This window comes from Staurois parvus, unplaced genomic scaffold (genome assembly GCF_062004578.1).
Source record: "Staurois parvus isolate SC_StPar_1 unplaced genomic scaffold, SC_StPar_1.0 ptg000151l, whole genome shotgun sequence".
NCBI lineage: Eukaryota > Metazoa > Chordata > Amphibia > Anura > Ranidae > Staurois > Staurois parvus.
Window position 1 is genome coordinate 10,257,167 of NW_028317947.1, and position 72,089 is coordinate 10,329,255.

Genomic DNA, 72,089 nt, shown 5'->3' on the forward strand with positions numbered 1-72,089 from the left:
CAAGAGTACTCATGAAAATGCTCCCGATACCTGAATCCAATACTTTTCGGTGCGATTTGCATCAATGGCCGCAAATTGCACTGCAAAGAATAGCATGCGATTTGAACAGGAATGTGGTACAACTCCTGTCCAAATTGCTTGTGGTTTCCCCACTGCTCCTGTGTGAACCCAGGCTTGTCATAGCCCGAGTTCACACAGGAAACCTCCCTGCACCAGACCCATGCTGTCACAGCACAGATCTCTGGGGATTTGAAATCCCCGCACTTTCTCTCCGCTCCTTGCAGGGATGACAGTACAGCCTAGACAGCTTCTGATTGGTCAGCACCATGACTGTGCTGACCAATCAGATGCCGTCTAGCCAGTACTGTCATCCCTGCACTGAGAGGAGAAAGTGCGGGGAATTAAATCCCCAGACCTCTCCTTGCAGGGATGACACTCGGAGAGGACACCAAAGGCTTGTGTTCCAGCCTCCCCACCCTCCCTTCACAAGGAGAATACATAGAAGGATGGACACAGCCTCCTGTGCTGATCACCATGTCTGTGCTGCTGGAAGGAACATGATGTGGCGGCACAGCCAGACCATGCTGGCCAGGATCCTGTACCTGCACTCCAGCAACTTGCTCCTGCTCCTGGGTGGCTGAGACAACCCCATCTCCTCTATATACCACTCCATCATCTCTAGGGACAGGGACCCCATCTTTAGACCATGCTGACTGGTAGGCCCTGTGCCTAGGGTGCCAGGATGGGAGGGGGGGGGATTGAGTAAAATCAGAATCCCCAGCCACAGGGCGGTTTCCTGCACTGCTCATGTGTGAACTCAGGCTATGACAATCCTGGGTTCACCCAGGAGCAGTAGGGAAACCACAAGCAATTTGGACAGGAATTGTACCGTATTCCTGTTCAAATAGCATTCCATTCTTTGAACTGCAATTTGCTTCCATACATTTTGTATTGGCGCGAATCGCACCACAAAGTATTGGTACTCCGTATTGGTCAGTAGTTAACCTAAATTATTGGTACTCATGCTCCCTGATCAAAAAAGGGCATCGGTGCATCCTTACCTTTTACCATGGTCACCAATCAATGTGGAACCATGGCACACTTTCTTTAGTTCTTCCCTACCATTAAAGGGCCAGCTGGTTGTGTTTGTTTTCCAGACTAAATGTTCCCAGTTCTTTCTTTAGTACCCAATTATTCTTTAGTTTGTCCCTACCATTATAGGGTCAGTTAGTGGTGTTTGCCCCCCCCCAGGCTAAATGTTCCCAGTCCTTCTTTTGGTGAAGAAATGATAACTTGATTACCTAATCATTATTTAGTCTGTCCCTACTATTAAAGAGCTACATTGCTGTGTTTGCCCCCCAGCCAAATGATTCCAGTCCCTCCTTGGGTGAAGAAGTGTTAACTTGATTACCCAATCATTATTTAGTTCGTCCCAACCATTCAAGAGCTTGATTTTGCCACCCCCCTGGCCAAAAGTCCCAGTCTTTCCTTGGAGAAAAAGTCTTGCCTGTTTACCCAATCATTCTTTAGTTAGTCCCTACCAGGGGCGGACTGACCATTTGGAAACTCGGGCACCGCCCGAGGGCCCGGGGTCAGTAGGGGGCCCCATGAGATGCCCCTGGTACCTTTTTCATAGGCTTTTTTGATTTTGAGCAAGGACACAGGGGCCCCATGATCCCCTATTTCCCGGGGGCCCCATGAGTTGTCAGTCCACCCCTGGTCCCTACCATTAAAATGCCAGTTGGTTTGTGTTTGCCCCCCAGGCCAAACGTTCCCAGTCCTTCCTGGATGAAGAAGTGTTAACTTGATTACCCAATCATTCTGTAGTCAGTACCTACTATTAAAGGGCCAGTTGGTTTTGTTTGCCCCCCCCCCCCCCCCAGGCAAAATGTTTCCAGTCCTTCCATGGGTGAAGAAATTTTAACTTGATTACCCAATCATTCCATTCCATTCCAATCATTAAAGAGATTGTATTTACTCCTCAGGCCAAATGTTCCCAGTCCTTTCTTGGACAAAGAAGTGTTAATCTGATTACCTAATCTTTCCTTAGTCAGTCCCTGCCATTAAAGTGTTACTAAACCCACAACAGTAAAATCAGTCTGCCTATGCAGTAAAGCATGCTTGTTATACTCCCTGTGGAACCTAAGGGGTTAAACCTTTGCATTGTGCAAAACCGCTGTTTGATCCTGTCTTGTCTGATCCTTTCCCTCTTCCAGTGTCCCTCTCTTATCTCCTGATAAGACATATCGTGTGGAGTCACTCTGCACATGCTCAGTTTGGTGTGTATTGCTAGAGGGTTTCTTTTTTCTTGGGGCAGTGCATGTGATCAACACAAGGCCAATCAGCACTGTCCAGACAGAGGTCAGAGGTTCTGCATCCTTCTAGAACAAAATGAAAACTCCTCCTACAAGCTTTAACCAGTGCTCGGCCAGAAACTGATAGAAGTTACAAGACTGCTCTAACTGCTGATGAGATGAGAAAAGGTATTTAGCAGTTTATATTTACTAAAATAATTGCACTTGCATGTTCTGTGGACTGTAGGAGACCAGATATAGTGAATGCAGGGTCCGGGGTTTAGTAACACTTTAAAAGGCCAGTTGGTTGTGTTTTCCCCCCAGGCCAAACGTTCCAAGTCCTTGCTTGGACAAAGAAGTGTTAATTTAATTACCCATTCGTGTGCAAGAGAAATTAGATAAAACATAGTTTCTTCTTTTTCTCTAACCTAAGTGAATGTTCACTTTGTCTTTTCTTGGTTAAATACAATCTACACCATGATGGCCATACAGAATGATTTGCTTGCAAAAGTTTATTGGATAAGTATGCAAAAGTGAACCAAAAGCATATGTAAAAGAAGCAAAATCAATATTGACTGATGATCAAGCTATTCTGTTTTGTTTTTTCAATATTTGTGTACGCTTTCTGACTTTGTTGATGACACCTTTTGTCCATCCACGAAATCTTCATAGATGGTCATAACTTTTCTGGTTTTGCTTGAATCTAAATAAAGAAAAAATGGCAGTCAGATATAAAACCAACCAACCAAACAAACAAAAAAAAAAAGAGTTGAATGCTAAAAACAGTGGTCAAAAAGCATGCTGTCTATGTACCAGTTGATGACCAGAATACCTGAGCTAGAAGAAGAAAAACTGCTATTATGGAAGATTTCAGTTCATTCACTGTGGCCTTCTAAAAGTATGAAGCCGAGGGTGTCAATCCAAATGGTGAAGAGAGTGAATATCCCAAAAATTGTTTGGTTAGCCTTTAACGTTTACATGGTTGGCCACTAGGAATATTCATCCAAATCAAATGGACCTCATTTAGTGCCATTGCCATTTGTAAGCCTATCTTGTTAGGGAAGTTTCAATTTTCAGACGACTAAAGAGTTGATTCTTAAAGTATTCTTGAAAGCCAAAAAAATTGCACACCAAACTGTGGCAAAACTAGTACAGAAGATTCATGCTGAGACATAAAAATATCCTAGATCATATAAATTAAAAGGACCCTCTAACATTGAACATGTAGGGCAAAGTGACAGTGTTTATGAAAACAGAATCCCTCAACCCCTTACTGAAACATTACTTGCGCTCCTTTGGTGAGAATAACTGCTACTACTTTTGGGTATGGGGGGGGGGGCATGTGACCTGTCCCCAGTGACAGTTCCCAGGCCTAGAAGCCAATCTCAATGCTCAAGCACTGCCACATGACTGGAGGAGTGCTCCCCTGGGTTGCAGACACAGCTGAAGAGCCTGCAAAGGAATGCAGGTGAAATGAGTATAAGGGGGTCAAAAATTCTCATTGCAGAGGCACTGTTACCTTGCTCTGTTTGGGCAAAGTGGCAGTGTTTCTTTAAAGTATTTTTACACATTTGCAACCAACTTTCTAGTTGTTTCTTTGGATAAGATTCCTACATAGGATTCTGTATGAAGCTTAAATTAGGCAATTAAGGGACATATGTATCACCCAAGCCTTGAGATCTTTAATCCTTTGTTTTGACTTGTTTAAATTTATGGTAGATAAATGGGAACATGTAATAAATATAATGTAGGTGTTATCCCAATTTGGCTGCAAAAGAGGAAACACACTTTTAGGTAATATACTTGTACTACTACATAATTATATGTTAATCCTTTTTAAAATATATGGAGTAAAGTAGGCACTGTAGGGGTGGTCCTACCATGGGTTGGACTATATATTTTATCTCACATTTTACAGTTATAGGAGTGAGATATTGGATTCTCAGGTTGGCTTCTACAGAGTCCATCCTGCACCAGTACTGGCACTACAGGAAAGACTCACCACAGGAAGCGATGTGTGTGACAAAAGGGGGTGTCATGTATAGCAAGTGGGTAGTACCAGCATAAATATTTACCTTTGGATCCCACTGAACCTGCAGACTTTTGAGTGGTGGACGAAGATGAAGACACTCCCAAGGACCTTTAACATAGAGAAACTCATTAGTACCATTATCTTGGGGGATTCATCTAATTTTCTTGGAGTATATTCCTTTGTCTTACCCTCCTCCCTCTAGTAGGATGCGATATTGCTCAATCTCCTTCTCCAGTCTGGTTTTGATATCCAGAAGTTGTTTGTACTCATCACTCTGGCGTTCCATGTCAAATCTGAGCTGAGACAATTGTTCTTCTACCCCGGCAATAATCTCCTGTATTTTTGCAATCTGAGCGCAGTATCGACCCTCTGTTTCTGCTAAGGTCTGTTCGAGGCTCTTTTTCTAAAGGTTGATAGTCACATTAAAAAGTTTAAAGTTGATAGTCACATTAAAAAGTTTAAAGAAATATGAAGAAAATTAATGGGTGGGAACTTATCTGAGAGGCAGAAAGAGCTACTTGCTCTGGGAATCCCAAGCAACCTGTAGAGCAGTGGTCTCCAAACTGTGGCCCTTTGTTTGCCTTTATTCGGCACTTGGGGCATTTTCCCCCCTACTGATACATGACACTTATTCTCCAAATTACAGCAACAATGGGGCATAATTCCTGCTACTGACATCAACAATGGGGCATGATTCCCCCCACTGACACCAACAATGGGGCACAATTCCTCCTACTGACACCAAAGATGGGACACTATTTCTCCCACTGACACCAACAATAGGGCACTATTCCTCCCACTGACACCAATGATGGGACACTATTCCTCCCACTGACACCAATGATGGGGCACTATTTCTCCCACTGACATCAAGGGCATGGCGCTATTCCTTTCCCTAATACCAAATATACATTCTTTACTCCAAATGACAGTCCAGCCCCCCTAAAGTTCCGAAGGACAGGAAATTGGACATTTGTTTAGAAAGCTAGGAGACCCCTGCTGTACTGTAGGGAGGAACCCTGGTTGAGAAAGGCTGCCCTGGAGGAAATTATAACATTTAATGTTTTGGATATTATAGACAACTTGACACTGAGTTGTCTATAATAATCAAATGTACCAAAAGTAAACAAGTCTTTACCAATGTGTTAAAAATTAAAGTTTCAATTTTATATAGGTTGACTACAGAAGCCAACCTCCTATCATGCTAAATAGTTCAAGTATCACAACCACACAAGGTAGGTTGAGGTTGGAGCCTGAAACAAATTGTTTGCTAAAACAACAATTCTAGAACTGATGAGAAAAACATGACAAAATGCCTCCGTGCTTTGGTAGCAGTAGAGTTCTAGGTGAATGGAACCAGAATAAGGGGACTGTGATTATACTGTACAACGTTCCACCAATACACCAATAATAAACTGTACGGGAGCAGCAATGATACTAACTTTGAGCACTGGTATGAGCACAAGAATGTGTTACTGGCCAAAATATTGGGGTTTACTTGCTAACGGCAAATGGACTGTTTATTGTACAAAGGAAATTACACCAGAGCTTAGTAAGGTGGAACTCTGCTAACAAACATCATCCAATTGTGTGCTAGAAAAATTACTGTTTTAAATTTCCTTGTTGCTGGTTGGGTATTCTAGAAAATAGGATAGACGGATTATTGATAGGTCTGGCTTTCCTCCTTCCATAGACAATGTTTTATTCAAATAACCTTTAGTATGGCTTCTGTAAATGGAGTTGCTGGGTGGAAAGGGTAGCAAAGTTGGGTTCTCTTGATGATGATGTGATAGTCCCTTAGTTGTGTCAACCCCACTGTACCTGAATATTACTGTGGTGGGAGTGGGGCATGGTCAGAGGAGGATATCAACTAAAAGAAGAGGAATCAGCTCAAGGGACAGATTCTACTGCCTGCAAGTTATGTCCCGTGTGTTGATGTTCCTGTTTTTTTTTTTGTTTGCTCTTAGGCTTTAATGCAGTTTTGTAAAATATGTATTATTTGATGCAGCTGGTTTACCTACCTAAATACCTAAAACTGACTTAATTTTAGTCTTTCGTACAGCATCAATGTGAGAAGGAGGGACAGCACTTCAGGCTAATTATATGTTTGAACAAATGCTCAAAAGGAATATGCTAATAGGATCAAAGAGCAGAAAGATGACCTTATCAACTCAGTTGCTGCTCCTTTACTGTCCATTCACAGACTTGGTGTGTGGGGGGAGGGTGACCTAGTTGAGTAGCAAGACTGCAGTAGAGAAAAGTCAGGTCACTAGACTGACACCTACATGTCTTGACAGTTTTTAAGCACATAGGGAACAAATATTATTGTAAAAAGATTTAAGAAAGCCTAACTTAAGTCAAACTTACACCCAGGTCCTAAAGCTGAGTCTTACCATTGCAAGCTGGGACTGTAGCTCTATCTCCAAGCCTTGAAGTGTTCTCCTTAAGTCGCTAATCTCTGTACTCTTGGTCTGAACCTCTGCTACCCCAGCTGTGATCTCTTTCTTCAGCTCATTGCTCTAAAACAGGAAAACAGCAAACAGCATGTCAACTCTGACTTTAAAAATGTGTAATTTATGAGTACACGGCCTTTAGGCTCACCATTTTATCATTTATACTGTATAAGCTGATATATGAATCATCTAGGAGCATATTTATAAAGCATCTATTATTTCATCAATCATGCTCTGATTTAGTGGTTGAATTATTCATATATACTGTATATTAGAACACATCACTGGGAATATTTACAAGTGGTGAATGTTTGGTGAATGTCACATTCACCAAGTTATAAATGTCTCTTATTGTCAATCTGTACCATTGCATAGTTGTAAACTTTCTTTTTGTCTAGTGACAATAAAAGCCATGAAAGAATAAACCAACTTCCCAAAATTCACCCTTATAGCCAAACCAAAATATTGTTTTAAAAGCTGTGAATGTAGTATGAAATTACAGCTTTGGTTAGACTTTTACAGATGCCTTTGTTACCTTTGGGTAGTTTTCCTTCCACTTCTTACTGATGGGAACTGGTGGTCACTAGGATTGGAAGTCAGATGGCAATACATTTCACAAAAAGTTCCTGCTCTATGCAAAACTAAAAAAAAGGTTTTGACTGGTTTGGCTTTGTAGTGTATATAAAATGCAATACAAATACCTCAAATACCTGAGCACTGAGCACAGGAAACCCATCTCCCAACCCTTGTCCATCTAATTTTTTTAAAACCAGACCAACATATGGCATAAACCAGACCATATGGCATAACTACTAAACAGCCACTTTAGTAATTTGTAAGTGGAACATCATTATCTCCACAGAGTGGATTTGGCAGATGAATTACCCCTTTCTTCTCTTCTTCTCCCTTCCTACATTACTCTCTTACCATTGATCTGCCTATTCTCCACAATTTCCTAAATTTTGATGCTGACGCAGCCCCCATTTCTCTTCAAGAACAACTAGTGTTCGACCTTTTCTGTGATCCAATAAAGCTTCAGCTAGAGCTTAGCTCTGGATGAAGAGGGCCATAATGTGATCTGATTTGAAAGCCTATGTGGTTCTGAGGGGCCCCCAGCCTGAGTACCATCTTAAAGGACTGCAGGGAAAAGAAGATCAAGTGGCTGGTCAGCTTCTGGTAGTGATCAGTTGCATAATGTGCGTATTACCACAATGCATGTTACACATGTCAATGCACTGTAGTGCCATTTTCAATGTCATCCAAACGCACTAAGGATACACACCTGTTGTGCTGTGCAGGAGGTACATGCTGTGAAGCACCCTATTCGGCTATGTTACATACTGCTGACACTTTCTGGTTGTTAAACATTCCCAGGAACTCGAAAGGCATGCACAGTCTTGAGTCTTATGCAGACTGGGAACCAAGTCTTCCTGCCTAACATCAGTAGCTGACCTCACAAATGCTCCTTTGGTTGAATTGGCTCAATTTGCCACAGACAAATTCCAAAATCTTGTGAAAAGGTTTCAGAGAAGAGTAGAGGCTGTTATAGCTACAAAGTGAAGGAGGCAGGTGGGACTGCACGTAATGCCGGTAGTTTTGGAATGGGATGTCCAAGAAGCTTATTTACTGTAAATGTGATGGTCAGGTACAACAAACTTTTGGCCAGAGAGTATACCACCTTATGAGGGCAACCTGATACCAGTATAAAAGGAGCAAAAGCTGCTGACAACTGGTCAATGTCCTTGAGAAAAACTGTATAATGTGCTGGTGAAAACCCATGCTTGTTATACCTGCTGCATAAACTGAGCTTCAGCATCTCTTCTGTTCTTCTGAGCTAGGTTCTCGTACTGCTCCCTCATGTCATTCAGGACTTTGGTCAGGTCAATGCCTGGAGCTGCGTTCATTTCAACGGTGACCTGTCCAGCTTCTGTACCAGACATAGATGCCATTTCCTAGTTGGGTTAAAGAAAACAAGATTAACATGCAATAACTGTATTTTGTTTCATACTATTATTCTTTTTACACTACTATGATATACTAGATAACATTGCCACACAAGCCACAGGACCTTCCGGAGCTCAGACTCCTTGAATGGACAGGTATATCAGATACATGCTTTAGGAGTATGGATGAGTGAATAATTAAAACTCTGCTTTGATTACTATTTGCCCAGTTTCCTTCTGCGATCTGATCTACTTTACTCACTTGGAGTGTTTAATGCTACTGGACCTTTTAATTAATGTTTATTTTTGTTAGGGCTTTTTTAAAAAATTATTTCATCCCTCAATGTGGCAGACAGGAGATATATACAAGTGGGCTTCCAACAATGCATATTCAAGTCTGTATATCCTCTAGTATTAGGTATAGATTTTAAGGGGATGGGTCAAAAATATTTTCTCCTGATTTTCATTGTTTTAAAGTTGTACCTGGACCTCTTCACAGTGGTGTGGCACTTCAATTTCCATTTAAAAAAACAAAAACAAAAAAAACCTCTTCTGCTGAGATTGTATAAGAACTTGGGATTGAAGAGTTATGTGTAACTCAGGGGCGGACTGACAACTCATGGGGCCCCCGGGCAATAGGGGATCATGGGGCCCCTGTGTCCTTGCCCAAACTCAAAAAATCCTAGTTTCCAAATGGTCAGTTCGCCCCTGGTGTAACTGAAGAGTTATGTGGAACTTACTGGCCCACCATGGGAGCCATTGGACAGTTACCTGCTCAGCACAGTGCACAGTGCATAGAATGAAGTTGATTTGTAATGATTCAGTCACTTGGCCCAGCTTGAATTGTGACAATTAATCTACATATAGTGTATCCTTCAGGTTGAACCTCTAGATTTCATTCGGTTTAGCAGGTGTGACCTTATGTATGTGATCATCATGTACAGTATATGCATTTTAGTCTGCCTATTCAATACCTAGTTGCCCTTAGGAGTCATTCTTATCTCATAAATCTAATAAAAGTGGACCTTCCATGCAAATGGAAGGTCTGCTTCCCTGCCAGACTCCTACCACACAAAAAAAATAATCTGTAACTAAAACAATAAAATATATATTTTGCCAGAAATTAAAAAAATATATTAACCTCAAACCCCTTACTGCTGCCTCCTGGCCACTAGAAATCCCTCAACAATACAATCCTGCAGTGATCTGGGATTCATTCTCATGGAATATTGAGTTCCTGGCTTGTCCAGGAGGCAGAAGTGATGAACGGTGACATCACCCGTGCCTTCCGGAATCAGGGGCAGAGGTGTTTTTTTATCTTTTTTTATTAATGCTTTATTGTTATAGGTTTTTGTTGCAGCTACATTTTTTTGGGCAGGGAGCCATGGCAGGAAAGCAGACCTTCCATTCTCATTTTGAAAGTCAGCTTTAATTTAATCTAGTTTGCCCTATTTTTAACTCTATAGCAACTTAGGAAAGTAATACTGTTCAGGGAGCTTTTTTATGGAATAATTCAATGAGAGAGCATGTTGGCTGCAAAAACAAATAGTAAATGTATCTACTTTAGTCTACTAATTACATAGCAATGAAAACAGAATTCTGGTGTGTTGCATTCATGTATAGGCAGGTCTCCTGTAAAGGTTCCATTGATCAAGGAGAAACATGGACTACTTTCCTCTGTCATAGTTGGATTTTAGCCACCTACATGCACCTAACATTGAAATGTTTACATAAAGGATAATAGGTTATAAGAGCTGACTTGTACTACTTAATCCAAATCTGCACATTTCCTGATACTTTCAGGCTTGCTTGGCATTAATGCAAAGGACATTTCTACAACCCAGGACAGCCAGTATTAATGCCACTTTCAGCAAATTAAAAAGACTGGTTCATAAAAAGCTGCATCTCCTAACATATCTATTGAACCATGCACGTTCACAGTAAGTCTTGCCAACAACTTGATATGTTATGCTTGTAGGCAGGGTTTAATTCAGTGTCCCTTTAAGGGAGAACTTTTCTCAAAATTCTTCCAGAAAGTGAGGTGAGTTCACATCCTTCCTGGCAGGATCATATTGTATATAAACTTTGGATGGAGCTTAGCCAGTGTTCAGAAGGCTATGCGCGTAGAGGAGCCTGGCTGTAGAAATGAATTAAGGACTTAAATTATTTCTTGCTATCCTTGGATGGGCACCTCTAAACCACGTTATGGAAGTAACTTTGCCAAACAAAGAGGACTTGATATGTTACTGGGGGGGGGGGGATTTATTTGTTTGGACTGTTACTATTGATTACCTCAAATCAAATAAAATGGAGTTGTGTTCAGCCTCTGACTGCTTTGGAATGGTTGACGTGGTTGTCTGTTACCATTGGAGGTGGAAGTTGGGAGAGCACCCCATTGAGCGATAGAGATAGACTGGTGAATCTCAAGGAGAAACACACGGTAGGATATAGGACAATTCTAGTGCAGACCTAGTTGAGTTGGAGCAGGTGGTGAAATGGAGATGAGGTGGGACGGTGACCCTCTAATGCAGCACGTGGCCAGTGATCTGGGTCTCAATGTCACATGAGTCCCAGGTGTTTGGCAGACTATCAGAATCCTGTAACCACTTGGAAGACATCAGGTCTGATGCAAGGAGTCAAGCCTGATGCAGATGTTGGAGGGTCATTGCTATGATAACCAAGAGTATGGTGAGTGATGGGTTTTGGACCTGCCAAATGTGTACACAAGAGGAAAAAATGGAGTTCTGTGTGGGCTTTGGACTGTGAATGGCCAGTGTGTTTAGGACGTAGTGAGCCTTGTTTTGAAGTGGACCCCGTAGTGGAGTGTATAGGAAACCTTGTCATGGTTGGCCCTGCTTTCACAATCTTGCTGCTGCCTTGATTCCCAAGAGCCTGTGCATATAGAAGGGGTCTTGGGGAATGTAAATTTGGGGGTTTGTCTATATAGCTAGGAACTGAGCTCCCAGAGCCGCCCCTGTAGGAATTTTACAAGCCTAGTGAATACATCACAGGGAGTAAAATAATCTCTATTGAAAAAGTAAACTACACTGCTAATGCTGGGATATGCTCTAGAAAGCATTGTCTGTGGGGATGGGGATACATTCGGGTCATACAATAAATTCTGCAATTTTTAAAAACTTTATTTCTATCTATAGTATGTTATGTATGTATGCAAATTTGCTCATTGCATATGCTGCTGTTGCTTTCTGCTTTTATCTGCAATCTCTATGCCCAAAATGCTTCTGGTAGCCAGAGACCAAATTATATCAGTCTTTGGGCCACATAGGAGTTTATATTTTCAATTCAAGCTGACTGTGATACATCAATGGATGATTGGTAGATGAATAACAGTTACTGTGCCATTTAGGGGTAGCCCTAAACCTTAGCGCTTCTGAATTAGGAAGGACAATCTCCACGAATATTTTCATCTTGCCACGTTCTCTTTTCTCAAGAGAAAAGAGAGATGGAAGTTAATAACTGCATGTGCACTATGATAGTCCATGTGAGAAACTGTGGTTGTTCCTACAGATGTCTGGCTGATGTCCTCCTGTTCATTGTTGTAAGAGAAGCACATCTGGTTGTCCATGGTAAGCTTTAGTCATAGTTGACAATTTTTGTAATAATTTTTACCTCCTGATGATTCTTCTTGAGATATGACAGTTCTTCTGTTAGGGCCTCAATCTGTAATTCCAGATCAGACCTGGACAAGGTCAGTTCATCGAGGACTCTGCGCAGTCCATTGATATCAGCCTCCACGCTTTGGCGCAAAGCCAACTCATTCTCATATCTGTTGAAACATCACAATAGGTATCCTGGACTTTTACCTATGCCCATCTTGTTTGGAGCTAACCATTACATGTAAACATGTTCCGATATCTTAACAACTTACTTTAGTCTGAAGTCATCAGCTGCCAGCCTGGCATTGTCAATCTGTAAAATGATCTTGGAGTTTTCGATAGTTGCAGCAAGTATCTGAAATAGAAGATTGTACATAACTGGTACAATGTACAGTATATTACTGGTAAACATAAGAAATCATATGCATTGCTGGTAGACTACATGAAAAATAGTGAAGTCTCTTATGGATGAGGTACAAGCTCAAGTTATGGCCAAAACCAAGATTATTGACAGTGATATCAAGTCAAGACCTCAACCTACAGGGCATTAAAAGGGAATAAGGCCAAGACCATTAAAATCAACCAGGAAAATTATTAAACTCATACTTGAAAATTACTTAACGCAGAGCTGTCTCTACACAGTATGTAGGAGGGAAAGTGAGAGGGATGATCCACTAGGCACAAACATTTGTGTGTGTAAATTCAAGCATGAGCTACTGAGTACTGTAAGCAAAAGGCTTTTTCTTAGCAACGTTGGCAAAGTTGACCTAGAAAACATAAAAAGGACACAGCAATATTGATTTGAAATTTTTAACATTCTTATATTTTTGGTCCTGACCATAATAAGTAAAAGCCATAGGGAACAGAAGGTTTCAGAAATTTACTACATTTATCACTTTTATCTGGTTAGCATTAGATCTTTGGAGACCTTAGTTCCATTTTGTTCATCGACCAGACATATATAATGTGTTCCTGAGATAACCATAGATGGCTATAGATGGGCTAGATTTTTCTGGCAAAAATTTGTGGAAAAGTTCAGCGTACACTTGTCAAATGTGCAAAAATTATCTCTGTAAACTAATAGAGAGAAAATAGTTAACTGATTTTCCAACTTACAGGCAAATTACTCTCATCATTTTTGATAATAAGCACAAATAAAAACAAATACAAGCACTTGGGAGCCAAAAATATGAATGTAAGTTACTCACTAGGGGGAGAACCATTGAGGGATTCCGGGATGGAAAAAAGATCTGGGGGTCCTAGTAGATCACAGCTCAGCAATGGCATGCAATGCCAAGAATATTGGCATGCATTTAAAAGGGTATTTACTCAAGAGAGATAACTATAATTCTATCACTTTACACGACTCTGGTCCAGCCATATCTTGAACATGCCATGCAGTTCTATAATTATATATTTTATTAATTATAAAAAAATACATTATTTCACATAATACAACAGTGCATTTTCAATATCAAAATTCTCACACAAAAAAACTCTTTCACCCTCTCCCCTTCCCCCCCTCCACCCCTCGCTCCTCCCCCCAGGGTCACCCTAATCTTCTATAACATCCATCCATCACTTCCTACTCCTCTTCAGTCTACCCCCTCATAATCCTCTCAATTCTGCATAATTCTTAGTTGTTTTATAAGTTATCCATCTCTCCCAAGTTTTTCAAAATTTTTAAATTTTATCTTCTCCAATATGGTAAAGTTCCTCCATCCTGTATATTTATTCCACTCTGCTAATCCATGTCCTTGCTCTGCCAACATTTTGTGATCAAACATTTAGCTGCATTTATTAAATGAAATATTACTGTGTTCTTTTATTGCTTCACTGTAAAGTCCATTTTATGAAATACACAAGCCCAAGGGTTATTTGGTATTCTAGTTCCCTTAATCTCCTGAACTTGTTAAATTATTCCTTGCCAAAACTTTTAGGGCATTCCCACTATATATGTGGCATAGTTCCTTCAAACCCACACCCCTTCCAACATAAATATGAATTCTGTGCAGGGGCAAACTGACCATTTGGAAACTCGGGCATTGCCCGAGGGCCCGGGGTCAGTAAGAGGCCCCATGACATGCCCCTGGTACCTTTTTCATAGGCTTTTTTGAGTTTGGGCAAGGACACAGGGGCCCCATGATCCCCTATTGCCCGGGGACCCCATGAATTGTCAGTCCGCCCCTGATTCTGTGGTCATTGTTTGTGTGCTACACTAGATGTACAGTACCATCTTACTAGACATTTATAGTTCATTTCTACTATATTCAAATTTACAGCACTATGTGCCAGTCTGAATATTTTCTTTTTATCTTGCTCTTCTAATTTTGTTCAAACTCTTTTTTCCACTTCTCCAGATACGGTGGAGAGACAGATCCCGCTATATTAGTAAAGATCTTATAAACACAAGACGTTACATGTTTACGTGTTACCTCTTGACTAAAAAAATCGTTCCAGTGGGTAAATACTCTCCACCGCCCTTAACGGTTGCGGGAGAGTTGTTACAAAATGCCTCAGTTGGTGGTACCGACACTCATCTAACCTACAAAACAAATCCTTCCTATTTTTTAATTCTAAAAAAGAAAGCAATTCCCCCTTTTCAGTGATATCCTTCAAACGTGCATTTTTATCCTTTATCCACCTACCTGCAATACCCTCTTTCCCTTGGAGGAAAAAAATCTGTTTGTTCCAACGGAATTAATAATGAATTATATTCCCATCCCATTTGCTTGTGCATTCTGTTCCATTCTCTTATAACATTCCATGTTAAAGTACTTGTATTTTCTGAAAAAGTTCGATATTGTTGTGGAAGCCATACTATTTTATCTAACTGTGACCCACTTCCATATTTTCCCTTGTGTATTGTGAATCCACTCTACTATTCGTGAAATCAGCACAGAACGAGAGTATCTCCTAAAGTCCGGCACACCTAATCCCCCATACACTCTGTCTCTACATAATACTTCATAGCTAACCCTTGATTTTTTATTTACCCATATAAATTTACATATCATTCAGATTATAATCTTAAAAAAGGACTTTGGCAAATATATTGGAAGCATGTGGAACCTATACAGGATCTTCGGAACTATAACCATTTTTATAATATTTATACAGCCCATCCACAAGAGTGACCCTACAGATATTTTCCTCAATTCTTCCTTTACTTCGTTTATTAATGAAATATAACTTATTTGATAAAGATTTTTCAAGGAAGGGGTAAGCTTTACTCCTAAATAAATTAATTCTCTCTCTCTTTCCATGCAAAGGGGAAGGCTTCTTGCAAGCTCAGTTTTTCTAACTTTGGAACTGTAATATTTAATATCTATGATTTTGAGGGATTGATTTTCAAGTTCGATAATTCACCGTAATATTTTACAATTTTCATTAAATTGGGTAATGTTAATCTAGGGTTCATAACATAAAACAACATATCATCTGCATAAGCCGCCACCTTATGTTCTACATTGTAGAACAATGTACAATGTTAAACATAAGGTGGTGGCTTATGCCATGCAGTTCTGGTCACCAGTTCTCAGAACGGATATGCTGGAACTAGAGTCCACAGAAGGGCAACAAAGCTAATAAGGAGCCTAGAGGACGTCAGTTATGAGGAACGACTACAAACATTAAACTTTTTCGAGGAGATGTGATAGCAATATACAAATACCTCAATGGTAGCATAGTGAGGAAACAATTACGTTTCAGGGAGCTTAATAAGGCACACGTCCACTCAATGAAATCGGAGGAAAAGTGGTTCAACCTTAAACTGTGTAGGGGGTTCTTTACTGTAGAGCAGTAAGGATGTGGAACTCCCTTTCACAATCAGTGTTGTCAGCGGGAAATGTCAATAATTAAAAAAAAAACGCTTAGATGGGCATTTTAGCGAATGCAATATACAGGGATATGAGAAATGGTACTGAAATAGACACATTCACACCTACACACACCTACACAGGCTGAACTAGAAGGACTGGTGTCTTTATTCAACTTTACCAAGTATGAAACAAATACAAAACAAAATACCTGTACATCTGTTGATTTTCAGATATAGATAATGACAGATACAAATCACATAGAAGAATACAGTATTTTATTGTTTGGTCACTTAGAATCGGTATGATAAAAAATATTAATTGAACGTTTACAAAATTTTATGAAAAATCATCTCATGTATGGATGAAAGTTGCTGATTTAAAAAGGTTCCCCAAGAACCACACATAGAGGCTGTTCAGAGTTACATAGGAGAGATGGGAGCTGTTTGACGTGTGAACCAGGCTTTAGATAAGGTGATCATAGAACTGAATACTTATTTATAGGGAACTTCCATAGACCCTCAGCATGACCTATTTCAGAGCCTTTTTGAGACTTCGCACAAATCTTGGCTGTTCTGTTGGGGATTGAATTGCACCATCCAAAGTGGAAAGAATTTAAAGCAATACTAAACCTCCCAAAAAATCTATTACAGCTTACCAATTCTTAGATTTGTTGGCTGCATTAGTTTTCTTTTTTTTTAGGCTTTGTTTACTTTATTTTCATTTTGTGATTGGGTCAGTAAGTCTGTTATTTTTCAAGGTCCTTTAACAAACCAAGCTGTCCAGCAAACGTTAGAGTTTATTAGTCCGTGGCTAAATGGTTAGCACTTCTGCCTGGTAGTACTAGGGGCATTGGTTCAAATCCCAGCGATGGCACCACCTGCCTGGAGTTTGCATGTTCTCCCTGTGACTGTGTGAGTTCCCTCCCACACTCCAAAGACATGCTGGTAGGTTAATTGGATCCTGTCTAAATTGGCCCTAGTATGTGTATGTATGAATGTGAGTTAGGGACCTTAGATTGTACACCCCTTGAGGGTTAGGGACTGATATGAATGTACAATATATAGGTAAAGCGCTGTGCAAATTGACAGCGCTATATATGTACCTGAAATAAATAAATAAATAAATTAGTCAAGTCCTTCTAAATCTGCTAGCACATCTAATGTTAACCTCTCCCCAGATTAACAATGCTCCTCTGTCCAGAATGGAGACACCCTAAGACAGGATGTGTGTTACTGGTCAGATCACCAGATGGAAAAAAAAAAGGAAAACAATGTCTAAAAAACAAAAACTAATGCAGCCATGACATTTAAAGATCGGTAAGCTGAAATATATTAAAGCTCTGTTTTTGGGTTTAATATTGCTTTATCTCTCTCCTAGAGAAGCTAACATTTGGCAATTTTATTGAAAGCTGAACTCCAGGCAAATAGATAAATAATACATATTTGGAATCAAGGGCGGACTGACAACTCATGGGGCCCCCGGGCAATAGGGGATCATGGGGCCCCTGTGTCCTTGCCCAAACTCAAAAAAGCCTATGAAAAAGGTACTAGGGGCATCTCATGGGGCCCCCTACTGACCCCGGGCCCTCGGGCAGTGCCCGAGTTTCCAAATGGTCAGTCTGCCCCTGTTTGGAATCTCTTTTACCTGCCATAAGATTTGTGTTTTTACCTGCCATAAGATTTGTGTTTTTACCTGCCATAAGATTTGTGTTTTTCCCAACCAATCCTGAGATTTACATTGCTTCACCAGAAAGCAGAGTCAGAATGGTGACTCCACTAACCTCTACTGGCAGTTAGGCAATAGAGCTTGGTCCCCTACTTGCCCCCAGTGGACAATGAAAAAGTAACGGAATATTATCATGTCATTCCTTTGCAACCTCCTTGTGTCAGCATGTTCATTATTAGCATGCATCTACATAGCAGCCCTAGTGCTGCCCCTCCCTCTCCCAGTCTACCTTACATGAAATAAAGGGGAATATAATTGCATTTTATTTGGGTAGTTACTTAGGCTGCAATTAAAAAAAAGAAGATTATTTAATTATTAATATATGAGATATAGTTAACTGAACCTATTTGCATTCCTAAAAATCATTTTTGCATTTTTTTAATGGTAATTTTTAATCAATTTTGCATAAAAAGAAAATATTCCACCACCCAATACAATTGACTTAGCAATAAGGACAACCAAAAAGGGTAAATTACCCTTCCATAAGGTTACAGTGTAAAGCTGAAGGAGACTTTATATTTGAATATTCATATTTGTTCTGATATGATGTTCTGTCTATGGTTCACCGATTTCAAGGAGGAGAACATGGAGGAAGTCCAAGGTCGCTATGTTTTAAGTCGGCTTCAGATTTACATGTTTCTGCTTGACCAACACTAGGGCAGAGAAAATGCTTCTCTATGTACACTTACCGGCTACTTTATTAGGTACACCTAATCAGCCAATCACATGGCAGCAACAGTGCATTTGGCCATCTGGTGATGATGACTTCCTGAAGTTCAAACTGAGTATTAGAATGGGGAAGGAAGGGAATTTAGGTGACTTTGAACATGGCATGGTTTTTGGTGGCAGATGGACTGGTCTGAGTATTTCAAAAGCTGCTGATCTACTGGGATTTTCATGCACAACCATCTCTAGGGTTTACAGAGATTGGTCCAAAAAAGAGAAAATATCCAGTGAGTGGCAGTTATGTGGACAAAACTGCTTTGCTGATGTCAGAGGTCAGAGGAGAATGGGCAGACTGGTTTGAGATGATAGAAAGGCAACAGTAATTCATGTCAATATGGACCAAAATCTCTCAGGAATGTTTATAACACCTTGTTGAATCTATGCCATGGAGGAATTAAGGCACTTCTGAAGGCAAAAGGGGGTCCAACCTGGTACTAGCAAGGTGGACCTAATAAAGTGGCCGGGGAGTTTATATTGGAAATGAAGGAAGTGTTCGCTGTCAACCCCCAGTTGCATATTATAAACCATGTGAGAGCTCTTGGGTTTGAAAAGGCTACCCTTCATACAGCTGCATGAGTCACAAATTGTATTTGCACCAAGGTAATTTTGTTACTATACTGTATATACCAATGGTCGGAATACTACACCAATACATGTAAGAGTATGCAGTCATTGTGTATCAATTTATATACCACACAATCCATAACGCTTCCATGGGTTTGAATTTACAGCAATTCAGATGTGGCCCAGCTATGAAAAATCATATTAATAAGAAATTGCTACATGTAGAACTGCACGTGATCAAAGTTGTAAACCTTTTCAGTAATATAATTTTGTACAAGCATTAATCACTGGAGCAATGGGGGTTATTTTCTAAAACTCAATAGTGCAAAATCTGGTGCAACTCTGCATAGAAACCAATCAGCTTCCAGGTTTTATTGACAAAACCTAATTGAACAAGCTGAAATTAGAAGCTGATTGGCTACCATGCACATCTGTACCAGATTCTGAATGCACCAGTTTTAGTAAATCTACCTCAATGTGTCAAAATCCCCATTGTGCATAAGCTTCCGTGAACTTTGCATCTGCACCTTTGCATAGGATATATGCCAGGAAGCCAGTCCAGGCCATTTAGACTTTCAACAGTGAATGTTTGAGAATAAATGAATAAATTGCATCTCTATATGAATTTTTGAAATTATTTCTGACCCCCTTTTCACATATTTGGTCTGTGCAGAACAAACAACGATTTTCTTCTGTGTTTTCCAGAACTTTTTTTCCAGAAGAAGATGCATTACAAAATATGTTCTAAGTACACAATAAGGTAGGCTCTGAATGGCAGTAATTATTATCTGCCACTAAATGTTATCGATAAAAAGAGGTAAGCACATACCGTAGCTTTACATGTAATCTTTATATACAATTATACAACATGGGTAGACGTTGACTTGTCCTACCTTATTACGAAGGTCTTCAATAATATCAAAATATTTGATGTAGTCTGATGCTCCAGCACCAGTAGTGGAAGATGGACGTTGCTTTTCATACCATTCTTTGATTTTGCGCTCATACTCGGCATTACTCTCTTCTAAGGACTTGACTTTGTCCAAGTAAGTAGCTAAACGGTCGTTGAGATTCTGCATAGTCTGTTTTTCATTGGTAGCAAGTAAACCACCACCTGAACCAAATCCTCCTCCACCAAATCCCCCACCAGCTGCTCCACCATATCCTCCACCAAATCCCCCACCAGCTCCTCCACCAAATCCCCCACCAGCTCCTCCACCAAATCCTCCACCAGCTCCTCCACCAAATCCTCCCCCAGCTCCTCCACCAAATCCTCCCCCAGATCCTCCACCAAATCCTCCCCCAGATCCTCCACCAATTCCTCCACCAGACCCTCCACCAAATCCCCCACCAACTCCTCCACGAAATCCACCACCACTTAACCTGGCCTGCTGACCTGCTCCAAAGCCAAATTCACCACCTCCAAGGCCACTATCGTAATAATCACCAAAACCTTCACCGTTCATCACTAACCCTGTTCCTCCACCAAATCCCCCTCCTGAACTTGTGGTTAAATTCTGATAGAATGACATTATGAGTGCAGTGCAAAACTAAAGTTGGAGAGATGTCACTGTTAAATGGAGTAGACCACAGTACTGACAGCCCTTATATATAACGTTTAAATGGGTGTAACTTCCCGTGTTCCATTACTGGAAAAGACTATTGTGTAAGTTCGGTGGTTGGGTGCCCAGCTGGGTAATTTATTCTTCTTCAATATGTTCCAATCTGCACAAATATTTTAGCTCAGGGCTATGTTTATTAAATTCAAAGGTGAATATGGGTGGAGTGACTTTAAACTGTCATTATATTATCTTTAGGCTGCTGAAGCCTATCTAGACCTGCCTAAACAGATTATTTATGCTTTGTATTATAATGTTTGTGCTGGAAGCAGCAATATTCTTGCCAATTGATAGGTTCTGCTATCCAGGTTGTAGTTGCTCTTTTACTCACCAAGGTTGAATTTTGATATGTGCCAGAGGACAGGCACAGATCAGAAGGTGGGTGAGTTAGAAAGTATGTACTTTAAAAAAACAATAATCTATAAATTTTACAGCATATAATAGCTGTGTTAAGACTATACAAAAGCTGGATCTTGCAAAGGCACCTTGGTGACATAAGTGACACCACTGATGCAGACGTTTTCCCCTTCAAGTGACATCAGCAATACAGGGATCATTTTTCCTTCAAGTGGCACTACTGACGCAGGGACATTTTTTTCCTGTCAGTGACACCATGAAATGTGTTGATGGTGTATTTAAACTTTTCTTATGATCATTAACCACTTCCTGCCCAGCCAAGCAGTGTTATGCTGGGTAGACGTCATATGATGTCCTCCACTCGTGTGCCTCCTGCACACTCTAGAGGCCGCACTGTGGCTCGATCTGTCACCATCTCTGATGACAGATCGTTGAACTGGGCTGGAGCTGGTACCATGTGATCACTGTGACCAATCACAGCAATCACATGTCAGCTGTACACAATGAATGGCTTTCATTCAATGCCATTCTCTGTGGTTGGTCAGACAGAACAATTCACAGCGCATTTGTACCATGTGATGGCTGTGGCCAATCACAACTATCACAATAGCACACACTGGCAATCAATGGATGACACTCATAAAAATGATTGCTTATCACAGTGATCATCACTGGGTCGCTCTCAGGAGCTCAGTGGATTCAAGTGTGGTACCATGATAGGTTGCCACCTGTGCAATAAGTCCATCTGTGAAATTTCCTTGCTACTAAATATTCCACAGTCAATTTGTTGTGGTATTATAATAAAGAGGAAGCAACTGGGAACAACAGCAACTCAGTCACTGAATGGTAGGCCACGTAAAATGACAGATCGGGGTCAGCGCATGCTGAAGTGCGCAGAAGTTGCAGACTGTCTGCAGAGTCAATAGCTAAAGACCTCCAAACTTCATGTGGCCTTCAGATTAGCACAACAACAGTGCATAGAGAGCTTCTCTGCATAGGCTTCCATGGCCGAGCAGCTGTATCCAAACCTTACAACATCAAATACAATGGAAAGCGACGGATGCAGTGGTGTAAAGCACGAGTAGACTCAAGTAGTGGAGAGGAGATGTGTTCTCGTGAATGACGAATCATGCTTCTCTGTCTGGCAATCTGATTGACGTGTCTGGGTTTGTCGGTTACCAGGAGAACGGTACTTGCCTGACTGCATTGTGCCAAGTTTAAAGTTTGGTGGAGGTGGGATTATGGTGTGGGGTTATTTTTCAGGGGTTAGGCTTGGCCCCTTAGTTCCAATGCAGGGAACTCTTAAGGTATCAGCATACCAAGACATTTTGGACAATTACATGCTCCCAGCTTTGTAGGAACAGTTTGGGGATGGTCCCTTCCTGTTGCAACATGACTGTGCACCAGTGCACAAAGTAAGGTCCATAAAGATATGGATGAGTGAGTTTGGGATGGAGGAACTTGACTGGCCTGCACAGAGTCCTAAATTCAACCTGATAGAACACCTTTGGGATGAATTAAAGCGAAGACTGTGAGCCAGGCTTTGCGAGGTATGATGTAGTTGCCCAAGGGAGCTCTCCAGGTGAGTTAGATGGCCATAGAGTTGTAGGATGTGTGGTAGGATAAGTGAAGGACTATATAGCCAGCGGAGTTCATTTTACCCATGTCCTATTCCATGCCATGCCAGGACATGGCCATTGCTGACCTTTTTTAAAAAAATGTCTGAAGGCTTGAAAAGCTGAAATGACTGACCATAATCCCAGCATCCTTTTAACAGGTTCTTAACACCCAGGGGATTGGATGGTATTGTTGAACATGTGACCACTGTCACATCATTACTAGAGATCAGAAGCTGTGTATGACAGCTCAGTAACTATGCTGGGAGAATGCAGTGACCATGCTCTCAGCATGGAACTGTAGGCTTTGACCTGAGGAAGCAAAACTCTTCTTCTATCAAGATGTCCACCTGCACATAGAGACACCGTGCATAACAAGGCATAGTAAGTCAGTAATATGGAAAAGATCAGCTATAGGGAGATTACAGGCAATATTCCTGTAGTCTACTAGTCCTTTTCTCTGGCTACCAGTCCTTTTCCCTCTGCCTTTCTTTTTTGGGCACAGTTTACAGAGTTCAGTTCCTCTTTAAGCAGCATTTTACATACTGTTTGGCCCCCCTTAAATCTGCACCCCCAGGCAGCCACTTATTCTTTTTAAAATCCTCCACTGAATTTTAGCATCAGGCAAGCAAGACCTGGTGCTGCACTGATTCATTCAAGAACAGAAGTATCTCTCTTGGCTTGATGTTGTTAAGCAGACACATGTACCTTCCCATCTGTTGCCAACCTAATCCAGATTTCCTCTTTAGCATGCCAATCATTCCAAAAGACTTTGAAAAGTCATTGAAGTACTATACAGAAAAAGTGAAGTTAGAAATTAAATATGATTTATTTCCAATATTATGCCCAAGAGGCAATAATTTTGTGTGCTAGTTTTAATTAATGTATCTGAAACTATTATGCTTGAGGTGCTTTATTACTTCTGAATGTTAATAAGTTGCACACAATCTCTGTGCTTACTTTACACAATCGTAACAAGATCAGACAGCCTGCAGTTGCTTGCCAAATAACTTTTTAGTTAATTTCAGCATGCTTTTTAGTTGTGTCAATTGAAGAGAGTCAGATACAGATTATCTCTAACAGCAGGAAAGCTAAGAACGTTCTGGTCAATATTCATTTCAAACCAAATATCTCTATGGAATTTCATTTGTGTATTTAGTTGCAACAAAAAAAAAAAAAAAAAAATTGCAAGTTTTCTTTTATTTTTAGGCTCCAAAACAGCAAAATGGGCACTTCTACAATTGACAGTAATGGTGGGTTGACCTACTTTTCTATATGGAAGAGTAGGTCAAGTCACCCACTGAATGGCAACCCAAAGCAATGTTACAGTAGTGGCAATGCACTCAACATAACAGTGCACCACAACCCACAATACCTGCATGGTGGTGCATTGTGTAAAAAAAAAAGGCCAGATATGAGGAGAAAATTCACTTTATGAAGAATACCCAATCATGTCATATATTAAAATGAATTGCAATAAGTCAACCCATTTTTTAGGAATTATCTGACAATACACCAGCAACTTTTTTCTGATAGTGAATTACCTTGCAGTGTGGAATGCTACAACACAGGTGCATAGTGGAGGCCACATAGGCAATGATGTAAACCTAGCAAGCCTTTATTCAATTTTTCTGATAAAAGAGGAGCTGTGTCAGGCCTGAAATGCTTTGGTTTGCGATGGTATTGCGAACAATTAAAAGCACTTTGGACTCTTTCAATTTGTGGTTTGGCAGCCATTTGCATACTTTGAGCAAGTTGACAGAGGCTTTACCTTCTCCCAATTTAACTAGGAAAAGTGTGTTTTTGTTCCTGTCTGTATGTCTTGTGCTGGTGACAACATTGTTGCCAAGACAGACAATAAGAGGAAAGCTCCCCTATGAGGCCACAGAAACTTGAAAGACCAATTCTCAATCCAATAACAAAGTTTAGGCCAGAGCTGCACTTTAAGAGACGGCTGGATGATTTTCAACTAATGGCATTCACAATTACGAGGGGTGTTCAAGTCAAACTGGGACTTTTGAGTTGATATAATAAAAGAACAAATTTTATGAAGTTGAAACTGTATTTATTTTTCAATATGCTCCCCTGCTACATTTATACACTCATCCCAGTGTTTAATGCCTTCTGGAAAGCTCCACTGAACCATCTTAGGACAGCCTGCTTCGCTTCATCATCAGTGCTGAAATGTTGACCACAGACAGGTTAGTCTCTTGCACAATTTCAAAACAGGTTATGCATGGATTATCCAGGATCAGGCATTCCACAGGCTGAATGTTCACAGAAATGACTGCTGTGGGCTGGGAACCACCATGACCAGGATCATCATTGATGGACGTACCGCCATCTTTGAAACATTTACACCATTCAGATGTCTTACTGCGGCTGAGCGTCTCATCACCATACTGTGCTTGAAGTCTTCTCTAGATATTTGTGGGTTTTATGCCTTCGTTCACAAGAAACTTCATCACCACACGCTTTTCCATGTCTGCCATCTTGATTAACTGTCTCTGGACTGGCCCGCAACATGTGCGCTGGCTATTAGTAATAGGACACTCTGGTCACGTGTAGTACCACCACGCTAGTATCCCTTTTTATACCTGTAAAATTAAAAGTACTAGTTTGACTTGAACACCCCTCGTATAATGATCAAAAATGTATGATAAAAATTTGGCCAAGGGAATTAACCAACTGCTTTTGCATGGACAGGAATAGATTTTTACCCCTCTATGAGTTGCCTGTTGCCTGGGGATTTTTAATCCTATTCATCCACTGCAACTGGAGGTTTGAGAAATCTGAATATGACAAACTCAGTAGCTAACTATATTAAATAACATAAAAGCTGAAAAACACATTTTTGGTATGATGAAGATTTCTTGCCATTATGAAATATCATGCAATTGCCTCCCACCCACAAGTGAGTCTTTTAATGTTTCTTCACTTGTCTATATGTACTATAGTTGTAGAGAAACTTGTTACTTATTATTTTTTTATTTTTGTATTGCATCAGTCCAACAAATGTCAAGTCTAAATCAGTTGTTCAGACATTTGGAGCAGTCCATGAAAACTGGTACTGTACTACTGGCAACTTGTATTGTAAGCACAGCATAAGTGAAAGAAAAGAATGGCAAAAAGGAAAAAAAGATTGAGAAGAGGGAAGGGGACAGCATCAGTGACTTCATAAATTTTCAATAAGAGTAGTGCATAAGGGTAACAATCTAAGTAAGTCTGTGTATAGGATCCACTCAAATGACAAGTTCCACTGGGTTCTAATGCACCCGTTACCTAATATTTTTGCAGTTGGTGTTACTTGCATTTATTTTTTACTTAAGTAAATACATTTCTGGATCGCATGCATCCCTATCAAATACAGGGCACTGGGATCCTAATACTGTCAGTTGGACATATTCGCCACTAGTGCAAAATTAGGTTGCTTGACACCCAGTTCAGCTTCTTGAAACAAAAGTGATAATACTTCTTTCATTTGAAACGGGAAATCTGATTAATTATACATTTTGGACTTTCTTAATAATATATAGTATACAGACAGCCCCAGGTTACGAACAAGATAGGTTCTGCAGGTTTGTTCTTAAGTTGAATTTGTACTTGGAACAGGTAAATTTTGCAAGTGTATCTCCAGCCAAAAAAATTATTTTTCGGTTTTGAATAGCATAAGGAAGGGTTGTGAGATTGCTGGCAGGTCCGCAAGACAGTAGTTGGCAGCATGTGGTGAGAAGCAAGATCATCACCCAGCAGTTTCCAGGATCGGCATGACATCACGCTGCCTCTGTAAAAGAAATAGTCTTAGAATTTCAATACACGCAAAAAAAAACAGCTTTCTTGAGCAAAATAAAAAAACATAGACCACAGTCCTGGTATCATCAAAACAGTATAAAGGCTCACCACCAATATAACAGTCCCATATTTGGTTTTAGGGTTTTTGTCTGATTCAGCGCACAGGAAAAGCCACAGAAGTTCAGTAAATACAAAGTCTCAGTCTCCATATAGTCTCTCAGCTGTGAAGCACTCCACATTACCTCTTATGCACATGCTGATTCCTTCTTGCTTCATTTCAAGGCTCCATTACAGATGGATTACCCTTTTTGCAACCAAACTCCCTTTATTCAGGGTTTATTATTATTATTATACAGCATTTATAAAGCGCCAATAGTTCGCTCCGCGCTGTATATTACAAAGGGGGACAGAACACGTGACAGAACAATACCATTACAATGCAGAACATGAGGGGATTGAGGGCCCTGCTCTTTTGAGCTTACAATCTAGGAGGGAGGGGATGGTGGCACAGGAGGAGATAGCTGTGGGGGATGGAGTGGTAGGAAGAGTGGAGGAGGTCGGCAAGTTAGCAGGGGGTGGGGTAGGCTTCCCTGAAGAGATGGGTTTTCAGTGTGCGCCTAAAGGAGAGGAGAGTAGGTGATAATCTGATGGGTTGGGGCAGGGAGTTCCAGAGGATGGGTGACACCCTGGAGAAGTCCTGGAGGCGGGCATGGGAGGAGGAGACCAGGGAACTAGAGAGAAGGAGGTCTTGTGAGGAGCGGAGTGTGCGTGCTGGGCGGTACTTGGATATTAGGTCAGTGATGTAGTTCGGGGCAGTATGGTGGACAGCTTTGTACGTCAGCATTAGGATTTTGAATTTGATCCGTTGCGCAATTGGAAGCCAGTGGATCAAATTCAAAATCCTAACGCTGACGTACAAAGCTGTTCACCATACTGCCCCGAACTACATCACTGCCCTAATATCCAAGTACCGCCCTGCTCGCACACTCCGCTCCTCCTCCTTGGAGGCTTTTTCCCAACCCAAAGTCTCTCAGAGTCTCCAAATTCTGGGTGCCAAATGAGGACCATCAGTTGTCTCCTGTTTGACCGGACTACCATGGAACCCCTCACCCTGCATGAGATTTCCCGAGTACTAAAAATGGCTATTGAACTCTCCCTTAAAGGGACCACAGCCCAAATAGTGGGGAATTATACCTCCCCCCAAGGAATCATCTCTGGTGTTCCTATACATATCTATAAAATATAAAATCTCACACACTCAATTAAAACAGCATCATAAATCTGTGTTTGTGACAGATGGTAGTAATTTAAATTATCAATGGCAAGTGACTTTTTTCAAGTTATTAGATTATTACCTCTTGAGTCACATAACATTTAATCGGCCATCTGCAACAACTATATATAAGGGTGCCCTTAAGGGCTTCTGGTTGTGTGCGTGGGAAAGATGAAGTCCTGGGAGACTTTTTTTCAATCTGACATTGATATCAATAATCTGACATTCATATCCATAAACTAGTGTAAAATAAGAATAAGTAATCTCGCCACAGGCAATAATAAGAGGCTACCTCTTATCAGTCCACTGTCCAAAAACTAACAAGTACTTGGCTGAAATTCTAAACAGCTTCTAGTTTTGATTATGCTCTTTATTGGTATAGGGGACCAACAGGGGAACAAAGCCACATAATAGGAAGTGGAGGGGTCAGGAGAGTTAATTACATCTTCATAAAGTGAATTATTGTAGCTATGTTGCTACCTCCTGAACACAGATTTTATAAATATTGTTTCTGGTATATAGACTTTAAGTTCCCTTTCACACGAAGGGTCTAATCAGGTCTTTCAGGTGGACCTGATTGGACCCTCCATTCACCCTTATTGACCAGCAGGTGTAAATGAACTTGTGTCCATATATACCCGCCTACCTCCAATCCAATCCAATCCGGTCCACTAAAAAAATGGGAGGGGATCCGTCCTCCTCCGTCTAGGTGGATTGGAGGGCAGTCGGGTATAAACAGATAGTGGAATCTGTTTGCTTCTGGCGACCCATAGAGCACAGCAGGCTCTGTCCATATCTACTCTGCATAAACTGAGCAGACACAGACTTGTCATCTGCTCGGCTCTGCTCTGATCAGCAGGCGATCAACAAACAGATCCTCAGTTGATCTAAACAGAGTCCAACCCATGTGAAAGGGGCAAAATTGTTTTATACTCATAATGTGTATAAGGCCATGGCCACACCAATGAACTGGCAGTCTAGGTGCCCATTTGGAGGTTTGAGTCAAGGGATGGAGGACACAACCAGAGTCAGATTTTAACATAGGTGCCAAACTTTCTTTATTGTCCATTGGGGGACATGAAAACTGTAGATAATCTTAGACCAATGAGTTATGCAGAAGCTTGGGACCTGAGTTGATGAGTGGGATTCCCTTACACCTTCTGTCCTGTTTTTCCCCTGAGATTGACAACAGGGTATGACAGGACATGGAGTGGCACAGGCGCCTGTGGTAAGTCCTGGACAGACGGAGATCTGGATCATGCAGCATGGCAAGAAATATAGAGCAGGAACTCTTGCCAGATGTCATCATAGGAACTTGTGCACACACAACACAGAACTGCAGTCAGGCGTGCAGAGGTTGGCAGCAAATAGGCAGCCAAGATGCAGATTCAGAAGAGAAGAGCATACATTTCTACTTTGCCTTCTATGCTGAGGAAAATGCTTTCTATATCTTTTCACATCTCTACTATGTACACTGCCCATAAAAATTAAAGGAACACTTTTTAATCAGAGTATAGCTTCAAGTCAATTAAATTCCTGGGATATTGATCTGGTCAGTTAACTGACATTTTTTCCCTACTCCTCTTTTCTGACTGGATTTCACTAGTTTTGCATTTGGCTAGGGTCAGTATCACTACTGGTAGCATGAGGCGACACCTGGACCCTACAGATGCTGCACAGGCAGTCAAACTACTCCAGGATGGCACATCAATAGGTCTGCTGTGTCTCCCAGCACAGTCTTGAGAGCATGAAGGAGATTCCAGTAGACAGGCTCAACTCTAGGAGAGCTGGACAGGGCCGTAGAAGGTTCTTAACCCATCAGCAGGACCAGTATCTGCTCCTTTGTACAAGGAGGAACAGGATGAACACTGCTAGAGCCCTACAAAATGACCTGCAGCAGGGTACTGGTGTGAATGTCTCTGACCAAACAATTAGAAACAGACTTCATGAGGGTGGCCTGAGGGCCCGACGTCCTCTAGTGGGCCCTGTGCTCACTGCCCGACACCATAGAGCTCGATTGGCATTTACCATTGAACACCAGAATTGGCAGGTCCACCACTGGTGCCCTGTGCTTTTCACAGATGAGAGCAGGTTCCCCCTGAGCACATGTGACAGACGTGAAAGGGTCTGGAGAGGACGTGGAGAACGTTATGTTCCCCGGTCATGGTTCAGCATGACCGTTTTGGTGGTGGGTCAGTGATGGTCTGGGGAGGAATATCCATGGAGGAATGCTAAATTTTGGTTTATCTATTGCTTTCTATCTCTCTTACTTTACAATATGAAGGCAAAATAAAAGAGCACTCCTGACAATATCTTGAGTTTAAATTAGCAATTGTTAAAATATGTAATCAACAACTAGGCAATAGTGATGATAACTGGGCAACAAACAGGAAATTCTGACAATATGACATCAAATGAGCAATCATGACAATATGCAGCTATGTTTATATCTAGTGACTAGAGATGAGCGAATCGAACATGACGAAGTGGAATTCGTTTCGAAGATTAGGAAAAATTCGATTCGCGCCGAATCCGAAAATTAGCAAACTTCGGATGCACGAATCGAATTTTCCCAAAAATGGCGGCGACATGTGTGGCGACGGAGCGGGGATCTCTGGGAAGGCGCGCAGACAAGGCGTGCTGACCCATAATGCATTCATTCATGACATGTGATCGCATTAGCCAATCAGCAGCCAGCCAGCCAGCACTGTGTAATGGTGGAGCTATAAATCGCGGCCATCTTAGAATTCTCCATTAGCCTCCGGTCATTCAAGAGAGACAGACCTGTCTGTATTAGGGACAGAGTTAGGGCCACAGAGACTTTAGGGCCACAGAATCGTTACTCAGGGAAACAGAATTGTTACTCAGGGACACAGAATTGTTACTCAGGGACACAGAATTGTTACTCAGGGACACAGAATTGTTACTCAGGGACACAGAATCGTTACTGAGGGACACAGAATTGTTACTCAGGGACACAGAATCGTTACTCAGGGACACAGAATTGTTACTTAGGGACACAGAATTGTTACTCAGGGACACAGAATCGTTACTAAGGGACACAGAATCGTTACTCAGGGACACAGAATCGTTACTCAGGGACACAGAATTGTTACTCAGGGACACAGAATTGTTACTCAGGGACACAGAACCGTTACTCAGGGACACAGAATTGTTACTCAGGGACACAGAATTGTTACTGAGGGACACAGAATCGTTACTGAGGGACACAGAATTGTTACTCAGGGACACAGAATTGTTACTGAGGGACACAGAATCATTACTGAGGGACACAGAATTGTTACTCAGGGACACAGAATCGTTACTCAGGGACACAGAATCGTTACTCAGGGACACAGAATCGTTACTCTGGGACACAGAATCGTTACTCAGGGACACAGAATCGTTACTGAGGGACACAGAATCGTTACTCAGGGACACAGAGTTGTTACTCAGGGACACAGAATTGTTACTCAGGGACACAGAATCGTTACTGAGGGACACAGAATCGTTACTCAGGGACACAGAATTGTTACTCAGGGACACAGAATCATTACTCAGGGACACAGAATCATTACTCAGGGACACAGAATTGTTACTCAGGGACACAGAATCGTTACTCAGGGACACAGAATCGTTACTCAGGGACAGACACAGAATTGTTACTCAGGGACACAGAATCGTTACTCAGGGACACAGAATCGTTACTCAGGGACACAGAATTGTTACTCAGGGACACAGAATCGTTACTCAGGGACACAGAATCGTTACTCAGGGACACAGAATTGTTACTCAGGGACACAGAATTGTTACTCAGGGACACAGAATCGTTACTCAGGGACACAGAATCGTTACTGAGGGACACAGAATCGTTACTCAGGGACACAGAATCGTTACTCAGGGACACAGAATCGTTACTCAGGGACACAGAATCGTTACTGAGGGACACAGAATCGTTACTCAGGGACACAGAATCGTTACTCAGGGACACAGAATCGTTACTCAGGGACACAGAATCGTTACTCAGGGACACAGAATTGTTACTCAGGGACACAGAATCGTTACTTTCTGCTTCACAACCACTATTGAATTAAAGAGTATGTCAGACAACACGCAGAGGAGTGGCAGAGGAGGCAATGTTTCAGGAGCGAGCAGACGTGGCAGCAGAGGAAGGGGTCGAGGCAGCACTAGTCGCAGCCAGAGGCCAGTGCTCCCGGTGTCATCCAGCGGTCGTGTCTCCACCGACAACCCTGCCGTCATCGATTGGTTGACTCGGTCGTCTTCCTCTTCCCAGGTCACCTCTGACACCTACAGCCAACGGTCGGTGGGTACGTCAGACACAACCGTTAGTTGGCATGGCCCGGGAGCAAGCCCACTGAAATCACGTGTCCTCTACCTGCCCCTGTCCTTTGGTGTTCCCTCACCAAGCGAAGTATCGCATGCTGTGGGCTCAGCCCCACTGTACAGTGAGGAAGAGCTAACAGAGGGCGGTCAGGAACGGGGGGAGACATCCGCCTCTTCAGCAGCCAGGCGAAGAAGTACTGGCGAGGAGAGTGGCTCGGTAGCCGGTCTAGAGACAGGTCTGTCTCCTGACCCACATGCAGCCGAGGGGGCTAGTAGTGACGCGGAGACCCTAATTGATGATGATGAGGCTGATCGCACTTGGCAGCCTCATCGTCATCAGGCTATTGCTTCCGCATCATCAGGAGAAGAGGGTGCCAGCTTGCCAGCGAGCAAAACAGTCGGTGGGTTGCCCAGGAGGCAGCAGGGTCGCAGCAGTGTCAGTGGAGGCAAACGGCCACGGAGTAGAGCACCAGCTCCACTGCAGCCTACCACCACGGCCAGTAGTGGTGCCGGAGTGCACGGAGGAAGTAGCAGTCAGCCAGTGAGGAGTAGCGGGGGCAAAGTTTCCTACTCGGCGGTGTGGCAATTTTTCGTCAAGCCGCCCGAGGAAGTAAACGTAGCCGTATGTCGACTATGTGGCCAGAAAGTCAAGCGTGGCCAGGGGGCCCATGTTGGGACTACAGCGTTGCGTCAGCATATGCAGCGTCGCCATTCGGTGGTCTGGGAAAACCGTGATAAAGATACGGAGGTTCTGCCTGCCCCAGCCCCCGCTCCATCACCCGCTCCGTTACTTGCTCCGTCACCCGACGTCAATCGCCCTCTATCAGCCAGTCAAGGCTCCAACACCTCTGGTGAGGGGAGTTGTCGCTCGTTGGCATCTACCGCTCGTTCAGATGCTCCTTCTCCTGCTACTCCTCTTCACGGATTCCGTCAGCAGTCTTTCTTGGAATCCGTTTCCAAGAGACAACAGTTTGCGAGCACGCACCCGACGGTGCAGAAGCTGAACGTCCTCCTGTCCAAGTTGCTGGTGCTGCAGTCCCTCCCTTTCCAAGTGGTGGACTCAGCACCTTTCCGAGAAATGATGGCTTGTGCCGAGCCGCGGTGGAGAGTGCCAAGCCGGCATTTCTTCGCCAAAAAGGCAGTGCCAGCCCTGCATTCACATGTAGAAGAGATGGTGGGCCAGTCTTTGAGCATGTCGGTCTCTGCCAAAGTGCACGGCAGCGCCGACGTGTGGAGCTGTAACTACGGTCAGGGACAGTACATGTCATTTACGGCCCACTGGGTGAACGTGGTGCCGGCACAGCCGCACCAGCAGCTTGGACAGGTCACGCCGCTTTTGCCTCCACGTTTGCACGTCCTTGGTCCAGCAAAGATGTCCGCCTCTACCACCTCTTCTTCCGCCGTGTCCTCAGCCGCTACCCCCGTGCCAAGTCCCATTACCCGACCGGCATATCACATGTGCAGGGCGCAACGGTGTCACGCTGTGCTGCACCTGGTATGCCTTGGCGAACGTAGTCACACAGGGGAGGAACTTCTGAGTGTAATGAACAGAGAAATCGACAGATGGCTGTCTCCGCGCAAACTGAAAATCGGAACCATGTTGATTGACAACGGAAAGAACATGGTGTCTGCTCTGCGTCAAGGAAGGTTGTGCCATGCGCCATGCATGGCTCACGTGTTCAATCTGGTTGTCAAGCGGTTCCTAAAATCCACCATCCCACTGCAAGACATCCTTAAAATGTCACGTAAACTTTGCATGCATTTCAGCCATTCCTACACCGCAAAGCACACCCTCCTTGAGCTGCAGCGGCAGAACGGAATTCCACAGCATCGCCTGATCTGCGATGTTGCAACAAGGTGGAATTCAACCCTACATATGTTAGACCGCCTTTACGAACAGCGAAGGGCCATCACCGATTTCCTGATGTTACAAGCGGATAAAGGTACTCCCCTGTGTAACTTCGATGTCAGCCATTGGCAGCTCATGCGTGACACCTGCCGCTTGCTCAGGCCCTTTGAGGAGGCCACGCTATTCGTGAGTCGGCAGGACTATGGGATGAACGACGTCATTCCTCTGTTGCACGTCCTGGAACAAATGCTGTTAACAATGGCTGGTCAGGGTGCGGTAGACGTGGCGCACAGATCTCAACACCACATGACCCCTGTGGGGGCAGGACAGGAAGAAGAGGAGGAGGTAGAGGAGGACATTGGTGCTCAGGAATTATTGAGTGAAATGGGTGGTTTTTCCACTCAGCGGACAGGAGTGGAGGAGCAGGAGCATCTGGTAGAGGAGGAGGAGGAGACATAGGACCCAGACGCACCGTGGCAGTATGCTGTGGAGATGGAGGCAGGGAGTCCCTCGCATTCCTTGGCACAAATGGCCCATAGCATGCTCGGTTGCTTGCGTAGCGACAGCCGAATAATAACCATCAGACAGAGGGATGACTTTTGGCTGTCCACCTTGTTGGACCCTCGCTACCATTCAAAAATGGTGGCCTTTTTCACACCTGCTGAGAGGGAGGCCAAAATAAAGTACTATAAAAACCACCTATGTAGTCAGTTGGTCTCTGCCTTTCTGCGCCAACGTCCATCCTCAGACACTGTGGGCCCTGTGCGCTCGCGTTCCGCTGCCATGGCAGCAGGGGAGGGGTGGGGTGGTAGGAGCAGTGGCAGCTCCACCAGCAGCGGCTGCCTCAGTCTGCAGTCGATGATGAGTAGCTTTCTTCACCAGCGCAGTGAGGAAACTACTAACCAGCCGCAGCAGCAGCAGCATCAGGTGGACCTGGAGCAGGACCTCAAATAACAGGCTCGGGCCTACTTGGACAGCACCCTGCCAACCGAGGTAGACAATCCCCTTGACTACTGGGCAACGAAACTTGACCTTTGGCCCCAACTAGCTGAATTTGCCCTTGAAAGGCTGTCATGCCCGGCCAGTAGCGTGGCATCGGAGCGCGTGTTTAGTGCGGCAGGAGGTATTGTAACTCTGCGGAGGACACGACTGTCCACCCAAAGTGTGGAGAGACTCACGTTTGCGAAAATGAATCAGGCGTGGATTAGTCTGGATTTCAAACCACCAGTTCCTGACACAACTGACTAAATCCGCCATGAATCATGCCCCAAACATGTTATTATTTTTAACATAGGCCTCTGTATGGCCTTCAATTTAACCTGCTTACGCTTCGCCACTCTGCCATGGGCCCCTGTACCGCCTCCTCTTGCTGCTGCCAGGTCCAGAGTGTGTCATGGGTCCCTTTACGGCCTCCCATTGCTGCTGACTTCATCGCCAGACTCTGCCATGTGCCACTTTCAGGTCTCCTTACACTGTTGGTGGGTTCCATTTTGTGATAGGGTGCTGTATGGCCTTCCATTGCTGCTGCCTCCACCGCCACCCTGCGCCATGTGCCTCTGTCGTCTGCTCACGCTGCTGACGGCTTCCGCTTTTTAACCGAGGCCTGTGTTTGGCTTCCGAATACTGCTGCATCCACCGCCACCCTGCGCCATGTGTCTCTGTCGTCTGCTCACACTGCTGACGGCTTCCGCTTTTTAACCTAGGCCTGTGTATGGCTTCAGAATAATGCTGCCTACACCGCCACCCTGCGCCATGTGCCTCTGTCGTCTGCTCACGCTGCTGCCAGGTCCATACTGATTCATGGCCCCCTGTACCGGCTCCTCATGAACGTGGTTCAGCGGGTTTGCATCACTTAACGGCAAATCGTTGACAAACGCTGGGACGTTCAGTGTTGTGCGCATTAAGCCAGACACCAAAGGGCAGCACAGACCTGTTATTACTCGCTCAAGCATGGCTGAACAAAACCAGTCTCTACCACAAATTGGACCCAGACCTGCCCAGGGTCTCGTAAGTAGATTGCACAGAGGAGTAGAGTTCGTTATTGGAATTAACTGTGAGGGACTTTTAAACCTAGGCCTGTGTATGGCCTTCAATTGAAGCTGCTTCTGCTCCGCCACTCTGCCATTGGACTCTTGATAGTCGTCGACAAAATGGAACCCAATGGTCTTGACTGCTGATGCAGATACTGCTGGCCAGTAATTCTTCAAATCCAGCTATCAGATTTCCTCCACATATTTACAAATATAGGATAGCTTTACTTTGAGTCCTCTCAAAGTTCTCATTTTTAACTGAAGCCCTGATGAAGTGGGAGTTCCTTTGAGCTCCAAAATGCATTAGCTGTCTTTTAACACAATACCAGTAAATGAATTTGGACTAATTTACCTGCTGAAGGGTAGCCCATTGGGCTCTTCAAATGTTTTTGCCCTTTCACCACTTTGTATAAACTCATATTGAAGTCCAAGCACCTCTTGGTTGCTTTTTCTTAATTGGAGTCGTGAATGAAGTGTGGCTGATTGAAGTACAGATTGTCTTCCTCTTAGCAGCTAACCAATATCTCTCCTGCCCTATGTTTTAACCTACTACAGGAAAGAGAAAATCTCCAAGACATTACATGTATTACATTTTATGATCCACATGTATGGAACTTTTCATATTTCTGCGTATAGGTTACTATTAATCATTTTCTTATTCTGAATGTAATGTAAGATGACATGCATGTTGAAGTTGCTTTAAAGGCAATCAGCCTCATTTTCTAACATAATTCCTTGCTTCCTAACGCTTTAAAGTCAACTGACCAACTGAAGCACACCCTTTCCAATGATTCCCCAGCACCCTTTATTTCATTGTAGTTTAAAACAAAATGCCCAGTGCTTCTGAGTATTGGGGAGTATATAGCCTTTTCCCAATGATGTGGTACTCAGGCCTAGCGGAAAAGTATAAGGACTCGCAGTGTCACATGATGGAGTGTGTAGCGTCACCACTCCTTCTAAGATACTTTAAAGGTAAAGTGGGTAATTGGTGGTGGAGAGGTAAGAATAAATGAGTTGGTGGAAGCATCTCTTTGCCTTGAATAGGCAAGGTGACAGTGTCTCATTAACCTCTGTTTTAACACAGCTGTAGACATGTAGAGGACATTATTTGGCAGATAATGAAAAACACGGTTTTCTTGGCAGAATAAGCTCAATTTTGTAATTAGATGTCAGGGCTCTGTCTACAGCAGAGGTACTCGGAGACCTGTCATTCCTGCCAGTACCTTGCATGGCCACAGAAATGCACGCCGGCGAAAATCTATGCTCATTGGCGCACGGACGCGAGCCAGAACACGCATGCGCACTAGTGCATAGTTACGCACTCATTAGCCCAGTTTGGCGCCAGATGGTCTTTATAAGGAAGCCCATCACTCCCTCAAATTTCTGGTTGATCTCTGGCTTCTCAGTACCTTTGTCTGTGTTCCTTTGCTACTGTGATCTGCTGTTACCAACTTGGCTTGTTCTTGGACTTCTCTAGTCTTCTACGCCTGACTCCTGATCAGACCCTGGCTTGGCTAACGGATATTCGCACCTGCTCTCCTGATCTGACCCTGGCTTGGCTAATAGATATTCTCACTTGCTCTCTTGATCTGACCCAGCTTGGCTAATAGATATTCTTACTTGCTCTCCTGTGTATGACCCTGACTATCCTATTGACTACGTCTGCTCTAATCTCCACCTTGGCTTTCAACCAACTACTCTGTGGTCCTCTGCTACCCTGAAGGCCTGCATCCCTCTCACAGGTGCCACCTGTCTGCAGACACCATTCCAGTGCATCAGCTGTGCTCCTGGGTGTACCTCTGACAAGTACTCCTACAGGCAACCCATTTTACTTTGGGCCTGACTCCTTCTGTCCCTTCTGCAAGGAAAGCCCTCTCTCCATTGGTCTCTAACACCAGGTACATGATATTAGATGTTTCTATTAGTTTTTAGATTTACCATTGTGAGCAGAGACTAGAGCTCAGTTTCTAAGCCTTGGAGGGAATGTCTAAGGCCGGAGATTTCACTTTTGCTTCTCTGCACCTTTTCCACACCAGCTGAAATTTCCTTTTTCAGGTCATTATTCTAAAAAAAAAATACTGTGCATTAATTTCTACTGATGCTCTCTTTTAAAATGTATCTATGTATCTATGGTCAAACCATAAATTCATTTCCAAGTTGTTTTTTCAGTCATTTCTAGTCTACTCCTATTAATCTGAATGACCTTGAAGTTTGTAAACCTACTTTGTAAAGATCTCCATACATTTACTTTACTGGATTCTGTGGCATATATGTTATACCCTGTGAGTAGGCACTGCTGTGTCATACATTTCACAGAGCCTGCCCACTGATCTACAGAGGTGCTGAGAGGAGGGGTTTCAGGAGGCGGAGTCAATACAGGAATCACTGCTTGCAGGCAGCAAGGTACCATGGGATATGTACCCCTTAGAAATTGAAAGTAAACAGCAGAGAGGAAGCTGAAAAACATGCAGGGAATCCGGTACATCGTGGAAAGCAGAGGTAGCACCCCCAACATGCCCAACATGAAAGAAGATTTTTCAGCTAAGTTTATATTGGATTGTCAAATATAACTAGTGTTTAAAATGAATAAAATATTGCTGCGCTTATGAATGAACTCTTAATGACATATACCCATATTTAAGCAGCAGTCTTAATTGTGAACTAATATACACAACATTTTTGAATAAATACTGTTGTGGTGGTTTATGTAAGGATATTTTTATCTATAAAGGGCGTGTCCCTTTCCCTTAGATGAAATATTACAGTGCCTCCAGCCGTTAAAATACGGCAAATATTTAGTAAACCAATAATTTGGACACTTTGATAATTTGATCACCACTTATTATTATACCTTGAATTCTTTTAGCCAATATGATTTCGTACCATACACACAAAATTTGCCTTATAATAGATAAATATAAAAATTTATTTATGTACAAAAATTATATATACATTAACACAAAACGCAAAAGACTGGTGATAAATGAATATTGGTACACACAATCAAAGATATAACCTACCAATGTAAGACACACTAATCAAGTTTCTAACTAATTACATCAATTACAATTTTTAAATGATATGATTATTTATTAAATTTATTAATAATTAATAATTTCGAATATCTCAAAGGTTATATTCTCGCACGCCGTGGCCATAGGATTGCAAGAAGTAAGCCCTTGATATGTGATACTCTGGTTATTAATATTCAATAAATTATGAAATATGAAAAATTTATAATATGGCAATAAACAATTTTTTTAACAGTAACACAGTATCTGACTACAGATACTGTGTTACTGTTAAAAAATTGTTTATTGCCATATTATAAATTTTTCATATTTCATAATTTATTGAATATTAATAACCAGAGTATCACATATCAAGGGCTTACTTCTTGCAATCCTATGGCCACGGCGTGCGAGAATATAACCTTTGAGATATTCGAAATTATTAATTATTAATAAATTTAATAAATAATCATATCATTTAAAAATTGTAATTGATGTAATTAGTTAGAAACTTGATTAGTGTGTCTTACATTGGTAGGTTATATCTTTGATTGTGTGTACCAATATTCATTTATCACCAGTCTTTTGCGTTTTGTGTTAATGTATATATAATTTTTGTACATAAATAAAGTTTTATATTTATCTATTATAAGGCAAATTTTGTGTGTATGGTACGAAATCATATTGGCTAAAAGAATTCAAGGTATAATAATAAGTGGTGATCAAATTATCAAAGTGTCCAAATTATTGGTTTACTAAATATTTGCCGTATTTTAACGGCTGGAGGCACTGTAATATTTCATCTAAGGGAAAGGGACACGCCCTTTATAGATAAAAATATCCTTACATAAACCACCACGACATAAATTTGGAGGCACTGCTGAGATCCATAGAAATCGTACCATAACACAAAACGCACTGGTGATTGTATATTTGTACACTTGGTCAAACATATCTTTTGTATCAAAATGGCATCCAGTAATCACGGATCCACCTCTTCCAAGCATAACGAGGAAAATATGGCGGCTCAAGGCATTGAGCAGGAAGTTATGAAGCCAGCTCGGAAAGCTGCCGGTGCTTGGCAGAAGTATGTTGAAAATGAAGTAATAAATTATCTCCGCAAGAGATTGAATTTGGGGGATAGCAATAATGAATTTGTGGATGAAGAGAAAGAGCAGGCCATGAGTACCTTTGAGGACCTGTTCAACCAAAAGGGCCAGGTTGTTGGGTTTTTAATGGCATTTGCTGGAGCAGAAAGTGATAGAAGCCGTGACAGACTTCTCCTAGAAGCTTGGCCCATGTTATGGTTCATGACCGCTGGAGCTGCCCAGCGGACCATGACTCTAAGGGAAGAGTTGTCAGAGGCCCGCCTCTTGTTAGAAAGCAAAAATCAGGACATTGAGTCTTTGAAAGGGAAGCTTGGTCATGCCGGTATTCGTTGAGACGAATCCGAGAAACATTATGATAGATTGGTCGGAGACTTTCGAAGTGCTCAAGACCTATATGAAAGAAACTTTCAGGAATTAAAACAACTTCAAAAGAAGTATCAGGACTTAAAAGATGAGGTGGAATACTTCAGATCAGAGAGGTTATCTCCTGTCAAAATTAAAGTTCACCCAGGGGATAAGCATGACCAGTCAGAACTTACCTTGATAAAATCTGAGCAGAAAACTCTGGAGGAGCAGATTATAAGGTTGACGGCCCAAATAAATTCTGGGGTCCAAAGACGGACTAACCCAGTCAAGCCAGAGGCTGATGAGCGGAGATACCCGCATCACAGCGAAGTATCTGATAGTGAGTCAGGGTCAGAATATAGGTCACCTCCTAAGCTTTCAAGATACACTCCAGAGCGCTCTGAAGAAAAATATGAGGTTTCATATAGGCAGGAAGGGAAATCCCAGGGGTCATTCAGGAGATATGACACCCCAAAGGTTATTAAGTTCCTGAAGGACACTGTTCCTATGTTTTCTAAGAAAGGGTCCCTTGAGATCACCGAACACATGAGAACATATGAACAGACGTTAGAGATTCTGGGCATTAGAGATGACCACACCAAAATAGAATTGCTGCCATGGGTGTTTGAAGAGAAATACCGGCAATTCTTTGAGACCTTGAGGGCCTATTCCAATCAGTCCTGGAGAGAGGTTAAACATAAGTGCCACATGGAATTTGGGCCTTATAAAACTGTAACCTCTGCCAAGGCTGCGGCCTACAATTTAAAGTGTGGTCCTCACCAAAGCCCTGCAGAATTTCTGGCTGTCCTCAGAAATGCCTATTTCCTGGCTGAAAAGGATCCCAATCCTAACCAGCCAGAATTCAAGACACTATTCTATGAAGCATTACCTGCTTACATAAAATTGGGACTTGCAAAGGATTACAGAAAGGGATGCTCTCTTGATTGGTTGGTGAGAGAGAGTGACTATTTATTCTCGATCCAACAGTCCAGTGAGGGCGGGATAAAAAGAGAACCTAAAAATAGCCCCAAGATAGTAGCAGCCACTACCGTTTCCCCTCCAAATCCAAATTTGCAGGCAGAGAAGAAATCATATGCGGAAGTAGTCCGTGGGGGTAAAACCAATGGTTCCCCTAGATTTGTACCTCAAACCCAGCAAGTGAAGGAGGTCCATAACTTTGCACCCCAAAACCAGTGGGTGAGAAAGGATAGACAAAAGCCAGGGAACTACGGTAGTGGAAGTGAGAAGAATAAAAAGTATGGTAAGGGCCAGTATAGTGATGAGAATCAAAGGAGGCAATGGTATCCTCAGAGGTTCTATTATCCTCGCCAAAACCAACATGGGAATTTTTATGGGAACCCCAATTTCAACAGGCCCCATAATTACAATAAGAATTCCAATTTTAATAAAAACTCCGACTTCCAAAGATTTCCTCCACGCCAAGAACACCCTCAGGCTCAAAGGGGGGATACAGTACCCCAGGCTCCCTTTAATAACAGGGAAACCCCAAAACCTCAGAGAGAACAATGGCGTCGGGATCAGAGCAGTAGTTCTGACTCTGAGTCTCATTACCAGTCTCGTCCAAAATACAAGCGCAAGTATAGGAAAAGGGAGAATCAACAGAATGACTCCTCTGAGCGTATTGGACAAATAGAGGCACAGGTCAGCAAAATGGCTGAACAAATGGACAGGCTTGTCACTCAATTTCCATCCAATCCTTTTTTAGGAGCAGCTCCTGTGACCAACCAAGGGTCACAGAATTAACAGGCAACCAAGCCTTAAACCAACAGGGGAGGACACTGAGTCAAATGACAGGAGATGTGTGCCCCGTCCCTGACACGCCTACTAATGGAGAAGCTAGTTCTCAGGCAAAGGGGGACCAGTTGTTGGTTATTAATGATTCTCCTGTTTTTCAGTGTCCATCTATTGCCCCTAATATAGTCGCGGCATCGGAAGTCATCAGGATTGACAAGCCAGACGGAGCACCAACTTCTAGTTGTGCTTCTGTCTTGAGACAGTCCAAGAATCCCACCAGGGAGGATAAGGGTGATGTGTCCACCACATGCGGTGAGATAAGAGCTAGTCATAGGTTATTGAAGGGCCCACAGATCTTCAACCACACTAATTTCATGTGTGAGCTGACTGAATCTGATGGGAGATATTATGCCACGGTGCAGGTGCAGGATGCCAGTGATCTTTCGATTGTCGGCTTAATAGACACTGGATCCCAAGCAACCATCATGTCACAGGAACATTTTGACAAAGTGGCGAATGTCATGCCCACCAAGCCGAGACTTAAAAGTTTTGACAGCTCATTGATTGGTGTAGGTGGAGACCCGTTACAAGTCATGGGTACCGCCTGGCTTAAACTGAAACTGGGTAATAAGGAACTGAGACACCCCATCATCATTGCTAACATATCACAGCACCACATGATAATTGGGATGGACTTCCTAAAAAGGCTGAACACCATAGTTGATTGTGTGAACCAAGTCCTGTGGTCACAGGTAAATACCCCGATTAAATATGGGAAACTTAAAACTCCCCATTCCCGACAACACTGCCACCTGGTGGAAGAAAGGCCTGGATCATTAGAAATCCATTTCAGGAACAGCCAACTTCCTGATATAACGGTTATCAAACCTGATGACCATAACCCTATCAGAAGAGATGAGGAACACATTTTTAGAATTCCCCAAGAGAAAATAAAAGATATTTCCCTCCAAGATGACATCCTTACGATATCTTTTCATCAGGAGGATAAACCAAGAAAAGGGGGAGATCATACCCAATTCTTGACAGGTATTGAAAAGGTTAACAGCGACTTGTTTATCCCCATCCGGATAAATGGTCTTAATAGGTCAAAATATGCCAAACTAGATTTGAGACAGGAACACAGCTTTGTAAGCCATGGGCTGATAAAACACCTGACCGAAATGGAAATGATCCGTTTCTCCACACCTCAGCGTCATTGGATTTCAGACTCCCTTGATGACTCTGATGATCACAATTCAATGGCTAGGTGTCTCTTAAACGTCACTGTAGGAAACAAAACAGCCACCCATGTGTTCCTAGTCTTGGATAATCCCCAAACTAAAATTTATTTTGGCAACGATGTATTACATCGCTTTGCAATGCAAGTCGACCTAATTAATGACTGTTTATGGAGTCGACTAAAGGGGGACCCCGAAAAATACCAAAATCTGGACTTAGCTTTAAAATCCCAGCAACAGATGCCTTATGCTGTTGAAGTCCAGGTAGCCCAAAAGATTACAATTCCTAAGGGCATAAATAATTTCATACTCCCCATCCAAGTTAAAAAGGGACATAGACTGAAGGGGTCAGATGCATTAGTATGCCTCTCCCATAAAATGCAGGGGGAGGGACTGAACATTACACACACGCCCCTAGTCAACACACATCAATCCCCGATGTACATTTACGTACATAATCTGTCCAATCAGGACATCGTCTTACCCAAAGAGACCCTTATTGGTCTAGCGGTAGAGACTGAATATTATACCTTTGGGGTTACTAACCAGGTGATTGGACTCATCCCCGATGAATATTTGTCGGAGGAACAATTAATTGAACAAACATTCCATTCATTACCAGAGGGTATTTTCACCATAGAGTCCATTTATCCATTCGATTCTAAAGATGGCACCTGTCGAATCGAAGAGACATCAATTGTCTTTGATCACCCAATCAAAGAACAAGAGTACCCCAAAGAACCTGGATGGCAGGAGAACACACACACACATCACATACCCAATGACCTCACCACAAAACTTGAAGAGGCATATGAGATAGGTCAGCCGGAAAGCTTTCCTGGATTCAAGGAGTTAGTGGAAGAGATGGTGGCCCTCGCCGACGCGTGTGCCAGTGATCTCGACCGACAATTGCTCCGAGAGCTTCTCCTTGAATTCCAAGAGATCTTTGCCAAGGATTCTTACGATTGTGGGACTACTGACCTACACATCGCTAGGATCCAAACAGATCCAGATGCCCCACCAGTATTCGTAAGACAGTATAGGTTACCATTAGCTTCCTATGAATCTCTAGCTGAGATTATCAGGAAGTTACATGAAAGGGGTATAATTCGGCCCATCCACAGCTCCTACAACCACCCGATCCTGGGTATCTTAAAACCCAATGGACAATGGCGTCTGTGCGCTGACCTCCGTCAGCTAAACAAGCGTGTGTACATGTCAGGATGGCCTGTCCCATACATAGACCAATGTCTAGCCCAGCTCCAAGGATCCCAAGTTTTCACAGCCTTGGATTGTGCACAGGGGTATTGGACCATAAAGGTGAGCGAGGAAGACCAATACAAACTGGCCTTCAGTTTTGGGAATCGACAATATTGTTGGGTGAGAATGCCTTTCGGATTCATAAATTCCGGACATGAATTTGCTGTGTTCATGCACAAGGCCATGCCAGACGCCTTCGAAAGGGGGACGTTGGCATATGTGGACGATATCCTGATCAAAAGTACTGATATGGCCAAACACATTACAGAACTTCGGCATGTCCTGGGCCAATTAAAAGCAGCAGGAGTAAAACTGTCCTTACAAAAAGCCCAGTGGTGTCGCACGAAGGTAAACTTCCTAGGCCATGAAGTTACTGCTGAAGGTTTGAACCCACAAAAGAAGAAAGTTGAGGCGGTTCTGAATTGTAAAGTCCCTACTAACCTTAAAGAATTGAGATCCTTCCTAGGTATGGTAAACTACTCGCGTAAGTTTATTGATAATTACGCCGAGATAAGCAAGCCACTGCTTCACCTACTGAAGAAGGATGTCGAATGGTCGTGGGGTAAGAAACAGGAGGACGCCATGAAGGAGTTAAAGGAACGTCTCACACAAGCTCCGTGTCTCGGATATCCCGAAGGGGGTAAAGATTTCTATCTAGAGACAGGGTTTACGCAGGTAAGTATGAGTTCTGTTCTTTACCAGAAACGTGATGATGTCAGTAAGGTGATTGCCTATGCCAGTAAAACTTTGTCCCCGGTTGAAGTAAAGTTCAGTGACTGTGAAAAAGCTCTATTGTCCACCGTGTGGGCATTACAGAATTTCCGCAGTTACATTCAGGGAGAGAGAATCATTGTTGAAACGGCACACCAGCCTTTACAGTATTTAAAGAGTGAACGTATCAAGGGAGGAAATGTGTCTAATAGCCGCATCACTGCTTGGACTTTGTCTTTGCAAGGGTGGCCTCTTGAAATTCGGTACAAACAGAACAAGGAAAGTCCAGTAGCCCAGGGCCTAGCCGAGCTCCATGATTGTTCCGCAACTACGCCTGCTATGGAGGGCCCGGACACTGACTTTCTGGAAGAACAACTGTTCTCTCCTTACAAGGTTTACGATGAAGAATACTGTAAACAGCTGCCGTGTGTATATGTGGATGGTTGTGCTTTTCATCACAAGGATGGGGAACAGCTCCAACTAGTGGCAGGTATTGGAATCGTTTGGACCCAAGGTGTCACCCCAATTTCTGTGGGATACAAACTTGGACCAAAAAGCAGTCAGGTTGCTGAACTTACTGCAATTCTTAGAGCAGTTGAGATGGCTATAGAGTTCAACATCAGAGAGTGTGCCATCATAACCGATTCCAATTATGTCAGGAATAGTTTTGTGGAGTATTTCCCTAGGTGGAAGCGAAACAACATGAACAAGAGTAATCACAAACCCGTGAAACATGGTAAGCTCTTTTGTCACATCGATGAACTGGTAAGGTCCAATGATCTCACCCTGCACTTCAAGAAGACCAAAGGCCACTCCAAGGTTCTAGGTGCCGAGAAAGAAGGGAACGATCTGGCCGATTCTCTAGCCAAGGAAGGGGCAATCACCGGTGAACTGTTAGACATTGATCAATTTTTAGGTACCGTACAGGTTGAAGCTGTCACCAGGCAACAGGCCAGAACAGCTGGTGATCCGAATGCATTACAGTGGAGTCACGATTCTCCTAGTGAGGATTTAATTACTGCCCAAAAAGAAGACCCAATAATTGGCTTGTTTTATAGTCATATAGAAGATCCCAACCAAAATCCCATAAATAAGGAAGTATGTAGTGGGAAGGAGGATTTACGTATCTTAATGAAATCCAAATCCCAATTCTCTTTATACCAGGGATTGTTGATACGAACCTCAAAGGGTGGCGTACAACAATGGGTCGTCCCACTTAAATTTAGAGGTTTGATGCTACAGCATGCCCATGATGCTCCCACTTCCGGTCATCGTGGAGAGAAGATCACGTATGAGATCCTGCGGGATTATGCCTACTGGCCTCATATGTTACGCGATGTGAAGGAGTACTGCCAAGGTTGCCTAATATGTCCCCAATTTCAACCTACCAAGCCAACTCACAGAGCACCTCTCCAGAAGAGGGGGATATGTATGCCTTGGTCAGACCTTCAGATGGATTTTATTGGGCCAGTAACAAAATCTTCACGAGGAAATCGGTATATGTTAACAGTTACATGTTTATTCACCAAGTATGTCGAATGTATACCAGCACCAAATAACAGCTCCGAGACATGTGCTGCATTGCTAATAAATCATGTATTTTCACGTTTTGGTTTACCTCAGAGGATAGAGTCTGATAGAGGATCGCACTTCACTAGCGAAGTGATGGCCAAATTGTGGAAGATTTTGGGGGTTAAAAGGAAATTGCATATCGCCTATCGGCCAGCCTCTAGTGGTGGTGTAGAACGATACAATCAGACCATCGTTAATGTCCTTAAGAAATTTGTTAAGGAAACAGGCAAAGATTGGGATGTCAAACTGCCACTGGTCCTGATGGCGTTGAGGGCTACTCCGAATACAGTTACAAAAATGTCATCTTTTGAACTGATGACAGGTAGACGGATGGTACTGCCCCAGCACTTATTGTATCGCACTACAGATCAAAATTTGACCAATGCTACCACCACACACCAGTACATAGAGGATTTACGTAAACATCTGCAATATGCTTTTGCCTTTGCCCAGCGAAATTTGGAAAGAGCTGCAACTAGTGCTAAGACATACTATGATCTCAAAACCTCCAAGAAGGAATATGAGATTGGTGACAAGGTCTATCTATACAACTTTGCAAGAGACCAGATCAAGGAACGGAAATTCCTTCCATCTTGGAAAGGTCCGTTCTCTATCATTGATAAAATCTCTCCGGTCGCATATAAATTGCAGGTTACCCGGTATGGTGAAATCAGTGATAGATGGGTGCACATCAATCAATTACGTGCTTGCCATCCGAAGTCTCAATTGCAGTTGTTGGAAGACTGAACCCACCAATTCCTATCTGGAGATATTGAGATCATTATTAAATTTCCTTTAAACATATAATTCATCTTTTGCCTTACAGGATCCAGTAACATAATTTTATGTATATCCCATACTTAAACTGTTCATTTTAATAATTTAGAAAGGAAGGCCCAGACTATGACCAGACCGGCGATCGGAGGTGTCAATGACCGGACCCTAGAAGGAAGCTATAATGTCCTGTGGGAAAGACCAGATGCCAGAGATCGATCCGGAGACGATAACCTGATGTCCCAGGCCACCAAGGGCCAGTCCAGAGGAAAAGACCCGCCTAGGAGACCGTCTAAGAGACCTGTAGTGCGGAGGACCCATGGACCCCAAGGTGGATGTGCCAGGCCAGGCCGGCCTCATCACAAGACCAGGATCGTCATCGGAAGTGTCCATCTAAAGACGCCGAGTCAAGTTGAGGACCAACCAGCATCACCGCTGCCATTTTATTATAAAAAAAAAAAAAAAAAAAATTTTTTTTTTTATTATTTCATTCACTTCACCGGAGAAGACGAACGATCACTCTAACCCAAAAGTCCCACTCATGTTTTTCGATACAGACACCCCTTTACGCGTGCCTATACCCCAAAAACAAAGGGGGATTTTGTTGTGGGCTTTTGAATCATGTCTCAAGAATATGACTTTTATCAAGACATAATATTATATGGCAAACAGCTCAGCATAGCCGAATGTTAAGAGTTAATTTTGTCTTGGTTGAACCACCAAGAATTCTAGTTAAAGAACTGGAGAGAATGGGTGAAGGGATTGTTTTTCTTTCCTCCTAGAGACAATACTATTTTAAAGTTCTACAGGTGATCAAACACCATTATTCAGACTTCAATAAGCAGGTAAACATATACAAGGTCTGGACATGACAATAGAGGAACCAAACTGATTGTCTGAGAGCTTACCCAAACCTTGTAGAGTGTGATGAACCAACAGACCTCTGAAACTATTACCATATACTATTGTTCACCAAGGGTGAAAGCATTAACAATTGTTTACCATGAGCCCAATACAAGGGCCATGCAAATAGAGAGTTTTTTCCCTACACAGAAAAAATGGTGATTCTGAAACAAAGGGGTGAAATTCAGGACATTTAAGTTTAAAAGTTCACTGTATATCATGACAAAAATATACTACAAAAACATATCATAAATAAGATGTCATAGACTTTAAACACCACTAAATACTCAGCAATGGGAACTATATATCACTAACTTGAGTATTGAGATGATGGGAAGTAAGATGTATTATAAACTAGCATTAGTTACATGTCTTATCAGGAAACAAATAGGATGGTACTTCAAGGAGGAATAACCGAATATACACCTATATTCCATGGTCCCTATTTAGAATAATATAGGTATCACTGCTATATCTGGAAAGAGCCGTATATTTTATTCCTGAAATTACCTGAAGATTCCACCCAAGGTATGAGTCATCTCAAATGCTCACATTGTTCTGTGATACATGACCGCCACCTGGCGGGCAGGTGAGAAATAGCTTATGTACACACATTTCTCAACTAGCCAATCAGGAAGCCTGGTGGGAAGGTATCTTAGAACAATGGACTAGTGGATATAAAAGCCCATGTGCTTTAAGAAAAAAAAAACCCTCATAAAGACCTCATGGAAAGACCTGACATCTGAAGAAGATCTCTGCTGAAATAACTACTCTTCCATCTTTTCAAACTTCCTAAAACTTTATACCTCTAAACTTATAACTTCCTACATTCTCCCCTATTGAATCTATCACTTGCCTATATATCAGTCTAAAGGCGTTCCACTGCCAGCTAAATCCACGGGACAGTTGCCTAGTCTGACGTCCGGGTGTGGTGAGATGTTTATTTGATTTTGTATTAATTACTTTCTCTGTTGTGTAGAATCATAAAATTACCTTAGTGTATTACAACAATATTGGGTAGTTAGATATCTGTAGTCAGATACTGTGTTACTGTTAAAAAAATTGTTTATTGCCATATTATAAATTTTTCATATTTCATAATTTATTGAATATTAATAACCAGAGTATCACATATCAAGGGCTTACTTCTTGCAATCCTATGGCCACGGCGTGCGAGAATATAACCTTTGAGATATTCGAAATTATTAATTATTAATAAATTTAATAAATAATCATATCATTTAAAATTTGTGATTGATGAAATTAGTTAGAAACTTGATTAGTGTGTCTTATATTGGTAGGTTATATCTTTGATTGTGTGTACCAATATTCATTTATCACCAGTCTTTTGCGTTTTGTGTTAATATATATATAATTTTTGTACATAAATAAATTTTTATATTTATCTATTATAAGGCAAATTTTGTGTGTATGGTACGAAATCATATTGGCTAAAAGAATTCAAGGTATAATAATAAGTGGTGATCAAATTATCAAAGTGTCCAAATTATTGGTTTACTAAATATTTGCCGTATTTTAACGGCTGGAGGCACTGTAATATTTCATCTAAGGGAAAGGGACACGCCCTTTATAGATAAAAATATCCTTACATAAACCACCACAACAATACCATATGGACTGCGCATATATGGTGCAAACAATAAACGTAGTGACAAAAATATAAATAATTGTGATATTCAATACACATAGATTGTACTGGTAATAATATTCAGTCCCAGTAGGTGAAGATAAAGTGCAAAAAGTGCCAAATGCTTGATTGTGAATTCCATAATAAAATGACAGGATCTCCACTGTGCTCAACACGGTGCCCCATATGGATTTGTACTCACTGTCATCCCATGACCACCTATCTCTAGGATGGTCGTTTGCTCTTTTTGGGACTATCCCAGTATGCTGCGTTGTTATAATAACCAATAATCCTTCCCAGGGGCTATGCAGCATTGCTATTGGTAACCGATGTTCCTTCACAGGATTTATACAGCGTTGCTAATGGTAACCAATGTTGCTTCACCGGGGCTGTATCAAAACTGAATTCCTCCTCAGGATATGGAGGCCGATGAGCCTTGCACTCATTGGGTGAAGCCGGTTCACACACCACCAGTGAATTGTGCCCTATCACTGGTGTCATTGAGAGGAATTGTGGCCCATCACTGGTGTCATTGGAAGGAATTGTACCCCATCATTAGCGCCATTGGGCCCCATTATTGGTGTCATTGGGAGGAACTGTGCCCCATCATTGGTGTCAATGGCAGTTACTGTGCCCTATTGTTAGTTTCATTGGGAGGAACGTTGCCCCATTATTTTTGTCAGTGAATGAACTACTGCCCCAAGGGCTGTACAAAAGCAAGCAAGAGCTTCATCTGGCCTCTGGGCCGCAGTTTGGAGACCAATGCCATATACAATACTATAAAGGAGGGATCTAGAATTACCACTGTCGCTCTAGCGTGTACAGCACTATATAATATGTGGAATCAATTACGTACATGTATGCACTTTGGGTTTGCATTTGTGTTCATATGTGTGTTCACTAGGTGATGAGGGTGCTTTTAAACTTTTTTTTGTTATTTTATTATGTTATTTAATATGTTTTACATTTTTTAACACTTTGTCCTTTTTTTTTTTTTTTTACATTTTACTTTATTGCTATCACTAGGAGGCTAACAAGCCCCTATATGATAGCATTTGGCAGGTGACAGATCTCTTTATGGAGATATCAGGGGTCTATTTGACCCCTAATGCTTCACCTGTTGAATACTTCAGCAGATCATAAACATGACTGTACTAGATCTGCTATACACCCTACTTTCCAGTTGGGGTTCTGACAGCTATGAACCACAAATGATCAATGCTGAGCACTTCCAGATTCACATTGTTGGTTCCAGGCTTCTGAAAGGAGCAGGGGAGCCCAAGAATGATAGAGGGGGAGCATCAGGGGAAAGGGGTGTCACCCGTGAGTTCTACAGCCACCTACTTCACTTTTACAGTAAGGCTTGAATGCAGCTGAAAAATGTATTGATGAGGTGTGGGCTAATTTGATAAATTTATGTATTTAGGCTCCATGCACACTAGTGTTTTTTTAAGGTCCTAGAAGCTATTATCAGCATATTTTTTTCTGCTCCTAGAAGCTAAATAGTGTTATCCTATGTGTCCATGCACACTGTTTTAGACTATTAGCATTTTTTTGAGCTTCAGCATCTAGAAGCAGAAAAAAATTGTTTTTTGGAGCGTTTTTCCAGCACAAATAAAAACGCTAAATGCACCTAAATGCTCCTAAATGCTACTAAAATGCTCCTAATAGCTTTTTTACTAGCTTTTTTTCCCCTCTATAAGTGCTGTAAAAACGCTAATTAAATACTAACGCTCCTAAAACACTCCTAAAAAATGCAATCACCAGTGTTTTTATCCTGCGTTTTTTTTAAAAAAAAAAACCCGCTAGTGTGCCTAAGATATCAGGGAATGTTCTATCCAGTTCCCTCTCTCATTCTTTTAAAGTGTTGTGCTGTGCCATCTGTTCTTTTGGTGGACTGTTACTGGGTCCCTAATTTCATTCATTGAGGCCCATAGTTCTTAGGTACAGATTTCCTCTCAAGGTATCTTTCTGTTCTGGTTGGTAGGTGAAGGTTCTGCTTTAGTGCTCTTGTGGCTTCTTCATTTTCTTCAGCCCTTCTATATTGAGTCGTGTATTTTCAGGTATTGACTACCATTGTTTCTCAACCTTTTTTCATTCAAGGCACCCTTTAAAATTATGAACAATCTTGAGGCACTTCATTCTAAAATGGGAAAAACTATTCTAATAGTTTTATATAATGCAGCAACATCCAGAATAGAATATCATAATGGTCTACAATGAAAACCTGTGGCTTTCTGTAACTAAAAGGCAGGCTTGTTCCACCCGCTGGCTTGTATACAAGTTTTGGGCAATTTTTGGACATTTTGCCAAGGCACCCCTGAAGAAACTTCAAGGCACCCTGGTTGAGAAAGCCTGGACTATACTATATATAAAAAATGTTCCATGTTGATTGGATTTCTCAGTTGTTATTGCTGCTCTTCAGTTGTGCTGCTGTTCTACATCTCATTGGTCCAAGATTATCTACAATTCCTATTTTCTTTGAACAACATAAAATATTTTTTTTTTACAGTAAATTTTTTTCTTGACATTCATTGAAGGACACATGTTCTATGCCCCTGTTTTAATGACCTTATGTACTACAGCAGGTATTTTCTGTACTTTCTGAAAATGTTCCTAGCCTGAAAATTATAAACTAATGTAGCCACCACATTTACAGACTTGTAAGCTGCAATATATTACATTTAGCTATATAGCACCCCTCATGACTAGAGATGAGCGAAGTATTCAAAAATTCGATTCGACTGATTCGGCGAATTCGTAGAAAAATTTCGATTCGAGTCGAATATATTCGCTGTGAATTTAACTTAAAAAAGGGTGTTTCTAGGCTTCAGAGAGACTTAATATTAGTGCTGAACACTGTACCTTTAATTTAAATGCCCTTGGAGTCTGCTGGGGAAGAGAAATAATACTGTCAGGCAGTATGACATGCAGATGAGTGCCGTCGATCTTAGAATCACCGCACACTTCACTCATTTGGGCAGTCACGGGGCCAAAACCAGAGTGTGGAGCCACAGTGTGGCGGTGGAGGCAGCAGCAATGGGAGGCCATACAGCACCCTATGACAAAAATGGAAACCACCAGCAGTGTGAGGAGACCTGAAAGTGGCACATGGCAGAGTGTGGCGATAGAGACAGCAGCAATGGGAGGCCGTACAGGGACCCATGACACACTCTGGACCTGGCAGCAGCATGAGGAGGCGGTACAGGGGCCCATGGCAGATTACGGGCCTGGCAGCAGCATGAGGAGTCGGTACGGGGGCCCATGGCAGATTACAGGCCTGGCAGCAGCAATGGGAGGCCGTACAGGGACCCATGACACAATCTGGACGTGGCAGCAGCATGGGGAGGCGGTACAGGGGCCCATGACAGATTACGGGCCTGGCAGCAGCATTTGGAGTCGGTACGGGGGCCCATGACACACTCTGGACCTGGCAGCAGCATGAGGAGGCGGTACAGGGGCGCATGACAGATTACGAGCCTGGCAGCAGCAACTTGGACAGGAGGACGTTCAGTTTTTGCACCGTCTGGTGCGTGCTCGCAAACTGTTGTCTCTTGGAAACGGATTCCAAGAAAGACTGCTGACGGAATCCGTGAAGAGGAGTAGCAGGAGAAGGAGCATCTGAACGAGCGGAATATGCCAACAAGCGACAACAGGGGCCCATGGCAGATTAGGGGCCTGGCAGCAGCTATGGGAGGCCCGTAATCTGCCAGCACCCTATGACAAAAAATGGAACCCACCAGCAGTGTGAGGAGACCTGAAAGTGGCACATGGCAGAGTGTGGCGATGGAGACAGCAGCAATGGGAGGCCGTACAGGGACCCATGACACACTCTGGACCTGGCAGCAGCATGAGGAGGCGGTATATAGGGGCCTATGGCAGATTAGGGGCCTGGCAGCAGCTATGGGAGGCCCGTAATCTGCCAGCACCCTATGTCAAAAAATTCTACACACCAGCAGTGTGTGAGACCTGAAAGTGGCACATGGCAGAGTGTGGCGATGGAGACAGCAGCAATGGGAGGCCGTACAGGGACCCATGAGAGACTCTGGACTTGGCAGCAGCATGAGGAGGCGGTATAGGGGCCCATGGCAGATTAGGGGCCTGGCAGCAGCTATGGGAGGCCCGTAATCTGCCAGCACCCTATGACAAAAAATGGAACACACCAGCAGTGTGAGGAGACCTGAAAGTGGCACATGTTTGGGGCATGATTCATGGCGGATTTAGTCAGTTGTGTCAGGAACTGGTGGTTTGAAATCCAGACTAATCCACGCCTGATTCATTTTCACAAACGTGAGTCTCTCCACACTTTGGGTGGACAGTCGTGTCCTCCGCGGAGTTGCAATACCTCCTGCCGCACTAAACACGCGCTCCGATGCCACGCTACTGGCCGGGCATGACAGCCTTTCAAGGGCAAATTCAGCTAGTTGGGGCCAAAGGTCAAGTTTCGTTGCCCAGTAGTCAAGGGGATTGTCTACCTCGGTTGGCAGGGTGCTGTCCAAGTAGGCCTAAGCCTGTTGTTTGAGGTCCTGCTCCAGGTCCACCTGATGCTGCTGCTGCTGCTGCGGCTGGTTAGTAGTTTCCTCACTGCGCTGGTGAAGAAAGCTACTCATCATCGACTGCAGACTGAGGCAGCCGCTGCTGGTGGAGCTGCCACTGCTCCTACCACCCCACCCCTCCCCTGCTGCCATGGCAGCGGAACGCGAGCGCACAGGGCCCACAGTGTCTGAGGATGGACGTTGGCGCAGACAGGCAGAGACCAGCTGACTACATAGGTGGTTTTTATAGTACGTTATTTTGGCCTCCCTCTCAGCAGGTGTGAAAAAGGCCACCATTTTGGAACGGTAGCGAGGGTCCAACAAGGTGGACAGCCAAAAGTCATCCCTCTGTCTGATGGTTATTATTCGGCTGTCGCTACGCAAGCAACCGAGCATGCTATGGGCCATTTGTGCCAAGGAATGCGAGGGACTCCCTGCCTCCATCTCCACAGCATACTGCCACGGTGCGTCTGGGTCCTATGTCTCCTCCTCCTCCTCTACCAGATGCTCCTGCTCCTCCACTCCTGTCCGCTGAGTGGAAAAACCACCCATTTCACTCAATAATTCCTGAGCACCAATGTCCTCCTCTACCTCCTCCTCTTCTTCCTGTCCTGCCCCCACAGGGGTCATGTGGCGTTGAGATCTGTGCGCCACGTCTACCGCACCCTGACCAGCCATTGTTAACAGCATTTGTTCCAGGACGTGCAACAGAGGAATGACGTCGTTCATCCCATAGTCCTGCCGACTCACGAATAGCGTGGCCTCCTCAAAGGGCCTGAGCAAGCGCAGGTGTCACGCATGAGCTGCCAATGGCTGACATCTAAGTTACACAGGGAATACCTTTATCCGCTTTTAACATCAGGAAATCTGTGATGGCCTTTTGCTGTTCGTAAAGGCGGTCTAACATATGTAGGGTTGAATTCCACCTTGTTGCAACGTCACAGCATGAGGAGTCGGTATAGGGGCCCATGGCAGATTAGGGGCCTGGCAGCAGCTATGGGAGGCCCGTAATCTGCCAGCACCCTATGTCAAAATAATTCTACACACCAGCAGTGTGAGGAGACCTGAAAGTGGCACATGGCAGAGTGTGGCGATGGAGACAGCAGCAATGGGAGGCCGTACAGGGACCCATGAGAGACTCTGGACCTGGCAGCAGCATGAGGAGGCGGTATATAGGGGCCTATGGCAGATTAGGGGCCTGGCAGCAGCTATGGGAGGCCCTTAATCTGCCAGCACCCTATGTCAAAAAATTCTACACACCAGCAGTGTGTGAGGAGACCTGAAAGTGGCACATGGCAGAGTGTGGCGATGGAGACAGCAGCAATGGGAGGCCGTACAGGGACCCATGACAGACTCTGGACCTGGCAGCAGCATGAGGAGGCGGTATATAGGGGCCTATGGCAGATTAGGGGCCTGGCAGCAGCTATGGGAGGCCCGTAATCTGCCAGCACCCTATGTCAAAAAATTCTACACACCAGCAGTGTGAGGAGACCTGAAAGTGGCACATGGCAGAGTGTGGCGATGGAGACAGCAGCAATGGGAGGCCGTACAGGGACCCATGAGAGACTCTGGACCTGGCAGCAGCATGAGGAGGCGGTATATAGGGGCCTATGGCAGATTAGGGGCCTGGCAGCAGCTATGGGAGGCCCTTAATCTGCCAGCACCCTATGTCAAAAAATTCTACACACCAGCAGTGTGTGAGGAGACCTGAAAGTGGCACATGGCAGAGTGTGGCGATGGAGACAGCAGCAATGGGAGGCCGTACAGGGACCCATGACAGACTCTGGACCTGGCAGCAGCATGAGGAGGCGGTATATAGGGGCCTATGGCAGATTAGGGGCCTGGCAGCAGCTATGGGAGGCCCATAATCTGCCAGCACCCTATGTCAAAAAATTCAACACACCAGCAGTGTGAGGAGACCTGAAAGTGGCACATGGCATGAGAGACTCTGGACCTGGCAGCAGCATGAGGAGGCGGTATATAGGGGCCCATGGCAGATTAGGGGCCTGGCAGCAGCAATGGGAGCCCCGTAATCTGCCAGCACCCTATGTCAAAAAATTCTACACACCAGCAGTGTGTGAGGAGACCTGAAAGTGGCACATGGCAGAGTGTGGCGATGGAGACAGCAGCAATGGGAGGCCGTACAGGGACCCATGACAGACTCTGGACCTGGCAGCAGCATGAGGAGGCGGTATATAGGGGCCCATGGCAGATTAGGGGCCTGGCAGCAGCAATGGGAGGCCCGTAATCTGCCAGCACCCTATGTCAAAAAATTCTACACACCAGCAGTGTGTGAGGAGACCTGAAAGTGGCACATGGCAGAGTGTGGCGATGGAGACAGCAGCAATGGGAGGCCGTACAGGGACCCATGAGAGACTCTGGACCTGGCAGCAGCATGAGGAGGCGGTATATAGGGGCCTATGGCAGATTAGGGGCCTGGCAGCAGCTATGGGAGGCCCTTAATCTGCCAGCACCCTATGTCAAAAAATTCTACACACCAGCAGTGTGTGAGGAGACCTGAAAGTGGCACATGGCAGAGTGTGGCGATGGAGACAGCAGCAATGGGAGGCCGTACAGGGACCCATGAGAGACTCTGGACCTGGCAGCAGCATGAGGAGGCGGTATATAGGGGCCTATGGCAGATTAGGGGCCTGGCAGCAGCTATGGGAGGCCCATAATCTGCCAGCACCCTATGTCAAAAAATTCAACACACCAGCAGTGTGAGGAGACCTGAAAGTGGCACATGGCATGAGAGACTCTGGACCTGGCAGCAGCATGAGGAGGCGGTATATAGGGGCCCATGGCAGATTAGGGGCCTGGCAGCAGCAATGGGAGGCCCGTAATCTGCCAGCACCCTATGTCAAAAAATTCTACACACCAGCAGTGTGAGGAGACCTGAAAGTGGCACATGGCAGAGTGTGGCGATGGAGACAGCAGCAATGGGAGGCCGTACAGGGACCCATGACAGACTCTGGACCTGGCAGCAGCATGAGGAGGCGGTATATAGGGGCCCATGGCAGATTAGGGGCCTGGCAGCAGCAATGGGAGGCCCGTAATCTGCCAGCACCCTATGTCAAAAAATTCTACACACCAGCAGTGTGAGGAGACCTGAAAGTGGCACATGGCAGAGTGTGGCGATGGAGACAGCAGCAATGGGAGGCCGTACAGGGACCCATGACAGACTCTGGACCTGGCAGCAGCATGAGGAGGCGGTATATAGGGGCCTATGGCAGATTAGGGGCCTGGCAGCAGCAATGGGAGGCCCATAATCTGCCAGCACCCTATGTCAAAAAATTCAACACACCAGCAGTGTGAGGAGACCTGAAAGTGGCACATGGCATGAGAGACTCTGGACCTGGCAGCAGCATGAGGAAGCGGTATATAGGGGCCTATGGCAGATTAGGGGCCTGGCAGCAGCTATAGGAGGCCCATAATCTGCCAGCACCCTATGTCAAAAAATTCAACACACCAGCAGTGTGAGGAGACCTGAAAGTGGCACATGGCATGAGAGACTCTGGACCTGGCAGCAGCATGAGGAAGCGGTATATAGGGGCCTATGGCAGATTAGGGGCCTGGCAGCAGCAATGGGAGGCCCATAATCTGCCAGCACCCTATGTCAAAAAATTCTACACACCAGCAGTGTGTGAGGAGACCTGAAAGTGGCACATGGCAGAGTGTGGCGATGGAGACAGCAGCAATGGGAGGCCGTACAGGGACCCATGAGAGACTCTGGACCTGGCAGCAGCATGAGGAGGCGGTATATAGGGGCCTATGGCAAATTAGGGGCCTGGCAGCAGCTATGGGAGGCCCGTAATCTGCCAGCACCCTATGTCAAAAAATTCTACACACCAGCAGTGTGTGAGGAGACCTGAAAGTGGCACATGGCAGAGTGTGGCGATGGAGACAGCAGCAATGGGAGGCCGTACAGGGACCCATGACAGACTCTGGACCTGGCAGCAGCATGAGGAGGCGGTATATAGGGGCCCATGGCAGATTAGGGGCCTGGCAGCAGCAATGGGAGGCCCGTAATCTGCCAGCACCCTATGTCAAAAAATTCTACACACCAGCAGTGTGAGGAGACCTGAAAGTGGCACATGGCAGAGTGTGGCGATGGAGACAGCAGCAATGGGAGGCCGTACAGGGACCCATGAGAGACTCTGGACCTGGCAGCAGCATGAGGAGGCGGTATATAGGGGCCCATGGCAGATTAGGGGCCTGGCAGCAGCAATGGGAGGCCCGTAATCTGCCAGCACCCTATGTCAAAAAATTCTACACACCAGCAGTGTGTGAGGAGACCTGAAAGTGGCACATGGCAGAGTGTGGCGATGGAGACAGCAGCAATGGGAGGCCGTACAGGGACCCATGAGAGACTCTGGACCTGGCAGCAGCATGAGGAGGCGGTATATAGGGGCTAATGGCAGATTAGGGGCCTGGCAGCAGCTATGGGAGGCCCTTAATCTGCCAGCACCCTATGTCAAAAAATTCTACACACCAGCAGTGTGTGAGGAGACCTGAAAGTGGCACATGGCAGAGTGTGGCGATGGAGACAGCAGCAATGGGAGGCCGTACAGGGACCCATGAGAGACTCTGGACCTGGCAGCAGCATGAGGAGGCGGTATATAGGGGCCTATGGCAGATTAGGGGCCTGGCAGCAGCTATGGGAGGCCCATAATCTGCCAGCACCCTATGTCAAAAAATTCAACACACCAGCAGTGTGAGGAGACCTGAAAGTGGCACATGGCATGAGAGACTCTGGACCTGGCAGCAGCATGAGGAGGCGGTATATAGGGGCCCATGGCAGATTAGGGGCCTGGCAGCAGCAATGGGAGGCCCGTAATCTGCCAGCACCCTATGTCAAAAAATTCTACACACCAGCAGTGTGAGGAGACCTGAAAGTGGCACATGGCAGAGTGTGGCGATGGAGACAGCAGCAATGGGAGGCCGTACAGGGACCCATGACAGACTCTGGACCTGGCAGCAGCATGAGGAGGCGGTATATAGGGGCCCATGGCAGATTAGGGGCCTGGCAGCAGCAATGGGAGGCCCGTAATCTGCCAGCACCCTATGTCAAAAAATTCTACACACCAGCAGTGTGAGGAGACCTGAAAGTGGCACATGGCAGAGTGTGGCGATGGAGACAGCAGCAATGGGAGGCCGTACAGGGACCCATGACAGACTCTGGACCTGGCAGCAGCATGAGGAGGCGGTATATAGGGGCCTATGGCAGATTAGGGGCCTGGCAGCAGCTATGGGAGGCCCTTAATCTGCCAGCACCCTATGTCAAAAAATTCTACACACCAGCAGTGTGTGAGGAGACCTGAAAGTGGCACATGGCAGAGTGTGGCGATGGAGACAGCAGCAATGGGAGGCCGTACAGGGACCCATGAGAGACTCTGGACCTGGCAGCAGCATGAGGAGGCGGTATATAGGGGCCTATGGCAGATTAGGGGCCTGGCAGCAGCTATGGGAGGCCCGTAATCTGCCAGCACCCTATGTCAAAAAATTCTACACACCAGCAGTGTGTGAGGAGACCTGAAAGTGGCACATGGCAGAGTGTGGCGATGGAGACAGCAGCAATGGGAGGCCGTACAGGGACCCATGAGAGACTCTGGACCTGGCAGCAGCATGAGGAGGCGGTATATAGGGGCCTATGGCAGATTAGGGGCCTGGCAGCAGCTATGGGAGGCCCTTAATCTGCCAGCACCCTATGTCAAAAAATTCTACACACCAGCAGTGTGTGAGGAGACCTGAAAGTGGCACATGGCAGAGTGTGGCGATGGAGACAGCAGCAATGGGAGGCCGTACAGGGACCCATGAGAGACTCTGGACCTGGCAGCAGCATGAGGAGGCGGTATATAGGGGCCTATGGCAGATTAGGGGCCTGGCAGCAGCTATGGGAGGCCCATAATCTGCCAGCACCCTATGTCAAAAAATTCAACACACCAGCAGTGTGAGGAGACCTGAAAGTGGCACATGGCATGAGAGACTCTGGACCTGGCAGCAGCATGAGGAGGCGGTATATAGGGGCCCATGGCAGATTAGGGGCCTGGCAGCAGCAATGGGAGGCCCGTAATCTGCCAGCACCCTATGTCAAAAAATTCTACACACCAGCAGTGTGAGGAGACCTGAAAGTGGCACATGGCAGAGTGTGGCGATGGAGACAGCAGCAATGGGAGGCCGTACAGGGACCCATGACAGACTCTGGACCTGGCAGCAGCATGAGGAGGCGGTATATAGGGGCCCATGGCAGATTAGGGGCCTGGCAGCAGCAATGGGAGGCCCGTAATCTGCCAGCACCCTATGTCAAAAAATTCTACACACCAGCAGTGTGAGGAGACCTGAAAGTGGCACATGGCAGAGTGTGGCGATGGAGACAGCAGCAATGGGAGGCCGTACAGGGACCCATGACAGACTCTGGACCTGGCAGCAGCATGAGGAGGCGGTATATAGGGGCCTATGGCAGATTAGGGGCCTGGCAGCAGCTATGGGAGGCCCTTAATCTGCCAGCACCCTATGTCAAAAAATTCTACACACCAGCAGTGTGTGAGGAGACCTGAAAGTGGCACATGGCAGAGTGTGGCGATGGAGACAGCAGCAATGGGAGGCCGTACAGGGACCCATGAGAGACTCTGGACCTGGCAGCAGCATGAGGAGGCGGTATATAGGGGCCTATGGCAGATTAGGGGCCTGGCAGCAGCTATGGGAGGCCCGTAATCTGCCAGCACCCTATGTCAAAAAATTCTACACACCAGCAGTGTGTGAGGAGACCTGAAAGTGGCACATGGCAGAGTGTGGCGATGGAGACAGCAGCAATGGGAGGCCGTACAGGGACCCATGAGAGACTCTGGACCTGGCAGCAGCATGAGGAGGCGGTATATAGGGGCCTATGGCAGATTAGGGGCCTGGCAGCAGCTATGGGAGGCCCTTAATCTGCCAGCACCCTATGTCAAAAAATTCTACACACCAGCAGTGTGTGAGGAGACCTGAAAGTGGCACATGGCAGAGTGTGGCGATGGAGACAGCAGCAATGGGAGGCCGTACAGGGACCCATGAGAGACTCTGGACCTGGCAGCAGCATGAGGAGGCGGTATATAGGGGCCTATGGCAGATTAGGGGCCTGGCAGCAGCTATGGGAGGCCCGTAATCTGCCAGCACCCTATGTCATAAAATTCTACACACCAGCAGTGTGTGAGGAGACCTGAAAGTGGCACATGGCAGAGTGTGGCGATGGAGACAGCAGCAATGGGAGGCCGTACAGGGACCCATGACAGACTCTGGACCTGGCAGCAGCATGAGGAGGCGGTATATAGGGGCCTATGGCAGATTAGGGGCCTGGCAGCAGCTATGGGAGGCCCGTAATCTGCCAGCACCCTATGTCAAAAAACTGAACACACCAGCAGTGTGTGAGGAGACCTGAAAGTGGCACATGGCAGAGTGTGGCGATGGAGACAGCAGCAATGGGAGGTCTCCCATTGTCCCAACATGGCCCAAATAGTCCCAACATGGGCCCCCTGGCCACGCTTGACTTTCTGGCCACATAGTCGACATACGGCTACGTTTACTTCCTCGGGCGGCTTGACGAAAAATTGCCACACCGCCGAGTAAGAAACTTTGCCCCCGATACTCCTCACTGGCTGACTGCTGCTTCCTCCGTGCACACCGGCACCACTACTGGCCGTGGTGGTAGGCTGCAGTGGAGCTGGTGCTCTACTCCGTGGCCGTTTGGCTCCACTGACACTGCTTCCACTGACACTGCTGCGACCCTCCTGCTGTCTCCTGGGCAACCCACCGACTGTTTCGCTCACTGCCAAGCTGCCACCCTCTTCTCCTGATGATGCGGAAGAAATTGCCTGATGACGACGAGGCTGCCAAGTGCGATCAACCTCCTCATCATCAAGTAGGGTCTCCGCCTCACTACTAGCCCCCTCGGCTGCGTCTGGGTCAGGAGACAGACCTGTCTCTAGACCGGCTACCGGGCCACTCTCCTCGCCACTACTTCTTCGCCTAGCTGCTGAAAAGGCGGATGTCTCCCCCCGTTCCTGACCGCCCTCTGTTAGCTCTTCCTCACTGTACAGTGGGGCTGAGCCCACAGCATGCGATACTTCGCTTGGTGAGGGAACACCAAAGGACAGGGGCAGGTAGAGGACATGTGATTTCAGTGGGCTAGGTCCCGGGCCATGCCAACTAACGGTTGTGTCTGACGTACCCACCGACCGTTGGCTGTAGGTGTCAGAGGTGACCTGGGAAGAGGAAGACGACCGAGCCAACCAATCGACGACGGCAGGGTTGTCGGTGGAGACACGACCGCTGGATGACACCGGGAGCACTGGCCTCTGGCTGCGAATAGTGCTGCCTCGACCCCTTCCTCTGCTGCCACGTCTGCTCGCTCCTAAAACATTGCCTCCTCTGCCACTCCTCTGCATGTTGTCTGACATACTCTTTAATTAAACGATTATGTGTCCCTGAGTAACAATTCTGTGTCCCTGAGTAACAATTCTGTGTCTGTGCGAGTAACAATTCTGTGGCCCTAAGTAACAGTTCTGTGGCCCTCAGTAACAATTCTGTGTCCCTGATTAACGTTTCTGTGGCCCCAAGTAACAGTTCTGTGGCCCTCAGTAACAATTCTGTGTCTGTGCGAGTAACAATTCTGTGGCCCTAAGTAAAGTTTCTGTGGCCCTAAGTAACAATTATCTGGCACTCAGTAACAATTCTGTCTGTCCCTGAGTAACAATTCTCTGGCACTCAGTAACAATTCTGTCTGTCCCTGAGTAAAAATTCTCTGGCCCTAAGTAAAGTTTCTGTGGCCCTGAGTAACAATTCTCTGGCACTCCGTAACAATTCTGTCTGTCCCTGAGTAACAATTCTCTGGCACTCAGTAACAATTCTGTCTGTCCCTGAGTAAAAATTCTGTGGCCCTAATTAAAGTTTCTGTGGCCCTAAGTAACAATTCTCTGGCACTCAGTAACAATTCTGTCTGTCCCTGAGTAACAATTCTCTGGCACTCGGTAACAATTCTGTCTGTCCCTGAGTAACAATTCTCTGGCACTCAGTAACAATTCTGTCTGTCCCTGAGTAAAAATTCTGTGGCCCTAATTAAAGTTTCTGTGGCCCTAAGTAACAATTCTCTGGCACTCAGTAACAATTCTGTCTGTCCCTGAGTAACAATTCTCTGGCACTCCGTAACAATTCTGTCTGTCCCTGAGTAAAAATTCTGTGGCCCTAAGTAAAGTTTCTGTGGCCCTGAGTAACAATTCTCTGGCACTCCGTAACAATTCTGTCTGTCCCTGAGTATGAATTCCGTGGCCCTAACTAGCGTTTCTTTGTCCCTAAGTAAAGTTTCTGTGGCCCTCAGTAACAGTTCTGTGTCTGTGCGAGTAACAATTCTGTGTCTGTGCGAGTAACAATTCTGTGGCCCTAAGTAAAGTTTCTGTGGCCCTAAGTAACAATTCTCTGGCACTCAGTAACAATTCTGTCTGTCCCTGAGTAACAATTCTCTGGCACTCAGTAACAATTCTGTCTGTCCCTGAGTAAAAATTCTGTGGCCCTAAGTAAAGTTTCTGTGGCCCTGAGTAACAATTCTCTGGCACTCCGTAACAATTCTGTCTGTCCCTGAGTAACAATTCTCTGGCACTCAGTAACAATTCTGTCTGTCCCTGAGTAAAAATTCTGTGTCCCTAAGTAAAGTTTCTGTGGCCCAGAGTAACAATTCTCTGGCACTCCGTAACAATTCTGTCTGTCCCTGAGTATGAATTCTGTGGCCCTAACTAGCGTTTCTTTGTCCCTAAGTAACAGTTCTGTGGCCCTGAGTAACAATTCTGTGTCTGTGCGAGTAACAATTCTGTGGCCCTAAGTAACAGTTCTGTGGCCCTCAGTAACAGTTCTGTGTCTGTGCGAGTAACAATTCTGTGTCTGTGCGAGTAACAATTCTGTGGCCCTAAGTAACAGTTCTGTGGCCTTCAGTAACAATTCTGTGTCTGTGCGAGTAACAATTCTGTGTCTGTGCGAGTAACAATTCTGTGGCCCTAAGTAAAGTTTCTGTGGCCCTAAGTAACAATTCTCTGGCACTCAGTAACAATTCTGTCTGTCCCTGAGTATGAATTCTGTGGTCCTAACTAGCGTTTCTTTGTCCCTAAGTAACAGTTCTGTGGCCCTGAGTAACAATTCTGTGTCTGTGCGAGTAACAATTCTGTGGCCCTAAGTAACAGTTCTGTGGCCCTCAGTAACAGTTCTGTGTCTGTGCGAGTAACAATTCTGTGTCTGTGCGAGTAACAATTCTGTGGCCCTAAGTAACAGTTCTGTGGCCCTCAGTAACAGTTCTGTGTCTGTGCGAGTAACAATTCTGTGTCTGTGCGAGTAACAATTCTGTGGCCCTAAGTAACAGTTCTGTGGCCTTCAGTAACAATTCTGTGTCTGTGCGAGTAACAATTCTGTGTCTGTGCGAGTAACAATTCTGTGGCCCTAAGTAAAGTTTCTGTGGCCCTAAGTAACAATTCTCTGGCACTCAGTAACAATTCTGTCTGTCCCTGAGTAACAATTCTCTGGCACTCAGTAACAATTCTGTCTGTCCCTGAGTAAAAATTCTGTGGCCCTAAGTAAAGTTTCTGGGGCCCTGAGTAACAATTCTCTGGCACTCAGTAACAATTCTGTCTGTCCCTGAGTAACAATACTCTGGCACTGAGTAACAATTCTGTCTGTCCCTGAGTAAAAATTCTGTGGCCCTAAGTAAAGTTTCTGTGGCCCTAAGTAACAATTCTCTGGCACTCAGTAACAATTCTGTCTGTCCCTGAGTAAAAATTCTGTGGCCCTAATTAAAGTTTCTGTGGCCCTGAGTAACAATTCTCTGGCACTCCGTAACAATTCTGTCTGTCCCTGAGTAACAATTCTCTGGCACTCAGTAACAATTCTGTCTGTCCCTGAGTAAAAATTCTGTGGCCCTAAGTAAAGTTTCTGTGGCCCAGAGTAACAATTCTCTGGCACTCCGTAACAATTCTGTCTGTCCCTGAGTATGAATTCTGTGGCCCTAACTAGCGTTTCTTTGTCCCTAAGTAACAGTTCTGTGGCCCTGAGTAACAATTCTGTGTCTGTGCGAGTAACAATTCTGTGGCCCTAAGTAACAGTTCTGTGGCCCTCAGTAACAGTTCTGTGTCTGTGCGAGTAACAATTCTGTGTCTGTGCGAGTAACAATTCTGTGGCCCTAAGTAACAGTTCTGTGGCCTTCAGTAACAATTCTGTGTCTGTGCGAGTAACAATTCTGTGTCTGTGCGAGTAACAATTCTGTGGCCCTAAGTAAAGTTTCTGTGGCCCTAAGTAACAATTCTCTGGCACTCTGTAACAATTCTGTCTGTCCCTGAGTAACAATTCTCTGGCACTCAGTAACAATTCTGTCTGTCCCTGAGTAAAAATTCTGTGGCCCTAAGTAAAGTTTCTGGGGCCCTGAGTAACAATTCTCTGGCACTCAGTAACAATTCTGTCTGTCCCTGAGTAACAATTCTCTGGCACTGAGTAACAATTCTGTCTGTCCCTGAGTAAAAATTCTGTGGCCCTAAGTAAAGTTTCTGTGGCCCTAAGTAACAATTCTCTGGCACTCAGTAACAATTCTGTCTGTCCCTGAGTAACAATTCTCTGGCACTCAGTAACAATTCTGTCTGTCCCTGAGTAAAAATTCTGTGGCCCTAATTAAAGTTTCTGTGGCCCTAAGTAACAATTCTCTGGCACTCAGTAACAATTCTGTCTGTCCCTGAGTAACAATTCTCTGACACTCCGTAACAATTCTGTCTGTCCCTGAGTAACAATTCTCTGGCACTCAGTAACAATTCTGTCTGTCCCTGAGTAAAAATTCTGTGGCCCTAAGTAAAGTTTCTGTGGCCCTGAGTAACAATTCTCTGGCACTCCGTAACAATTCTGTCTGTCCCTGAGTATGAATTCCGTGGCCCTAACTAGCGTTTCTTTGTCCCTAAGTAAAGTTTCTGTGGCCCTCAGTAACAGTTCTGTGTCTGTGCGAGTAACAATTCTGTGTCTGTGCGAGTAACAATTCTGTGGCCCTAAGTAAAGTTTCTGTGGCCCTAAGTAACAATTCTCTGGCACTCCGTAACAATTCTGTCTGTCCCTGAGTAACAATTCTCTGGCACTCAGTAACAATTCTGTCTGTCCCTGAGTAAAAATTCTGTGGCCCTAAGTAAAGTTTCTGTGGCCCTGAGTAACAATTCTCTGGCACTCCGTAACAATTCTGTCTGTCCCTGAGTAACAATTCTCTGGCACTCAGTAACAATTCTGTCTGTCCCTGAGTAAAAATTCTGTGGCCCTAAGTAAAGTTTCTGTGGCCCAGAGTAACAATTCTCTGGCACTCCGTAACAATTCTGTCTGTCCCTGAGTATGAATTCTGTGGTCCTAACTAGCGTTTCTTTGTCCCTAAGTAACAGTTCTGTGGCCTTCAGTAACAATTCTGTGTCTGTGCGAGTAACAATTCTGTGGCCCTAAGTAACAGTTCTGTGGCCTTCAGTAACAATTCTGTGTCTGTGCGAGTAACAATTCTGTGTCTGTGCGAGTAACAATTCTGTGGCCCTAAGTAAAGTTTCTGTGGCCCTAAGTAACAATTCTCTGGCACTCAGTAACAATTCTGTCTGTCCCTGAGTAACAATTCTCTGGCACTCAGTAACAATTCTGTCTGTCCCTGAGTAAAAATTCTGTGGCCCTAATTAAAGTTTCTGTGGCCCTAAGTAACAATTCTCTAGCACTCAGTAACAATTCTGTCTGTCCCTGAGTAACAATTCTCTGGCACTCAGTAACAATTCTGTCTGTCCCTGAGTAACAATTCTGTGGCCCTAATAACGTTTCTGTGGCCCTAAGTAACAATTCTCTGGCACTGAGTAACAATTCTGTCTGTCCCTGATTATGAATTCTGTGGCCCTAACTAGCGTTTCTTTGTCCCTAAATAACGATTCTGTGGCCCTCATTAACAAGTCTGTGTCCCTGAGTAATGGTTCTCTGTCCCTAAGTAACTTTTCTCTGTCCCCAATTATCGTTTCTGTGGCCCTAACTCTGTCCCTGTCCCTAGTACAGAGCGGTCTGCCTCTGTTCAATAACTGCAGGCAAATGAAGAATTCCAAAATGGCCGCTATTTATAGCTCGACCATTACACAGTGCTGGCTGGCTGGCTGCTGATAGGCTGATGCGATCACATGTAGTTGAGGAATGCATTATGGGTCAGCGCGCCTTGTCTGCGCGCCTTCCCAGACATCCCCGCTCCGTCGCCGCACATGTCAGCCGCCATTTTCTGAAAAATTTCGATTCGCGCGTCCGAATTAGGCTATTTTTCGGATTCGGCACGAATCGAAATTTTTCCGATATTCGACTCGAATTCCACTTCGGATACTTCGATTCGCTCATCTCTACTCATGACCCTCACCCCGATACTCACTCTCTCATCCACTGATTTTCTGACCACATGGTATTACCTAACCCTACATATGGTCTAGTCTGAATGCTAGCACCCTGTCTTTTCTGTAGGTTTATTTTCCAAGCTGTAAAGTGAAGAAGTCCCTGTTCCTTTTTAAAGGTAAGGCACACATGTGGAGAAACTCAATGTACTAAAGTACTACTAATTATAGAGATTTATGAATGCTTCACTTACAGTATAAAAAAAAGACATCACTAGTCATGAAAGAGGCAACAAAGGCTTTACTGAATCAAAAAGTGAATAAACTCAAATCGATTTTCCATTTAGAACAGTAAATTGCTTAAAGCAGAACTAAACCAACCGATTTAACCACTTGTCCTCCAGAGGATTTACCCCCCTTCCTGACCAGGCCATTTTTTGTGATACTGCAGTGCGTTATTTTAACTGACAATTGCATGGTCATGCAATGCTATACATAAATTAATTTATGTCCTTTTTTCCCCACAAATAGAGCTTTCTTTCGGTGGTATTTGATCACATATGCATTTTTTATTTTTTGCGCTATAAACAAAAAACCCCAACAATTTTGAAAAAAAAAAACAATATTTTTGACATTTTGCTATAAAACATATCCAATAAAAAAATTTAAAAAATAAAATGTCTTCATAAATGTAGGCCAAAATGTTTTCTACTACATGTCTTTGCTTAAAAATATCCCAATGCATGTAAATTAATTGGTTTCGTGAAAGTTATAGCATCTACAAATGGCGGTATATATACTGGAATTTTTTTTTCTTTTTATACTAGTAATGGCTCCAATCGGTGACTCATAGCAGGACTACAAGACTGCGGCGGGCATTGAGACACTGGATGTGGGAACTGATTAACAGGTGGGAACTGATTAACTGCCACTGACATCCACTGACACTAATACAGTGATCAGTGCTAATAAAAAGCACTGACACTGGGCAGGAAGGGGTTAACATCTGGGGCGATCAAAGGGTTAACAGTGTGCCGTGTGCTGTTTACATGATGTGCTGTGTTGTGTTTTACTATGGAGACATGCTGCTGTGTATTTCTCTGCTGTGAAGAGAAATACACAGCAGCATGTCCTTGCCGGCAGGAAAGAGACCTGTGTTGTTTACACACAGGTCTCTCCCCTGTCAGTTCTACACGGCGATCGGCGATCGTAGGGTGCAGGTGGGGAATCCCTGGCCGGGATCCAGTGATTGACATCCGTAGCCACCAATGGTGGCACGGGTAAGGCGGAGCATGTGCGCACATGCCCCCTACCCGAAAGACCAAATCACATATATATACGTGACTTTGCGCAGCCCTGCCGACCTGTAGCAGTAGTTCAACTATAGGGCGGCGAGAAAGCGGTTAAAGTGACACTAAGCAATGTCCTTATTCTCCCAAAATAATTCATACACATCCACAACTTCATTGCCCTGTATTCGTTTTTAGGAAGTCCAAAGTAACTCTCTAACAAGAAGTCCGACTACACCAGCCAAAAACAAGGAATTCAGAGATTTGGAAGAGGTTGAGACCAGCAGAAGACCCTTTTTATGACCTAAGAATACTTGAACAAAATGTTTTTAGGTTAGTGTCACTTAAACTGTTTCCTAAAACAGTTACATTAAGTGCATGCCTCTGGTAATACACATTCACATATATGCGGAATCAGGGGCAGACTGACCATTTGGAAACTCGGGCACTGCCTGAGGGCCCGGGGTCAGTAGGGGGCCCCATGAGATGCCCCTGGTACCTTTTTGATAGGCTTTTTTGAGTTTGGGCATGGACACAGGGGCCCCATGATCCCCTATTGACCGGGGCCACATGAGTTGTCAGTCCTTCCCTGTGTGGAATGGATGCAGTTTGAACCGAATCCAATCAGCATGACCTGTAAAAAAACATTTCTTCCTATGGTGTCTGTTCACATATGTCCTGTGCCCCGGTAGTGTGGATTTAGTGCATATTCGGTGAGGTTTTTAAAAAGAGTCATGTCCGGTTTCTGAGCAGTGTGGTCCAGTTCAGGTGCGGATTACAGGCTATTGACTTCAATGGGAACCATTTTTAAACCATACAGGTGGCGGACTGACCATTTGGAAACTCGGACACTGCCCGAGGGCCCGGGGTCAGTAGGGAGATGCCCCTGGTACCTTTTTGATAGGCTTTTTTGAGTTTTGGCAAGGACACAGGGGCCGCATGATCCCCTATTGCCCGGGGGCCCCATGAGTTGTCAGTCCACCCCTGAAACCATATATGTGTGAACAAAATAAGATCCTGAGCTAATCCTGTCCTGAATCTTACGTAAACCTGACCTGTACCTATGAACAACTACTGTATCAATTAGCTGTGAAACCTGAGCTTCAATCCATACCTCATATGTGTAAATCAGCTCTTACAGTTGATATGTCAGCTCTCAACTGAATTTTCAAGTTCAAATGTGTGGTGTTATACAAGATAGCATGTGCAGCACCATGGTAAACAAAGATCTAAACAGGGGCTAAGATGGCACCATCTTCGGCTGTAATGGATAGGAAGATTTAGTTCCATTTTAGGAGTCCCACCACAATCCAGCACCGCCTATTGTTGTCCATTATTACATCTTTCTTTTATGTTGCTTTTCTTTTTTATTTCACCTTTTTTTCAATCTCCTCAAAGCTTGAGGACACAACTTTTCCATTAATGACTCGTTCATCAATAGTTTTCACTTTTATGATTTTGGTTGCATCTAAAATGAAGAACAGTACATTATATTAATAAGGATTCTAAGGCCACTGTTCCACTGCAAATAAAATCTCACTAATCTGTGAATTGGTTGATCTAGCCTAGTAATGCACACAATACACAACTCAACTATTGCAAAGTCTTTTTTTAGCCTTTGGTCAATTTACAACATTGCCTCTCGTGGCTGAGATGGCCCCTAGAAAATGTTTGGAATACTTGCCAAGTGAACCCTTTACAAGCGTGAGGCAACCTTGCCAAAAACAATGATTTAATTTTGACAAATTTCCCGATTTGTCATATAAAGGTGTACATTTTATGATGAAAACCAAATTCCTGATAAGGATCTTGCCACCAGATTACTTATTTTTCCATGATGGGCACATATTTGTTAGCTAATCCTGGAGAGAGGTACTGTCAGGAATGGACTCAGCACTGGTGTTGGGACTCACCTGCCGTGTGGGCTGCAGTACCAAGGCTGACCAGCTGGTGCTCTCAGCAGCCAGAAGCTCACTCCTGCAATCAGCCAACACTTGGGGCTGATTGCAGGAGGTGTATTTAAGGAATGGCCAGACCTGCAGTCAGTGCCTTCGTGTATGTTTCCCATGAGCCCCTGTACCTGGTATCCTGTGTTCCTTCCTATCTGCCTAGTTGCTGACCCTGCTTTGATCCTGACCTCTGCTGACCGTCTCCTGTTGAACCCCTGGCTTGCCTGACCATCCTTCTGCCTGATCCTCTGTACCGCGCTGCCCGTGAGTTACTGAACCCGGCTTGTGACCCTGACTATTCTCTGCCTGCTCCTCCGGTACCTCACTGCCCGCACATTGCTGACCTGGCCTGCCTGACTACGCCTGATGCTACCCAGACGATCCATCCATCCCGCACGGATCCATTCACTACTGTCCAAACCAGCCCCTTCACATCAGGCTTTCCCCCGGTACATACCCTCGGCGGACCCCTCTACCACAGTTGGGTGCACTCAGGGGCCGCGACCTGGTCTCAGTCCTGCGCCAAGTCCATCCCCACCATCAGGGGCTCTGGTGAAAA

General features: G+C 44.4%; 2 protein-coding genes and 1 long non-coding RNA gene across 3 annotated transcripts in view; all 3 read right to left on the bottom strand.

Annotated features, from left to right (window-relative positions):
* Positions 1-2,791: 2,791 nt before the first annotated feature.
* On the bottom strand, positions 2,792-20,754 carry LOC149464445 (keratin, type I cytoskeletal 12-like). Its single transcript, XM_089674414.1, has 8 exons — positions 20,069-20,754; positions 12,612-12,694; positions 12,353-12,509; positions 8,570-8,731; positions 6,720-6,845; positions 4,515-4,729; positions 4,370-4,434; positions 2,792-2,997 (listed from the first exon to the last, which is right to left on the bottom strand). The coding sequence occupies exons 1-8, from the start codon at positions 20,705-20,707 to the stop codon at positions 2,900-2,902; spliced, it is 1,545 nt and encodes a 514-aa protein (XP_089530540.1). The 5' UTR covers positions 20,708-20,754; the 3' UTR covers positions 2,792-2,899.
* A 5,512-nt stretch (positions 20,755-26,266) lies between these two features.
* Positions 26,267-38,136, bottom strand: LOC149464446 (uncharacterized). The gene is made up of 2 exons (XR_016312357.1): positions 37,994-38,136; positions 26,267-26,551 (listed from the first exon to the last, which is right to left on the bottom strand). It is a non-coding gene; the product is annotated as an uncharacterized LOC149464446 (long non-coding RNA).
* A 32,686-nt stretch (positions 38,137-70,822) lies between these two features.
* Positions 70,823-72,089, bottom strand: part of LOC149464447 (keratin, type I cytoskeletal 47 kDa-like) — a 12,580-nt gene continuing 11,313 nt past the window's right edge. Inside the window, exon 8 of the mRNA XM_089674415.1 lies at positions 70,823-71,049. Within this exon, the coding sequence (XP_089530541.1) occupies positions 70,949-71,049 (101 nt within the window). The 3' untranslated portion in view covers positions 70,823-70,948. The remainder of the gene's footprint in view (positions 71,050-72,089) is intronic.

Coding starts and splice junctions, on each gene's coding strand:
- LOC149464445 (XM_089674414.1), bottom strand. CDS start 20,707: ATGTCATTCTATCAGAATTTAACCACAAGTTCAGGAGGGGGATTTGGT. Junction 6,846..8,569: donor AAGCTCAGTTTATGCAGCAG/GTATAACAAGCA, acceptor TTCCTGTTTTAG/AGCAATGAGCTGAAGAAAGA. Junction 4,435..4,514: donor ATCCTACTAGAGGGAGGAGG/GTAAGACAAAGG, acceptor TCTATGTTAAAG/GTCCTTGGGAGTGTCTTCAT.